At 41.2% G+C, this 72,089-nt stretch overlaps 1 protein-coding gene and 2 long non-coding RNA genes across 3 annotated transcripts; 1 reads left to right on the forward strand and 2 right to left on the reverse strand.

The window, feature by feature from the left end:
- Positions 1–15,220: 15,220 nt before the first annotated feature.
- On the reverse strand, positions 15,221–16,756 carry LOC308402115. Its single transcript, XR_013972701.1, has 2 exons — positions 16,379–16,756; positions 15,221–15,753 (listed from the first exon to the last, which is right to left on the reverse strand). It is a non-coding gene; the product is annotated as an uncharacterized lncRNA (long non-coding RNA).
- A 31-nt stretch (positions 16,757–16,787) lies between these two features.
- Positions 16,788–20,549, forward strand: LOC308402116. Its single transcript, XR_013972702.1, has 8 exons — positions 16,788–17,237; positions 17,714–17,753; positions 17,899–17,945; positions 18,258–18,302; positions 19,146–19,175; positions 19,637–19,705; positions 19,912–19,986; positions 20,382–20,549. It is a non-coding gene; the product is annotated as an uncharacterized lncRNA (long non-coding RNA).
- A 128-nt stretch (positions 20,550–20,677) lies between these two features.
- On the reverse strand, positions 20,678–25,357 carry LOC308402636 (bactericidal permeability-increasing protein-like). The gene is made up of 15 exons (XM_080891625.1): positions 25,263–25,357; positions 25,056–25,170; positions 24,830–24,961; positions 24,601–24,756; positions 24,446–24,509; positions 23,706–23,766; positions 23,536–23,627; positions 23,257–23,433; positions 23,115–23,174; positions 22,875–23,042; positions 22,724–22,791; positions 22,597–22,639; positions 22,459–22,522; positions 21,334–21,410; positions 20,678–21,171 (listed from the first exon to the last, which is right to left on the reverse strand). Exons 1-15 carry the CDS (start codon positions 25,351–25,353, stop codon positions 21,133–21,135), a joined length of 1,407 nt encoding a protein of 468 aa, XP_080747751.1. The 5' UTR covers positions 25,354–25,357; the 3' UTR covers positions 20,678–21,132.
- Between the last annotated feature and the right edge of the window lie 46,732 nt (positions 25,358–72,089).

A 72,089-nucleotide genomic window follows, 5' to 3' on the forward strand; every position in this document is an offset into this window, starting at 1 on the left:
CCCACAGGAAAACTCCCCTGAATCCATCCTTCGGGCAGTCGGAGACCTGTTAGCAAAAACTATGCGACCTACCAGTGAGAATACTGCATCTCGACGTCTGCGGATATTCTCTGGCCACTCTCCCACTCCAGCAGGTGAAGAGAGCCTTGATAGCTGGGTTGAGCAGGCTCGCCTGATGATTGAAGAGTGTGACTGCTCTGAGAGAGAGAAGCGAAGGAGAGTAGTTGAGAGCCTAAAGGGACCGGCGTTGGAGATCATCCAAGCTGTATGGCGAGATAACCCTGATGCTAGCCCGGAGAGCTATGTAGAGGCTCTAGAAAGTGCATTTGGATCCCTGGAGTCAGGTGAAGACTTGTACCTCGCCTTCAGGAGCCTGGGTCAACAGCGAGGAGAAAAGCTGTCAGACTTCCTGAGAAGATTGGAACGCTCTCTGACCAAAGTAGTGCAGAGAGGGGGTCTCCCTAGCCATCGAGTCGACCGTGCACGTATTGACCAGCTTATACGGGGTGCAACTCAGTCAGAGATAATGTTACTGCAGCTAAGACTCAGAGAAAGAAAGGAAGAGCCACCCGCTTTCCTGAAGCTGCTCAGTGAGATTCGAGAAGAAGAAGACCATGCAAGAGTGAGGCATGAGTCAAACACCACAGTTAGACAAGTGAAAGTTGGCGAAGAGACAAAAGCCAAATCGACAGAGGTTCAAGAGCTCAAAGCCGAGATCAAAGAGTTACGCTCTGAGCTTAAAGAGTTAACAAGCAAGCGCTCAGATGCTGAGCTAATGTTGAAACAAACCAAGAAAGTTGCTGAGGCTGGGGCGGAGAATGAAGTCCAACAGTTAAAGCAGCAAGTTCAACAGTTACAACACCAGCTGACTGTTATGGCAGTGTCACAGGGTTCAACCCAAACTGACTCAACAAAGAGAGATGGGAGAGCCAGACGAAGCAAGGTAAACAGACCATATGCTGCAAAAGATTCAGAAAGTTACTTCTGTTACCGGTGTGGGGAGAATGGCCATATTGCCACCCGCTGCATGGCTCCTGAAAACACTGCCAAAGTAATCCAGAGGCTACTCGGAGCCCTTCGTAGGAGCAAAGAGGGAAAAGGAGCTACAGGTGGCGCTTCTGAGCCCACACAGGTCGGTTCCATTAGGAAAAGTTCCGTGCACACATCCTCACAGTGTGGACTCCCAGAAGGATTGGTTGGCCCATCCATGATGACCGATGTGACCATAAAAGGACAACCATGTAGAGCTCTCCTTGGCAGCGGCTCTCGAGTCACCATTATATTCGAGAGCTGGTATTCCCGTTTCATCCCCAATGTGCCCATTCTTCCTTTAAAAGATCTCGCCATATGGGGACTGAGTGATTCCAACTACTCATACAAGGGGTATGTGGCAGTTGAGGTGGGTTTCCCCCCCCAACTCGAAGGAAGCTGTAGAGACAGTCACTGTCTTGGCCTTGGTGTGTCCAGATCCAAAGAGCCCAGACCCGGTTCCTGTCATCATTGGCACTAACTCCCAGAAACTGCATTCTCTGCTGAGAGATTGTGAAGAGGTAGGAGGGAAAGATGAGGTTCACTCACTGAGGATAAATAAATACCCTCTCCTCAGAACAACCCTCATCACATATTACCCAACAAACAGGCGTGGTGGGTCATGTGAAGTGGCAAGGCCCCGGGCCAATCACTATCCCTCTTTGTGCAGTACAGTATGCAGTTTGCAAGGTGGAACAACAGCAGCCATTAGACAAAAGTATTCTAATGGTGGAGGTGGGCGAATCTACAAACCTCCCAGCTGGAGTGTTGGTTCCACCTGTGGTACTACCATGTTCTGAGATGGACACTAACAGTTTCACACTTCTGCTAAGAAATGAGTCCCAAAGAGAGACTATTGTCCCCACCGGTACAGTGCTAGCTCAGGTGTACTTGGTGGACACTGTCACTGAGTTAACAAAGACCTCCGCCCAAGAAAGGTCTATTGACCCTGAACTGTTTGACTTTGGAGATTCTCCTATCCCTGAAGAGTGGAAAGCCAGGTTAGCAGCAAAGTTATCAAAAAGAGCAGATGTTTTTTCCCTGGAGGAGTGGGACGTTGGCTTAGCCAAAGTTGTCACTCACCACATAAGGCTGAGAGACCCTCGACCATTCAGGGAGAGATCCCGCAGAATCGCACCCGCTGATATTGAAGATGTCCGACGCCATCTACAAGAACTGCTGGCAGCCGGCATAATCAAAGAGTCACGCAGTCCGTATGCTTCCCCAATTGTCATAGTCAGGAAGAAGAATGGCAAGGTGCGGATGTGTATTGATTACCGTCAAAGGAGCTTGCAAAGAAAAGCGTCTGGACTTAAGCAACTTAAAGAAGTCCAGACGCTTTTCTTTGCAAGCTCCTTTGACTACGATGACCTGGATGACTAAGAACCTTCACAGATGTATTGATTACCGTCTACTGAACTCCAGAACCATCCCAGACCAGTACACTATGCCACGCATAGATGATGCACTGGATTGTCTGACAGGAAGCAAGTGGTTTTCTGTACTGGACCTGAGAAGTGGATATTACCAAGTGGAGATGTCTGAGGCTGATAAAGAGAAAACAGCTTTTATCTGTCCTCTTGGGTTTTTCCAGTTTGAGAGGATGCCTCAAGGCATCACTGGCGCACCCGCAACCTTTCAAAGGTTAATGGAGAGAGCTGTTGGAGACATGAACCTGATTCAAGTCCTTGTGTATCTGGATGACCTTATTGTGTTTGCCAGGACACTGGAGGAGCACGAGGAACGGTTACTTAAAGTCCTGGACCGGCTGGAGGAATGTGGTCTCAAAGTCTCCATTGACAAGTGCCAATTTTGCCAACCCCAGGTGAAGTTCTTGGGACACATTGTCTCTGCCTCTGGAGTTGCCACTGATCCTGAGAAAGTGAGTGCGGTGACCCACTGGAAGAAGCCCACTGATCTGAAATCCCTAAGATCTTTTCTCGGATTTTGTGGATACTACCGGCGGTTCATCAAGAACTACTCCGCCATAGTCCGCCCTTTGACAGAACTGACCAAGGGATGTCCTCCTGCACAGGGTAGCAAAAAGGGTGTCACTAAAGGAAAGCAAAATAGCTACTTTCGAGTTGCCGAGCCTTTTGGTGATCAGTGGACCCCAGCTTGTGATGACGCCTTTCAGAGCATTGTTTACAAGCTCACACATGCTCCAGTCTTGGCATTTGCTGATCCAGCCAAACCATACATCCTACATGTTGATGCAAGTTTGGACGGGCTAGGAGCAGTCCTGAACCAAGAGTACCCAGAAGGACTCCGCCCGGTAGCGTTTGCCAGCCGCAAGTTGAGTCATGCAGAGCGGAACTACCCAGTTCACCAACTCAGGGCTCTAGACTAACTTTTTTACATGGGCGCACCGGTACGCCTAACTTTAAAAATTTAGGCGTACCAGCACAAAAGTTAGGCGCACTCAAATTTTTCAACCGCATCGCTTAACACCGCAGTTTTACATGTGCACTTTCTTATTAACTAACAAGTTTGTGCTTAAAGTGCTTTGTCAATATTGTAGAAAATGTTAAACTTAATCATCATCTTGGCCTCCTCTGACGACCTGTTTGCTGCTGTCTGCTGCTGAAAGGCCGTGGGGAGAGGGGACACTTGGGCAGTGCATTTATTGCAGCATATAATGTGTTTTCTGGATACACTGTGCTTTTTCAGCATTCAAATATTGATGGCACCGTGTCAGAGCACTGGCTATGAATTTCAGACAGATCAGGCCTTAACTTAACAAAAAAGTTATCAATAGTTCTTTTCATCTTTTCTTATTACCCACAGCTACATCCACTTCTCTCAGGCCTAGGCTGCTCACTAGGGCTGGGTATCATCACTGATTTCTATAATCCATTCAATTCCGGTTCTCAAAGTCCTGATTTGATTCAATTTAGCCTCAGACAGTCAGAAATATTATAATTCTGATCATTTATCAGTACTGATACACATGAGACTTCATCAGAATTGTGAAAATCACAGCAGATGCCTTTGTGTGAAAGTAACTGAGAATAAAACACAGGAAAACATGAAGGAGATTTTCCTGGTCTGGCTTTTTATAGCAGATAACCTTAAAAATATTCTGCAATATTCTGCAATTTTGCATAATTTTAAGAAATTTAAATTTCTTCAGTATTGAACAGCAGAAATTAGGCTTTCTTGTCCGAGGTCATTTAAGTGAAAAAAGAAAAAGCGCTGTAAACAACGGTAGACTGGTGGGTAATAAGCGAATGAATAATGCAGAAAACAGATTTGAGACGGGAAACTGTTCCTGAAGTACAGAGAGAGAGAGAGAGAGAGCTGTGCAGGAAGTGTGATTTTTATCGTGGTGGAAGCAAAACAGCAAAAGTCAGAGGGAATTCATGACGACATTGATCAAATGTGAAGCGCAGTTTGCTGCTTCTTTTGCTGCTGGCTCGGCGAATTTTGGTTGGAGAGAGACAAAACCTGCAGCTCAGAATCAGCACAAAAAGACGTAAACACAGCGCGGACCCGAAGAATCGCTAAGCTCCAACAGCGTGTCCGTGTTCGGGCCGTCGGGTGAGAAAGCCGAGAAAGCCGAAGCTGATTCTGATGTGTCAGGTCCGCTCCGTGTTTAGGTCTTTGTGTGGAATCCGTTAATGAATTGATATCGCTTTATTCAAGCTACTCACCTCTCTCTTCCACCTGCACTTTCAACTGGACCACGGCCAATCAGAGAGGTCCCACCCCTGACTATCTCTGATTGGTTTAGTCCACGATAGGGGCATAATGTGTGTCTGTTGTTGACCACACGGAGAGTTGCAGAGATTTTTTTTTCGTTACCAGAACAGTTGGTCGCACCTGTGCGACCAAATATTTATTTTTAGTCGCACCACTGAAAAATTTGGTTGCTCTAGAGCCCTGCAACTGGAGTTTTTGGCTCTGAAATGGGCAGTAGTGGAGAAGTTCCATGACTACCTTTATGGGGCTAAGTTCACAGTGAGAATTGATAATAACCCACTCACCTACGTCCTGACCACTGCCAGGTTGAACGCGACAGGTCATCGGTGGCTAGCAGCACTCTCCACCTATGATTTCAGCATTCAATATAAGCCCGGCCGTGAAAATGTGGATGCTGACTCACTGTCCAGGAGTCCGCAAGAGACAACAGATGGATGGGTGGATATCCCACCTTCTGGGGTAAAAGCTTTGTGTCGTCGGATCACTACAGATGGTTTTCAAGAACACACCACCAGATTTGTCGACCAGCTGGGTGCTTCGCCAGACGCCATTCCAGCTTTATATGCAAATTTCACTCAGATAGAAGTGGGCCCGCTGGAACAGCTAAGCCTGAAAGAACTGTCAGAAGCCCAAGACTCTGATCCAGTTATAGGTGTGGTGAAACCTCAGGTTGAGAGAAACCAAAGGGTTTCAGCTTCCACGCATGCAAACCCAGATGTTGTGTTGCTGATGCGAGAAAGATCCAAGTTAAAGGTTAAGCGTGGCCTTCTGTACAGAGTCACCACAAGACCCTCTGGTCAAGAAGTGAGTCAGATCGTCTTGCCTGCTAAGTATCGGCCAATGGTACTAAAATCAGTGCATGATGATGCTGGTCACCTGGGCACCGAACGAACTACAGAGCTCATTAAAGACCGGTTTTACTGGCCCAGAGTGGCATCTGAAGTTGCAACATACATACAGAACTGTGGAAGGTGTGTAGCTAGGAAGTCCATCCCACAGAAAGCTGCCCCTTTACAGCACATTACCAGTAATGGCCCTCTAGACCTGGTCTGCATAGACTTTCTTTCTATTGAGCTAGACTCTAAAGGCATAGCTAATGTGCTGGTTGTCACTGAACATTACACCAGGTATGCTCAAGCATTTCCCACAAAAGATCAGAAAGCACTGACTGTTGCCAAAGTCCTTTTTGAAAAGTTCTTAATGCGTTATGGATTGCCTGCTCGCATTCACTCAGACCAGGGTAGAGATTTTGAGAGCAAGCTCATTAAGGAGCTATTGACCCTGCTGGGCATTCGTAAGTCCCGAACGTCACCCTACCACCCTGTGATGGCATGCCACACATGGTAAGCTCCACACCTCACCACCCGTTGATTCACTTTTGTTTAATTTACAGTCACTACTTTAAAATATTCTATTTATTGTTCAATATTGTTTCTTTATTAAATGTATTTATTTTTCCATCACACCTTCCAATGTTTATATGGCGTGCACACATATTAACCTTGCATGGTCAAAGTTCTGTTTTATGTTATATTAATACATCTTTCTTTGTTTGAGTTACCTGGGGGTTGGTGTCTCCTCCTGTCTGGCAAAAGGTGTGGCAAAGGGCTGGGAGACCTGAAGTACCACTGACAGCCTAATTGGATTGCACCACATGCTTCATTGCCTGGGGGGTGTTTCATGTTTGTTTAATTGTTTTTTATTAGTTGGTTATATGGCAGCCATCTTGTTTCCCCCGTGTGTATCATTTGGTTTAGCTAAACCAGTATTTAAGTTCCCCTGTGTGTCATTTCAGGAGGTCAGTTTATCATATGTTTGTTTGAGGTTTTGTTAATTATTATCTTGAGTTTAGTCTATTGAGTTGACCTCTTTTATTGGTCTGCCTGTTTAAGTTTTGGCTTTGTTAAATATGTTTTCATATTTTTGGGTCAATAAAACCCCTTTTTTGAATTAAAACCACCTGTGTCCTTTATGCTTTACTGCTTGGTCCCTGACAATTGGTGGCAGCAGTGGGATCATCCAGTATTGGACACAGGTCTTTTTTTTCTTTTTTTTTCTTTTTTCTGTTTTTCCCCATGAGGAAGAAGAATGCATTGTGGTGGCAAGAATGAAAAGAAAAAGGGATCTGCTCAGCAAACCTGCGTAGAGGAGGAAAATGGAACCTCAGGAGTCACCAAAGTTGTGGAGAGAGTGGAAAAGGAGCCTACTTTGTCTGATCTAGTCAATATGCTACATGCTCACATGGAACAACAGGACATCTGGGATGCAAAACAGAGTGAGTTAAATGCACGACAAGAACAGCGATTTAAAGCCTTTCAACATCAGTTTAGACTTCTGCAGTCAGAAATCCAAGTCAGAACATCATCATCAGATTCTGCAGAAGCTCGCTCTGAATCATTAGAGTTTGATATTCATCCTTCTTCCTCTGTTCAGCAGGCCCAGGGTGAACCAGTTATGACTAATTCCAATCCAGCCATTTCACCAGCATTTCAGTTTCCCCTACAAATAGAGGGCAGATTGGAAAGATTAACTGAAGCTGATGATATTGAACATTTCCTGATCACATTTGAACGTATGGCTACAGCTTATCGATGGCAGAAATCAGATTGGGTTTTTCATTTGATACCCTTGCTTACTGGTAAAGCTAGAGGTGCCTATGTTCACATGGACATTGATGATTCATTAGACTATGATAAAGTGAAATCAGCTATTCTGTCAAAATATGACATTAACCCTGAAACATATAGGCAAAGATTCAGATCCCTGGACGTTCAACCAGATGAAAGCCCTCGTGAGCTATATGCGAGACTGAAGGAGCTTTATGGGAAATGGATCCAGCCAAAGGGTAAAACTATTCATGACATTGGTGAAACTATAATCTTGGAGCAGTTTCTCAGAATGTTATCTCCTGAGCTTCAGGTTTGGATCAGAGAACACAACCATGGTTCAGCAATGGAAGCGGCTCGGTTAGCTGATGTTTTTGTTGCTGCCAGAAAGAAGGGGCAAGCATGGAGCCATAATGCATGGAAGGCATCGAGGGACACCCGGAAGATACCTCAGCAAAACCATCTGGATTCAGCAAATACAAGCACCAGTAAGAGCTCTCAGTCTACCACTAGACCACCAAAGGCCTCTGGTAAGAAGCTCATTTGTTATCTTTGTGGATTAGAGGGCCATACAAAACCTATGTGCCCAAGAAATTCTGCTAAAATGGTGCAAATGTGTTTTGCTCCTCGTTCTAATGCTGATCCTGAGCAGGAGAGTGACAAATCCATCAAAATGAGCCAGATTGAAGTGAATGGGGTTCTACTCAATGCCCTTCTTGACTCTGGCAGTTCTCGGTCTCTTATTCACTCAGATTTTGCCCCACCTAATATTGTTCGCACCAGTGATACAATTTCAATCTGTTGTGTCCATGGAGATGAGAAAAGATATCCGACAGCTGACATCTACATTAAAGTTCAGGACCAGATGTATCTGCTGAATGTGGGTGTTGTGAACAGTTTGCCTTACTCTGCCGTGTTAGGGCGTGACCTTCCTGTGCTTTTTGATTTGTTGGAGTCTGAGCAGACTGAGGAGTGCAATGTAGCTGTTACCAGAGCTCAGGCTAAGCAAGTCAGTACCCACTCTGAGACCCTGAGTGCCCTGCCTTTTTTTAATGAGGAGTTTGAGACAACTGTGGCGAAGCCACGGAAGACCCGCAGACAAAGAAGGCAGGAGAAATTCAAATTTTCACCTGTGGATACACTAACAGACGCTGAGCCAACACCGTCACCCCTAGGGTTTAATATTCCAACTGAAATTGCTGAACTCCAAAAATCTGATCAATCTTTAATATCTCTTTTCCGGAAGGCCAAAGAAAAGGAACCTGGAGTGGAGCAGGTTAACAGTGAGTACATCTTGCAAAATGACATTCTCTATCGTCAGCAGGGGTCGGTGCTGCAGCTGGTGGTTCCCCAGAAGGTTAGAAACGCCATTCTCACCTTAGGGCATTCTATTCCGTGGGCTGGCCACCTTGGTAAACACAAGACCACAGCTCGCATCAAACAACATTTCTACTGGCCTGGTCTTAGCAAAGATGTGGCTCAGTTTTGTAAAAGTTGCCCACAGTGTCAGATAACATCTGCTAAAATCCCCCATAGAGCTCCACTCCAACCTCTCCCTGTCATCGGCACTCCTTTTGAGCGTCTTGGAATGGATATTGTAGGGCCTGTTGAGAGGAGCAAAGCAGGAAATCGTTACATGCTTGTTGTAACAGATTATGCCACAAAATATCCTGAGGTGTTCCCTTTAAAATCTATAAAGGCCAAGCCCATTGCATTTTGTTTAGTGCAGTTCTTTGCAAGAGTTGGGTTTCCACAAGAAATACTAACTGATCAAGGCACTAACTTCATGTCTACTCTGTTAAAGCAAGTTTATCAGTTGTTGGGCATCCGGAGTCTGAGAACTTCACCATACCACCCTCAAACTGATGGGCTGACAGAACGGTTTAACCAGACATTGAAACAGATGCTCAGGAAGTTTGTCAACGACAGTGGTAACGATTGGGATCAATGGCTGCCATATCTACTCTTTGCTTATAGAGAAGTCCCCCAAGCCTCCACAGGTTTTTCACCTTTTGAGCTGTTGTATGGTTATGAGGTTCGTGGCCCTCTAACTCTGTTAAAGGAGATTTGGGAGGGAGACAAGGTGGAGGGGGGATCCAAGAACATTTTGTCTTATGTCATTCAGATGAGAGAACGGTTGGAGAAAATGGGTGAACTTGCTCAATCACATATGGTGGAGGCCCAGCAGCAGCAGAAGTCTTGGTATGATAAATCTGCTCGTCAGCGTGCGTTTGAGCCAGGACAAAAGGTGCTCGTGCTCCTCCCCAGTGACAACAACAAATTGTTGGCAAAGTGGCAGGGGCCATTTGAAGTCATGAGGAAGCTGGGACCCACCACATATGAGGTGTCCACCCCAGGGCAGTTGCGCTCCAGCAAGGTCTTGCATATAAACCTTCTGAAGGAGTGGGTGGAGCGTATTGAACACAAGGCGGATGCAATGCTCATACGGCGAGTGCCTGAAGAAGATGAAGCAGATGAGCAATATCTACCACCTGCTGGCTCTCTAGATTATGATCTCAGCCATCTCCCAGAGGACAAGCAGCAGCAGGTGAGAGAAATGTGTAAATCAGCAGTCTTTCAAGAGAATCCAGGGAGAACTGACATTGTCGAACATGATATTGTGGTACGAGAAGGTGCCTCTGTGAGACGATTAAGTTACAGGATCCCAGAACGTCTGCTGCCTTCATTGAAGAAGGAAATCGATTTGATGCTATCTCTAGGGATCATTGAAAGATCTAAGAGTGAATGGTGCAACCCTGTGGTCTTGGTACCCAAAAAGGATGAGAGTATGAGGTTCTGCATTGATTTCAGGTACCTGAACTCCATATCCATGTTTGACTCCTACCCGACACCAAGAATTGATGATCTACTTGAACGTCTGGGAAAAGCAAGGTACCTGACCACAATAGATCTGTGTAAGGGTTACTGGCAGGTCCCACTCACTCAACGGTCCAGAGAGTTCACAGCATTCAGAACACCATGGGGGCTTTTCCAATTTACAGTCTTGCCATTTGGACTACATGGAGCTCCAGCAACTTTCCAACGGCTGATGGATCAGGTATTACATGACTGCTCTGACTTTGCTGCTGCTTACTTGGATGATATTGTTATCCACAGCAACACCTGGGAGGAGCATGTGGAACACCTGCGAACTGTTCTGGACCACCTGCACTCAGCTGGGTTGACGGTGAATCCGTCAAAGTGTGTTTTCGCCGCTGCTGAGACAGAATACCTGGGCCATGTCATCGGCAAGGGGGTTATCAGGCCACAAGTCAGCAAAATCGAGGCCATGGAATCATCCCCCCTGCCCCAAACAAGGAAGCAGCTGAGATCCTTTTTGGGCATGGCAGGTTTCTACCGTCGTTTCATCCCTCAGTTCTCCAACAGGGCAGCTCTGCTCACAGACCTGACGGGATCACGTTCCCCCAATTACATCCAGTGGACAGAGGAGGCAGTGGCAGCGTTTCATGACATACAACAGTCACTAAGTAAGCAACCGGTTTTGTACAGTCCCAACTTTGATGAACCATTCATATTACAGACTGATGCTTCAGATCGGGGCCTGGGAGCTGTCCTCCTTCAGGAAACCATGGAAGGCCGCCATCCAGTGGCTTACATCAGCCGGAAACTGTTTCCACGGGAAGTTCGGTATTCCACAGTAGAGAAGGAGACCTTAGCGATCAAGTGGGCCCTGGACTCCTTCCGCTACTATCTACTGGGAAGAGACTTCACCTTGGAAACTGATCACAAAGCACTACAGTGGCTTGAGCAGATGAAGGACACAAATGGGCGAATTACCCGCTGGTACCTGGCCTTACAGCCATTCCGATTCACTGTCCACCACGTACCAGGCAAGGAGAACCTTACTGCTGACTATCTCTCTCGCTGTTCCAGCGAGAGCTCTGAAGAGGGGAGGTGTGTGATGGCATGCCACACATGTTACCTGGGGGTTGGTGTCTCCTCCTGTCTGGCAAAAGGTGTGGCAAAGGGCTGGGAGACCTGAAGTACCACTGACAGCCTAATTGGATTGCACCACATGCTTCATTGCCTGGGGGGTGTTTCATGTTTGTTTAAATGTTTTGTATTAGTTGGTTATATGGCAGCCATCTTGTTTTCCCCCGTGTGTCATTTGGTTTAGCTAAACCAGTATTTAAGTCCCCCTGTGTGTCATTTCAGCAGGTCAGTTTACCATATGTTTGTTTGAGGTTTTGTTAATTATTATCTTGAGTTTAGTCTGTTGAGTTGACCTCTTTTATTGGTCTGCCTGTTTAAGTTTTGGCTTTGTTAAATATATTTTCATATTTTTGGGTCAATAAAACCCGTTTTTTGAATTAAAACCACCGGTGTCCTTTATGCTTTACTGCTTGGTCCCTGACAGAGCTATATGAGTAAAACACAAACACAAATGTGCACAATTACTGCACAAACTGAAGCACACGTTGTACCTGGTAACAGCCCCATTATATGGCTATTCCATTAAAGAGGCACCAACAGCACATCGTCGAGAGGTCCAGTTCATTGAGTTGTATTAGCCCCCCTAACTTCAAGCCTTGCCAGTGTCCAAATGTACGTCTGTAAACGATGCATGACAGACCCGACCACATATTTGCACTTGTCGCTACACCTCTTTATTGCGGCTGTCGATTTACATACTCGGCTGCAGCTTTTCAGCTACAGCCTACACACAACAACAACAGGACATAGTTAATGTTTTAAGCCGGCGAGACCACGTCCCACCACAATGACATAGTAAAACAAAGTAATAGACTGTACTCATGCTTTTCAGTGCTGTTTAGTTAGATATTTTGACATTTGTTAAGGTTTGTGGTGGTTTACTTGCTGAGTAACTAAGTTTTTTGGCACTTCATTGTGGGCTTAAGGCCTGGATGTTGCTTCTTGACTGGAACTTAAATTGCTTTGAGTCGAAAGAAACTGAATTGGCTGCTTTTGATTTTTATTCAGGAAAGTAAAAGATCTGCTGAGGACCTGTGTGGAAGAACTGATGGCAATATGAAAGTGATTTTCCCCAAAGAGGACGTTCATGTTCAGCCTACAGCATTCAGCACTGTACCCATCAGTGTTGGAGACTATGTGCTGGTGAAGGTAGGATATAATTGATATAGACGGATGCAACTTTAAAGAATATCTGTTGTCTTCTAAAAAAACACAATTTATATGAGCAAGATGTTTGGCAGATTGAATGAGTGTTAGGCCACTACCTGAAATAGTCAAAGCCAAGTTTTAAGGGATCCTTTAGTGAATATATCATGTGTTTATGATGTATCATCATGTCAGCAGTTTAATGTTTCTGCTGTAAGCACTGGTTGATCCAACTTTAAATGCTGGGTACACTGTCACCAGTCAGGAAAGTGACTGGAAAAGTGTTTCAGGAATATTGATTATCTTGAATGTATAAATACGGTTCTTGTATTCAGTCTTTTATTCTCTGGCGTCTTCTTTTGTCTTGTTTTAGATCTTGTCTGCCAACTCCCAGAGCCTGAGAGGTCGAGCTCTCAGTCTCAGCTCCCTGAGAGCCAGAGAAGTGCACTGTAGGACTCCACCTGAGGACCAACGTGATGAACATGTAGCTCACACTCAACCGTGACTTAAACATGTCACTGATTGATGGACTCGGATGATACCACATCGAACAGACTGCTACATTTCCTTCATCACTTGTTTGACGTTTTTGACAAATGGAGGATGCTTTCAGGTGGACTGTTGCAACAAGCTGTGAAAGTTTCACTTGTAAACAAACTATGGAAGTTTATTAAAAGCTGTTTGAACGATGCCTGACGGTGTTCTGTGTGATACATAAAGTGGCATTTTTTAAGATCATTGAATCATAAGGAGACACATTGTCTTTTATGTGACTTTGTCATTTATTAAGCACTCTAAATTGCCAATGTCTGAACATGCTGTAAGGTAACTTACAAAAAGCAAACGGGGAAGCAAGCGTTAGCTAATATTAGCCGGACGACACCCTAAGGTAAATTCTACAGTCCAATTCTAATCCCAACTAAGGTAAATTCCAACCTGACTTATATGTCAAAATGTAGTCTTGAGAGAAAAAGGTTAATTGCAGGGCTGAAGTAGTAGCTTAGCTTTCTTTTGCCAAAATACTTATTGTTACAAATGAATCATGTCATATTTGTGCAGCTAGCTTGGTTACAGCTAGCTTGGTTACAGCTAGCCTGGTTACAGCTAGCCTGGCAACTGTATGCTGCTTGCTAAGATTAATGTCATGTAGCTTCACCCATAAAACCATGTGGAAGTAGCTTATATTTATATTCTTTTAATCTCTACCCACCACAGAGGGATGCATGCAGTTGCAAAAAGACTAGCAGTCCTAAAGTGGTCTATAGACTGGAGCTCAGAAGACATTTTGCTGATGAGTGTGCTGATGATCCCATACGGTAAAAAAATACATTTTTCCTGGCCAAAATATATTTCAAATATATGGTAAATATATTTTGTATTTGTGATGCTCCAAAAAAATATATTTTTGAAATTGAAAATATATTTCTTTCAAACCAAAATACATTTCAAAACATATTTTAGGGTGAAGAAAATACATTTCCAACCTTACAGTAGAATGTATATCAAAGTATCCTTTATTTAAAATATATTTAGTGCAATAATGATGATAATGATAACAATACTAAAAGTAACATGTTTTATGCACATCTGCAAAAAACAGTTGGATTCAAACAAAACAGAGTCAAAGGTCTATCACGAATTAGGTTGTTTATTCATTTGCTTACAGTATTTCACATTACACAATATCTCACTATAATGTAGCGTTCATTGACTTTGAAATTATCTGTCAGTGATACAGTAAACAAGATACAACAACTGCTATGTACACTTTAGTTTTTGACAATATATACAATTTAGTACTTAAAGGAACACACTCCACTGTTTTGGAAATAGGCTCATTCTCCATCTCCCTCAGAGTTAAAAATGCAGCGTCTTCTTTCTAGATCCGTACGTTAATAGGGCTCTGGAGCGTGATCTTACGGGATGGGGCGTAGCCAGGATTTTTGGTCAAGGCGCCATATTAGCAGGCCAAACAAATGCTTGCTGTGTGGTCGGTTGTAATGTTAGATTGCACTACCGACAAAGGAATAAGCTTGAAAACAGGCTCTCTTTTCATTGTTTCCTCACCTGGAAACATCATGAGGGAGCTTATGTGTTGGATGTTACCAAAAGAAGGCGTCTAGCCTGGATAGCAGCTGCGAGACGAGCTGATATTCAGTTCTCTACCAGCCACAGATATCTGTTGGTGTGCTCCAGTATTTTCATTCAGGTAAGTTCTAAATAAGTTCATATTATTATTTATAGCCTGTTAATTTTATTTTCAATAGCACAAACTTAGAACAAACATGCAGAACTACCTTCTATTTATAGAGTTGCTAATTATTTGGCATTATTGCAACAAACCAGCCTATGAAATGAATGAAACAAATCCTGACTGGGTTCCAACACTACACATGGGGCACTACGAAATCCCTGCTTCAAACTACATGCTACATACCACCATGCCAATCAGATTACTTCTTCCATGTGAGGGTAAAAAGGTGACCTTCCTGGATAAGATGGCAAAGGTTTGCTGCGTTTTGGTGAACATGTGCCCCAGTGTGGTAGTAAAACCAGGGAAAAATGCTCTTGTTAAATACTTTTAAGTCTTGTGCTGTTTATGTAGTGATAAGTTTTCAAAAGAGACAGTAAATTACAGAATGCTAGTAGTGGGTGATATTATACAAATGCTGTCATGATTTTATGTGAGCATTTTGTCATTTGTAAACTATACATAACATTTTTTCTACATTGTAACTGATGTGATGTTCGACAAAGTGCTTTTAATTAAAAATAGGCAAACATTTCTTTGTTTCTTTATTCAACTTTTGAACAGTGGTATTTAGTAAGTACATATTCAGTAAATGCAAAGTATTTACATGGCCCCCTAAATTAAAACATTATGGGTTATTCAGAACAGAACTATGCTTGGAAAAATATTGTCCCATCAGTTGATCCAACTCCTCCACAGTAGCAGGTGGAACTTTTCTTTTTTGAGGATGGCTTCTTTTACCTGTCACAACGAATGGTCTGTTTATGTTTTGATCAAGAACCTTTTTTTTGGGCAGCTGAAGAGGAGAAGTCTATCTTATGGCCAACCTCTGGCTGTATCTTGGTCATATTACCCAGCAAAACCCAGTATGCAGGTTCATCTGTAACAGTCCTTGTGCCACAGATCCTCACTGTTGCTTCTACATTAAACAGAAGAGCAGTGACATGGCTGCAAGTCTCCACGACTCTAGCCATACAGCTGCAGTGGGCGGCTTCAACCTTCCCTGTGATGCTCACAATGACCTGTGGCTGCAATGCTGCAATTCAGTCTTTAAGAGTGCAGGACCTAAAACACACACAGACAAAGTTCATTTAAAGACAAGAACTTTAATAAGCCAAGTCCGACACGAATGTGTTTTATTTACTTTCAAATCCATTTATCATAAATGTAACAAATAAAGTGTTTTTATGTATCCATCTATAGAACGCTGCATGTTATATTCTAAATCTGCATGTTTCTTTTTAGAAACCTATCAGCAAAAAATGAACCTAAAGTATGTAATGCAAGGATGTAATTACTTTCAAGAGGGAGAAAACAAAGTTCGACTTTAAGTGACAACTATGGACACCTAATATGACAAGCAGATTCTGCAGGTCATTAATCAATGTATAAAACTAAAACAGAATGTATTTTTAGTGACACAGGACACAAACAAGGAAGCAAGATGTGTAATTAGGATTATTTATAATAAATATGAATTAATTAGGGCAATTTCTTTAACCATAAAGAATAACTAAATCCTTCAGGACAATGTCACATCAATGCACTGAACTCACTATGTTATCCCTCTAACAGAGCCTCTACATGTTCTCACTGTAATTTCCCCCTCACGAATGAATTTTTGCTAGCACTAATTTGAATGCTGGGGGGAATCAAACGCATTTTACTCGCAGTACTCAAGCTGACTTACCTTTGCTTGAATGACGCCGTACTCACAACGTGGAGGCTTAAAAATAGCCAAATCTTGTACCCAGTCCTTGGTGAATTGGATGTGCGCCTCCAGAGATTTATAATTGCGAAATTGGTGCGCCGTGTATGCTCTGACTCCACAGACAAGGTATGAGAGTAGATCATGCTAAGTCAATAGCGGTTTGGTCTTCAGGGTTTCTACTCCACGGCTATATTTCATACGGGTCCACATTTCAACAATCAAGTACCGTCTCTTTGCATCTGGACAGAATCTGTCTCTATACCGTCATTTTCTTTTGAGCTACGTTTCAGAATGGTTCGTAGCAATCTTGTTTTGATTCGTGACCTGCCAAGATGGTGCTGCGCTCCCACAATGCATTGCGACATTATGTCAACTCCAAAGCCCTTTGCGTGCAGGAGTGTATGCGCATGCGCATTGCCACGGTGGTTTAAAAAATAAAGATATAATGAAAAGTAATTAATAAAAATTAAATATTTAAACATTCCCACAAATGTGCAATGAACGTGCAAAAACTCTCTTTAGTAGTTGTTGCTGTTTCTTTCTTTCTTTCTTCTTTTTTTTTTTTTTTGAAAAATAACGACGTCTCTGAGGCGCGAAATCTGACAGCGAGAGGAACGGCCGGATACAGGAGACGGGAAGAAACAAGCCGATTATGTTCGCGTTAATTAAGTGGTTGGAAGATGTAAAATTCTCAATTCTGCCAACTGAACATATACGAGATTTTAATGAGGATGAATAATTAGCCGGCATGGAGGAAACGGACCTTTATTTCGTGGAGTGGCGACAAGAAGCCAAGGCGGGTGGCCAGTCTAAGAAGCCTCCATCATCAAGCTAGCAGGTGCCTTTTCCCATATAATATTACTTTATTCTCGTGTATTTGGAACGGAAGCGTAGAGCTGCCACCCAGGCAAAAGAGAAATATAAGTATATCACGTTATAACGTGAAAAGTTTATCGTTCTAACAATATACTATCATGTTTGAACAACATGTTTGAACAACATTGTACGAAAAATGTACATAATTATCACGTCCGTACAATATTGTGCGAACGTGACAATTATGTATATTATAATAACGTGATATTATATTATACAAACATGAAAAGCATAATGTTAGAACAATAAACATTTCACGTCATAACGTGATACAGCTCTATTTTTCTTTTGCCTGGGTGGCAGCTCCACGCTTCCATAATTTGGTAATCAAAATATGTAACTTAATTAATTATATTGTGACGTACTTTTGCCTTTTCTTATTATTCTGCCTTCTCAATAACTATCAAAGCCTATTCACATTTAATTTGGCTTTCACAGAAATCCTACCTCTCCTTCTGGCTACAGAGTACTTACCAAGGTTAGAAACAAAGAACAGTTATGCTTTATTAATGTTCGCTAATTACAATGTTCCACATTTCCTTGCTTTTTAAGTCATTTTTAGGCTTTTTAGAGTTTTTGTTTTTTATTTTTTTAGCAGTAATGTTTCTGCCTATTTATTTCAGCCCATGAAATCGAATGCAGATCTTCCTAATGTGAGATTTACATAAATGTAAGTAATTTTGTTTGTCATTGTCATTAATGTTGTTGCTGTTGTTGTTTTTGTGCAGTTTGCAATCATATAAACCTAGCAAGCATCAGTCAGCACAGTGACTAACCTAAACAGATTCTTGCTTTATTCACATATATTATATGTAATTATATATACCTGCACATTGTACCTAGGGTTGCAGCCACTTGGCCCCACCCCATTGTTGTGACAGCCCTGATTGTACTTATACACTGCATCTGAGCAGGGAACAGTCTGCCACATTAATGTATTTTTAAGTGACTTGTTTGTAATACATGAATTTGTTTTTTACAGATGTCAAAGTCTCAACCTCATGCTGCCCTCCCCCATCCTCCTAAAGTAAGTATTTGTTGTTGTAGTTTTTTATGCGGTGTCTGTGTCACATGCTAATCATAATTATTGAAATAACTGTTTTCTAACAGATTTTCCAAAACACTAGTTATGTTTGTTGTCATTCAGACCAATACTACTGCTTAGACATTGTTTAGTGGTCATGCATGTTTGACAAGCTCGTTATGATACCAAAACAGTAGGCCTATCACAATAATCGATATATCGACTTAACACACAATACATGTACATGACCTCAATAATTGTTGATGATGTAATTTATCCGCCATTATATTTACAAAAATAAAATATAATGATAACAAAACAATAACATTAAATAACACTGTTTTCTATTTGTTAGAAAATTTACTATTTATTCAAGTTTTTAAGGTATCTAATATTTTGATTCCTAATTTCAATGATCTAAATACTTTAAGAATTAGATGTTGGTTTGTCAATTGAAAGTGTGTAGATCTTGCATTATTATGGTGTTATATTATGATTATACATTCAAAGACATAAAATGGTCTTAAAATGACAATGACATAACTTGTCGCAATTGTTTATGGGGCAATATACCGACCAACAAAAAGTCGCTATCGTAACAGGCCTTCAAAACAGACGGTTTTATGATTGATAAATTCAAAAAATAAATACATTTAATTTCTCTGAGATTCTCTAATATTCAGTTACAGTTCACAACACAGTTACCCGTACATGCAGTATTATACTGTAAATATAAATCTCTGCATTTAGCATCCCACTAGAAGCGTCACAGTTACTGCCTCTTTTTTTTTTTTTTTTTTACAAATACCTGTACTATCACTAACACATTTACTGTTTTACTTTTAGCCTGTGGATACAAATGCAGATTTCCTTAATGTAAGTTGTGCATTTTAATTACATCATGTTATTTTTATTATTATTTATTTATTTATTTTATTTTACATTCAAATATTTCAAGCTTCTTGGTTAAAGAAGCTTGATTGCTAGTAGGTAAAGAATAGTTCACCTATAATTCATATTCCCAATTAATTTCTCACCTCTGATTGAATGCCTTTGTTTGTTTTCCTTTTGACTATAACAAAACATTTTTGCTGGATATATATGGTGAATTTATATGCATAGATACAGTCGTAGTGCTTGACACATGCAAACAGCAGTAGATGTACTAAAAAGGAAATAATTACAATCATGATGTTGATTGCTGATGTCAGTATATATATTTTAGAGGAATGTTTTGTTTTTCACCCAAAATGAACTATATTGCTTCAGAAGAGATTTATTACCCTACCGGACTCTTATATATTGTTCTGTTTTTTGTTTGTTTTTGTTATTTTCAGGTTCAATGGTGCGTGTTCTTCTAATGGCCGCCTTCCCACTGGAGGTTTTGATCCACAGCAATTTAAAAGGTAATCAGCTTTGAAAGTCAGTTCAAATGGTTAGCTAATAGTACTTTAAAAAGCCTACAACTCTGTCACCAGTTTCTTTACCAAAAATTACCCATAAAAGTATCGCTCAATAGCATATATTGTAGTTCAAATGTTTAGTTGTACAAATATCAAATTTTTGGAAATCTAAAACTAGTCAAACACTCAAATGTTCATGCTTTTTATAGGAGGACAGAGCAAAACGGACATCGGCGCAGAGTGAAGAACTGCCCTTGATAAGGACACTATGACAGCCATATATAGTAAGTGAAGACTTTCTGTGTATCTAAAATTGCATACAGCACAAGTAACTTACTTTGCAACCATTAAAATAGGTTGTAAAGTAAGTTACCAATACAAATAGGTGATGATGCATTGTAGTGGTTGGTCTCAGACAAAGAAGGTCAACAGATTTATGAATGCTGGAAGGTAAGGAGAGACGACCAAAAGGGGTGTTAGCATTACTGTAATGTGAACTGGATAGACTTCCCATCTAGGAAAAAAAAGAGGTAAAATTATGCGTAAAATATATCTGTATTAATATCTGTATCTATATAAACAGAAATATCTGTTTGCTAAATGAAGCCAGCTAACATAAATCACATTTTTATTTTAACTCTGATAAAAGTAATAGAACTGTGACTTTTGTTTGTTACAGTGGCGGTAAGGAAGGGGTTTCCCAGCGTGTCCAGAAGGGCTTTGAGGATTGCCGTGAAAGCTGGGGGAACTGAGACTGCTGGAAAAGGAAAAGAAATTACATTTTAAGTATGCTGACTTATGTTCATACAATCACACACACATATACACATACACACACATATGTGTGTGTGTGTGTATATATATATATATATATATATATATATATATATATATATATATATATATATATATATATATGTATATATATATACACACACACACACACACACACATATATGTATATGTGTGTGTGTTTCTTTTAGAATGTTTGAGTATGTAATGAGAATAAACTTATAAAATGAATATTCCTTGCTTGATTGATATGCTATATGTATGTTTTAAACATCAAATAAAGATTTCTTTCAGATGTTACATGTGAATGTGTTTTCTTAGAAATATATGAAGGGTTAAATTTATATTTTTTTGAATGATTTTAAATAAATTTAAATTGTATTTTGAAATATATTTTATTAATATATTTCAAAATATACAAAAAATGGCCAAAAAATATATGTGCTAAAAAACATTTCAAAATACATAAACATATTTCAAAATGTATTTTAAAATACATTTTGAAATACATTTCAAAATATACAAAAAATGGCCAAAAAATATATGTGCTAAAATACATTTTAAATATATAAATATATTTTAAAATGGAAGGATGCTAGAATGCAGAAAAGAATCCTGGGAGTTTTCAGGAGTGCAGTTCAGCTGAACTGAACATCTGTCCCAATCAGGATGTAGTCCTAGAAGGAACAGTTCACAGCTTTGAGTTAGAAAATCTGCTCATTCCTTAGAAATGTCAAGATTTCTTAATTAGATCTCATGTCATATACAAGAAGCAATACGCTCACATGCATGAAATCGATTTAAAAAAACCAAAACAACATATTATCAGTATCTCTGACCTTCAGCACATCAAGCTGGGTGTTCATAAGCTTCATCTTTCCAATTGTGGGCAGTGGGTATCCCTTAGCAAGTTGGACTGCAAAATGAAATTCATAATTTTAGACCACAATTTCACAAATGTGGCAGAATGTCATAATGATATTATAGATGTATTACATAGCATGCACTGGAATCATTCCACCTAATGTAACTTCATACACAAATTCAATTAAGGAAAATACTGACATCAATAAAATTATTGATGAAAACAGTGGAATGTGTTAAAGTAAGGTCTCTGATGAACGTCATTCATTTAAACTGTTAGAAAATAGACTCCCACAGTGCAAATTAAAAACAGCAGACTCATTAGAAGTGGTAAAGAGATGCACAAGGAGATGACCCTGAAGGTGATTCAAAGGTATATATTTTTGGAACATTTTATGATTTCCCCAATAAGAAAATGGGGTAGAATCTTAAAATAAATGGTAAAATATTCAGAAGACCAGTACAAGCTCTATCCCCATGCACTAAACAGAAGTGAAGAAGTTAAAGAATTGAAAAGTGGAGGGAGGGTGGGACACGTCAATGAGAACGAACAGCTGTTAGAACTGGGGGAACGTATATAGATGAGAACCAGGAGGAGCATATTTGGAGGCGTGGTCCCACTCCTGAAATTCCCGATATTTTATCTCCAATAAAAGCAGGAGTGAAGGTAGGTGAGTACAGTTCCTGTACTGTGGTGGAAGTATTCTGGATTCTTGTAAATTACTTGAATAACTTTATCTTTTATGTTTTAAATTCTTAACAACACCTGAGAGGTAAATAATGAACTTCTTCCGATTTCATAAACTTATTGACTTTATAAAATATGAGCTGATAGCCTAAATAAAATCAACAGAAAGAAAGAAAAGGAATGAGAATAGTCTCCATATAAGTAAGAGCTGGGGGTCTGTTTTACACAATACAATATTAATAATTATCCAGACATATGTAGCTAAAAATGATAATCCTGCTGGTCCCTCGTGTTGTTTGTCTAATATTCCCTGGAACTTTGGAGCTGCTGTGAAAATGCAAATGGAAATCCTCTTTGGAGATTTTGGTGAAAAAAAAACACTCTTTAAATTTCAAAGTGAGGATGAACTCACCATTAACTGTGGGTATCACCACCAATTTGAAGACCCCTTGTAAGATGCTATTGAGGGCGCTGACCTGTAGGTTAGATGTAGGGTTAGTTTGAGTTGCTGATGATTCAGACTGTTATTGTATAGAAATGCACTTCTTACCTGAAAGTCTCCCACATTACTTTTGTCCAGGGTCAGATCCATTCTGTGCAAATTAGACTAAATTAGAACGTGATGTTCATCTTAACAAAGACCTCTCGGCCCTATTTTTCTTTGCCAGTTAACTCACTTGTTGAGGGTGACAGCTGCAGCCAATTTCATTTCACTGACAAACATACGGGCACTCACGCTGGCCTCCTGTCAAGGCAATGGTGGTTCATTTCAGATGGTTTTCTAAAACCACAAAGACAATTTAAAATCATATCAGCTGGGTAACTTACCAAGTTCAGGACAAAAAGAGGCGACAGAGTAGAGTTGGGCTGGATGGCAAAGGCCGTCACTGTGGTGGTGGCCTGGACTGTTGCGTTGTTGGGCTCAAAGGTCAGTGTGGGGGTTTTCTCCATCTTCACCAGCAGCTTCATCATCAGACCTGGGAACTGCTTAGCAATCTAGAAAAAAAGAATTTCATGTGAAAAACTGCCAAGAATGCGTCACATAAAATGACTGGGATGTGTTGTCACCTCTGGGATAATGACTCCAAACGTTATGGTGTTGAGTCGGATTGGAGAGCTTTTTGGTATCTGGCACGACAAAGTGAGAAAAGTTAGAGATCAGTTTGATGTCCTGAAAAGAAGGTATGAGACTCAGGAGGCAGCAGTTTACCATGTCGTCAGTGATGGACAGGCTGAGGACTCCAGCATTGTTGTAGACGAAGACTGCAGAGTTGACAGTAAAGGCAGACATGCCGATGTACAACATGTTGTTGTTCTGGGGTGGCAGGTTAAAGGCCGCTGGTGAGAACGGAGGCTCCTGATGCTTCCCGATGTTGTAAAATTCCCCCTGAGAAAGAAGACCCAGAAAACAATGCTCCAGATTTTTTAAAACTAATAAAAATGTTATCTTTAGATTCCTGTAAAAATGTAGTGTTGCATAATTCTCTACCTTCAAGCTCAGATCTATCGAGGACTTTAAAACAGTCGGGGACGATACCATGGAATATTCAATCTCTGCATACTTGTCCACCTTGGCTAAGACTGCATAGAGACAGAAGCTCACTCATGTGTTCATCACCAGTGAAACAGCTGATTGAGTAACTAAACAGGATACTTTACCATTGAGAGTTTTCAGCTGAGGGTTTAAATCAGATACTACAGTGGTGGCCCGAGGGCAGATCTGCAAAGCGGAAGGAAGAAATCTGGTGTTAGACTTTGATTTGTATTGGAGAAAGTCATCATTAAAGGCTCACAAAGACATTTCAAAATTAAACATTGGTGAACAAAAGAGCAGATGTTAAATAATCACTTAATCGCTTCTCTTAATGGATATCCATGAGCAACATGGATATCCATTAAGAGAAGCTCACAGTTCTCCATGTAGCAGCTTAAAATAACCTAATGAAAAAACATACACAAGTTTTTCTGAGAACAAACAAAATCCTTCTAACTGGGAAAGCAAAGAGATGATGATGTGTTTGTTTAATGATAAACTTAATGCTGCTGCAGTTGAACGTTTCATTCCACATACAGCTTGTTTCATGATTTCAATTAGGCTACATTGTTAGTGTAGCTTGGTTTGTGTTTGTTGCCTCCCTTCCTCCCTGCTTCTGACTTTCAGTGCATATCTAAGGCTCCTAAGGTTTCCATATTTTGGAGGTAAATCAAAGTATCTTGAAACACTGCGGGCTAAGCCCGAACCAATAAATCTTTACTTCTTTATTTTCATCATTACCCGGTTACTTCAGAGTAACAAATGAAGGAAGATAATGTGAGACACTGTGAACTAGCAGACACCTTACCTAGCAGGTAAAGTGTGTAAGCTGGATTTCTGCTGCATGTAGCAGATTTGACCTCACCTGTTTCTGAATCGCATTGCGCAGAGCCTTATCAATAAACCTTGTGAAGAGATTGTACAGCCAGCTATCAAAAAACAAAACCAGCAGGAATTAGAAGAATTCTGCAGATGAAGTAAAATAGTAAAACCCTTCTCCCTCACAGCTGGGTTTCTCACCTCGCTCCACCATGAAACTTGACCTTTGCACTTCCAACAGCAGCTGAGCAGCTGTCACTGCTGACCGCTGGTCGGCCTGTCTCATCAGTCTTGATGGAGATGGTTGTAGCGATACTGAGACCATTCACATTCAATTCAAAAGACCCGCTGTGCTTTCTGGTAAAAGAGAAAAAATATCTTTTTAAGCAGATAAATTACTTCTCTAAAGAAGAGATGTTACCTCACTCACATTATTCGCAGGTACTTGACCCTCCAGTTTCCATTCAGACTGATGAAGGCATCACCTATAGACATTCTGACTCCAGTCCCTGGCACCAGGTCCACTGAAGACTTTGGTATTCCCACCTTCAATACACGTATACTGGAAGAATTCGTGTTTTGTTTGTTTAAGCGGAAACAGGACAAAATACTTTGTAACAGAATTTAGAGACATGTTGAACAAACTGGAGCCTTACTTTGACAAATTGTACTGGACTTTTCCAATCGGAGACACCCTCTGTTCCCCTGAAAAGTCTGGAACTTGGATAGAATTGAGTTTCTGCTGCATGTCAGCCATGCCCAGTTGCCTGCCTAACAAAATGTAAAGAAAAATAATTTACTGAGCAAACACTGGAGAAATCAGTCCTTTTTGAGCAAGAGGACAGCTTTTACACAAACCTTACCATATTCAATGCCTTTTTCTGTCAACCTGACCTTTACTCCAGGATTGATGCTTAAGAGAGCCCCCAGAACCAGCCAACAGCACAGGAACATCTTCAGAGCTGAGCCATGAAGAATAAGAAGACCAAGGAATATTTATACAAGCACAAAAGCAGAAGAAGCTAAGCTTCTGCTTACGAAATCTATGGGGAAAAATTGGAGAGCAATAAAATCCAGCTTCTTCTTTTAGTGACAGTTTACAAGAACATGTACCAATTCAACAGTCCTGACATACAGAGCTTAGTGGAGCAGCAATGCAAAGCAGTTTATTTCACCACTTCCTAGGGTTGCTTAGAGTGAAAGCCTATGAAAGAGCTAACGGCCATTGCTCCACATGAGACAAGATTGAATGACAAATTACATAATGATGAAGTTTAGTTATACAATGACAACACAGTTATCACACACTTAGTTCATGTGTCTCACCATATAATTTTGTTAACAAATAAACCACAACAGAAAACTACTAACAATTTGTAATCAGAGCTATACAAAAAACCTCTAACATTAAGTCTTAGAAAAAGTTAAAGACATCTAGCTATGAAATCGAGAGCACCTTAAATTTAGAGTCACACTGAACATCAAAAGTTATCCTGGTGCTATAGACAGCTGAAGATGTTTGTAGGTGCATTTGGCAGCAGGTACAGGTGTGACTGTGAACCTGAATGAAACGGTTGCCCATCTTCTAGGAAAGGTGCCCAAACACCATTGCTCTCTCCAAATCCATCCTATTTTTTTCTACTTTTGCTTTTTGCTAGTGTCATTGTTACTGCAAGACACAGTGCAAGAGTGTGACAGAGATACCAGGAGATATGCTGTTAAACAAGGAGAGCAGGACTAGTGACGGCTGCTTTGTGCAATGAGGAACAGAACAAACGCTGTCAGTCGTGCAGTGGGACTTGTGCTTGCAGCCCAGCACCATGTATCCATTGGAATTCCCCAGAGAATACCAGAACTGGCTGGTTTGCTCTGACATCCTGTTTTCATCACACATCGGAGGCTCACACAATTTCTGTTAACAGGGAAAGACTGTCTGGCAAAACAATGACGAGAAATTTGCAAAGAGCGCGTCACTGGTGGGAGCCGTTACTCCTGTACTAGCCCCCCTTGTGTTGTGTTCTGGTCAAATTTGACTTAGTTAATAGTTTTATGTCTGAAAAGTGTTGTTAATTTGATCAGACAGACTTAAGATTCTGTGACTTTCTCCACAAAGAGGATGTCAACCCACAACCTAAATTTGATTAATTTGCATAACATTTTATGTCTTTTATTGAGCATTTTTACACTCTTGGTGTTCCTGGTCAAAAGTAATCCCATTAATAGAAATGATTCGTTGTTCTCTAAGCCTTGCTCACAGCACTAGCTGGCAGCACCATGGCAGGTCGATATAGAGTGAGGCTCGTGATTACACATTTGATCACCACAATTCAATTCAATTCAATTTTATTTATATAGCGCCAAATCACAACAAAAGTCGCCTCAAGGCGCTTCATAGATACAGAGAAAAACCCAACAATCATATGACCCCCTATGAGCAAGCACTTTGGCGACAGTGGGAAGGAAAAACTCCCTTTTAACAGGAAGAAACCTCCGGCAGAACCAGGCTCAGGGAGGGGCGGGGCCATCTGCTGCGACCGGTTGGGGTGAGAGAAGGAAGACAGGATAAAGACATGCTGTGGAAGAGAGACAGAGGTTAATAACAGATATGATTCAATGCAGAGAGGTCTATTAATAGTGAGTGAGAAAGGTGACTGGAAAGAAAAAACTCAATGCATCAAGGGAATCCCCCGGCAGCCTACGTCTATAGAGATTGAAAATGTGACGTCACTCAGGGGTAAAACCGCAAAGAATTCTGGGAACTCGTGGCAAGAGGTACTAGCGCACGCAGGCTTTCAATTGAAATCAGTTATACAGCGATAAAAAGAAACACAAAAAATGGCAAGAAGCTGTTGTATTCTTAACTGCAATAGCCGGTCGCATGACAGCCACGGAAAGCCGACGGGTAAAGAGATCGGTTGTTATCGGATTACGTCATTGAAGAGAAATTGTTCGAGCCATGTTTCCGAAGTAACAAAGGCGACTGGATTGCAGCCATTTAAAGACAAAATATAACGTCCCAGAACACTCCAGCTCACAGGTTAGTCTGCTCCAAGCATTTCCACAAAGGTCAGTCTGCTGTTGTAGTTAATGCGTCATTTTTCTTAACATAATTGTTGATATAGGTAAGCAAGTCTGGCGCTGAACAGAAATTGTCGCGCTATGCTCCTTTGTTTATTGTGCATAAATAGTAAATTGTCCTGACACAATATTGCGTTTCGCTTCTGTTATTACCATGGTACATTGACAAAAACATATACTTTTATTCACAGGATAAAACAGTTGTTTTGTATCACCTATTGCCCAGTACGATTACAGCATACAATATTATTGTCACTGCTACATTTCTGTAACACGAACCAGAAATAATTTCCACTACTAATTAATTACCATTGCGCTCAAAGGTCCTATTAATAAACGGTTAACGAATGTGTATTTATGAAGACGATTTGTGAGACTGGTAAACTTATGATATGTATGATGGTCTTTCGTTCTACACGGTGCATTTCAAGGTCCTGTACCCATCCGTTGGTAAACTGTACCTGGGCTTGTTGCAGTGACCTGAAGTTACTAAACTTCACGAGTGTATGCACTCACTCCAAGAACCGTATAATTATAAATCTGAGCGTGGTGAAAGTTGGGCAGCACGCTAACGTATTTTGTCCCTCTGTGTGCTCGTAAGGGTCTGACCTTTTCACTCCTTTGATTTTTTTCCTCGTATCTTTTCTTTGACTTTTCATCAAGTCTGTCTTTGTACGGACCGGCATTGTTCTCCTTCGTTTTGTACATTCCTTTTTGGGGGGGCAAAGAAAAAGCAAGAATTTATTGGAACCGAAGAATGAACGTTTTGCGGTGCTGCAAATGCTTGCATTTGATGCGGTACTTGGATTGTTTTGCCACGAGTTCCCGGCATGCAATGCGCGAAAGTCACGTGGTCTGTCAATCTCTATTGCAGCATAACTAAGGGAGGATTCAGGGTCACCTGGTCCAGCCCTAACTATATGCTTTAGCAAAAAGGAAAGTTTTAAGCCTAATCTTAAAAGTAGAGATATGAAATGAGTTATAGTTGGTTTCACAACATCAATTTCAGAATGCTGCCTCATCCACAGTGCTTAGCTGATTGATCTTGTAGGGTTCATTTTCGTTCCTTCACCTGATTCAAATTGTGAATACTTTCCTTCCCTGAATTTTTCCATGGTTGCAGTGGCGTGTCCAGCAGGGTGGCCTGGGTGGCCTACCACTCCTGCTTGCACACAGCCGTCACATAACACAGATAAACGAAGATCATGTGGTCCAACCAGTCTTCTACCTCTTTTTACAACCCTGGAAGAGAGGAGGCTGACCAGGAAGAGGTGAGTAATCACAATGCTGTAAGCATCAGTGGTGGATATTTCAAGAAAAAAAAAAATACTGTCATGTATTCACTGTATTCACTTCAGCTTTAAATGTTTGTCCTCTGATCTCTAATGACTGGAGCATTTTTAACCTGTTTGTTCCTTTTCGTTACTGCAGCAGGAACGCCAAAGATTCCTGAGCGGGTACTACAGAGTCCAGACTAGAGCTGGGCGATATATCGAGTTTTTAAAAAATATCGATATATTTTTATACGAGATATAAGATGTGACCATATCCTTTATATCGATATAGTCTATGTTACGTTATAATTATACTTGCGGAGCCGCAAGTTTGCCTTTCTTTCGTCCACTTTCGTCTTTACGCAACGTTACTCGGCCTCGCCTCTCCTTCACTGAACACAACTCCCCCTCCTCCCCCATCGCTTCACCTGCAGGAAGCGACAAGATGGACACGGCAAATCTCCGTTAACGAGTTACTGCGCATCGCCCCGTGCGTGGGGCTGGACGGCGTCAACGTGTTAGCTAGCTAACCACGCTAACGAGCTAACCACGCTAACGCCATGCAGCCCAGAGGTGCTGCACGGACTAAAATCCTTTCATTTTCTCAAAAGTTGACAGCGCGCCTTATGTATGAATTCTGGTTGTGCTTGATGGCCGCGAACCGATTTTATGTGGAACACGGCGCTCAGCAATCTGTCAAAAAATGTTTTAGTACGACTTTGGTAAGCTACGGAGCTGCACCGCTTGATGGATTGTCGGAGCATTACGGCTGAGCCTCGCGGAGTGATACGTACTGTGCTTCAACGTAATATTACCTTACTGTGTATAAGGACCATAAATGGCACCTGTTAAGAGACGTGGTTGCGAAGCGGATTACAAACTCCAGGCTGACAATTAGAAAAAAGCTGATAGGAAAAGAAGGATGGAAAATGCCTGGAATTTAGTTACACTTGCAAATAGTGCTTCCTCCAAACTGCAAGCATCAATAAAATGTTACAGTATTGTTTTCTATATCTGTGCATATATCCTTATTGGTAGTTTTCTCGAAATAGAAGATCTTCATTTAAAAAAAAAATCTCTGATAACATTGCTGAAGCTAGCGCCCACCCCTACTGCACGTACTGCAAATCTAAAACTGATATATACTTACATCATGAAGCAGTTGATGTCTGGTTTCCGACAAATACAGTAAAGAGGTGCTGTGATGGCTGCACTTACAGCCACACAGTGGTAATATCACCATGTTAGTGTAGAGGCTTATAAGTAACATTGCATTCACATTTCTTTCTTTAAATATAGGAATTTATTTACAGGACAATAAATAACTGGTTTTGGTTTAGTTAATTCATATATCCACATAACGCTGCATTCTAAAATAAGTGCGCACATTTTAGTTTACACTGTTATGTATGATTAATTGGTTCATGCCATAACTCAGGACCATGGGGGGGGGGGGGGGGGGGGGGGAATTGGAGTTCATTATGTTTGGTGTAGTTAGGTTTTGTGTGTTTTACCCCTTCTCCTGTTTTTGTGGGCTGATCAGCCACTATTTAAATTTCCCCTTTGTCTCATTAAGTCAGGTCAGTTTGTTTGAGTTACCAGTTGTGTTGTCAACTTTGAGTAGAGTTTTGTTAGTTTGACCTCTTTTATGGGCCCAAGATTTTGATTCTTTTTGCATGAGTTAACCAATTATGTTTTTTGGGTTAAATAAAAAATCATTTTTTGGACTTTAACCTGTGCCTAAGTTTCCTTCACTGCTCGGTCCATCACAGGTGCGTTCTCCCCCTCCATACCAGTGTTCTCAGGCACTGCTACATGGTCAGTGTCAGACACTTCACTGTCCTACAACATACCACATAGGACCACATTAGAAATGACATGTATGTAGACATGCTAATTATACATGGCTAAATGGATGCAGTAACAAAATGTTACTTAACTACTCTAGTTATTAGTTTCCAGTTGTGTGCAGTTGCTCCAGTCTTACTGACAGTATACTGTTTCATTCAAACACCAGTGCCAACATTTTATTTTTTAAATCTTAGTATGATTCTGCACCAAGACTTGTGGCCTTTTGCTCGGTAACTTATTGTCTGACTATTAACTACAGTTCATAAACATCATTCATTTTCTCCTACTTATTTTATTTAGGGTGTATTCCAGCTGTCATAGGGCAAAAGTACACCCTGGACATGTCACCTGTCTGGAAAAGCGTCTGGAAGAAATGGAAGATGAAATGCTCACAAATACAGAGAAGATTAAGTTCTTGATGGAGGAAAATGAGCGAAAGAGCGCTGAATTAAAAAAGTTGTCATACCAGTTTCAAGAGGCTCTTGCTCTTGACGAAGGCGGTCGCACTTTTCTCCTCTCCTCCTCCTCCTCTCCCTTAGCTTCCCTGCTTAGCCTCTTATGTCCTTGTCTAGTCTCCTGTTTTTTGTATTACTTTTCCCTGGAACACTCTCTCACAGTCTGTTCTCTAAAACCTAAAAGAGGAATTATGGATTTAATCAACTGGTCCCTAAATGCAATTGACACCCCTTTCTCAACGAGAAGTTTGGGCTTGGGTGAGCCTGAGTGCTGAAGATATCTACCTATTCGGAACCATGGTAACAGGGTTCTGGCTGATCGGAGCTGGCTTGGCCCTGACTTATCGAAGAATTAAGGAAGCAAAACTGGCTGTTCAAACCCCCACAAGGCTGCCTGCTGGGATTGAAACGATGGGAAGAGGCGTGAGTTTCTCAAAATGGGCTCATTGAGTGCAGCACGGATAAGATCTTGGAAAGGCTACGGCTGCTGTGAATACTCAGAACAACATCTCTGACTGCAGACTGGATTACATCTCGGAAGGGCTAGCTCGGAATAACATCTCTGGGCGCAAATTGGATGACATCTCGGGGAGGCTCACTGTTGTGAGTTCTCAGAAATCGGCTCCTTGAGCACAAGAAATGACAACATCACAGAACGCAAGTATGGCGAAGCTCGCGGCTCTCCAACGGGAGATTGAGAGACCAGTGTTGGACTGTAGAACTGCTTTGAAATTCATATGAGCTGTTCGCACTAAAGTAAAAACCGCCATCACTTATGCGGATACCCCTTTGGCGCCAGCTGCAGTCTCAAGGCTGGAGCTGAACAAAACACCCTGATAACGACTGTGTTTAGTCTGTTCCTTTCCATTCCATGCAAGGCCACCTGGGTTGGCTGGAAGACTGTTTACTTAGCCTAGCAGGGCGAAGGACACTGTCTCAGCTGAACTCTGGACACGCACACACATACATATACACTGATATGCACACACTCATCCCCTCTCCCTTTCCAAACGCCTTCGATGCTTATTCCCTTCCGATGCTGACGGTGGATCAAGGAGACCAGCCCACGCAGGCCCGGATGTACTGTCTAATTCGGCTGTCTCTAACCCTTTACCCACCCCTGTTGCTTGTCATGTGTTTCTTTGGTGTATTAAGAGTTTTTTCATGTGCAGAGGTGTTTTTTTCTGTTCTCAAACTGATCTCCCTGTTGGAGCTCAGTCTGGGAGGAGTTATTTTTTTCTCCTTATCTTTCCTCATGTGGTGCATTTTCCATTGTTATACCTCTCTGACCCGTCTTCCCCATGTGATGTTTTGTGTAATGTATGTATGGTCGGAGGGTAAGATGGCGCCGCCATTGCGTGCAATAGGTCGGCAGCCTTATGAAATTTCCCCTTGTGGGACTTATAAAGGTATATCAAATCAAATCAAATGGAAGCTATTATTGAGGAGAAGCAACAGGATCTCCAAGGCATGGACAAAAAGAACCAGGAGCTCCAAGGAAAGCTTGATCAAGCTCTGTGCCAAAATAAAAAACTCCAAGAGAAGAAACAAGAGGACATGAAGAAGAGAGGGATGCGCTGCAATCTCCGTGACCTGGAGTTAATGTACAGTACTGACAAAAAAAGGCTTGATGACACACTGCAAGCAAATGAAAAGCTTCAAGAAAAAAGGCAACAGGAGACAAAACAAAAAGAAATGGATTGCAAGCTTCAGAGCATCAAGCAACAAAATGAAAGCTTGCAAGGAAAGCTTGATGAAGCTCTGCAACAAAATAAAGAAATCCTCCAAGAGAAAAAGAAGCTGGACAGAAAGCAGGGAGACATGGAGTGCCAACTCCAGCACATGGAGGGAAATGACAGGATGCTGCAGGTAAAGTTTGATGAGACACTGCACAAATATCAAGAGCTGCTTCAAGAGAGAGAACAGCTGGTCAGTAAGCAGAGAGAAGGAAAACTTCTTCTCCAGGAGTTTGAGAAGAAAAACCAAAATCTGCAAGAACTTTACAAAATAAAGTTCAAAGCATCTGAGCTGGAAGGAGAAAATGAAAAACTGCAAAAACATGAGGCAACATCAAAAGTAAAACAAGCCGAAATAGAAGAAGTGGAGAAAAAATGCAATAAGCTGGAGAAGCAAAACACAGTGACAATCGAGGAGTTGAAAATCCTCATCCTCGAGAAAAAGGTGCTCGTGGAAAAGCAGCTGGAAAAAAAGTTGTTCCTCTGTTCCAGCTTAATTTTCCCCTCTCCACCCCCTCCCTTTAACTACTAACACCTCTCCCATCTCACTCCCCAAGCAGTCCCGACAGTTGACTGCCCCCTCTAGAGCCTGGTTCTGGTCCTGCTCAGAGGGGATTGTTGGGGTTTTCTCTCCTCTCTCCCTTTACATCCCCCACCCCCACCTTTTTTTTTCTTAATAATATAACAATAAAAACAATTGGCTGCATTTTAAATTCGTCAGATCAATGGCTTTATTCAAGAATACAAGTAATGGGTAATAGCTGCATGTGTGTGTGCATAATATGCATACTTTACCTGTTGGATCCAAATCCCACAAGGAATTAAATAAAACAAGACGACCAAAAAAAAAAAATTATAGATATATATAGATATATATAGATATATATATCTATATCTATCTCCCTTCCAAGGTCAGGAATCAGGATGAGGAAGAAATTAGGTCAGATCTGTGCAGGTTTTTGCACTACTGACATAAAGTTTCTGCTAATTGAAAAATGTATGTTGACATTTCTGAAATACATTTGCAAACAAATTATGCTTTTTTATAAAAGAAAAATCAGAGAGTAGAGCTGGTAAAACAACTTAGCTCCGCAGGTTACAGGAGATCAGATGCCAAATACTTTTCATGACAGTCTTCTTTATTGCATAAATCTCCCCTTTGATCATGTTACATTCTTTGTCTAGGCGTGTATTGAACGCAAGAAGAAATTGGCCCACTCCCGCTCCACCAAAGCAAGAACACAAACAGTCGTATCTTTTAAAGTGCTAAGCAGTCATTTATTTGCTTCAGCAGTGAGCAGTGCCAAAAACAACAAACAAAACTCCCTAATGGTCCCTATGCTTTCCTATACAAATGAAAACCAAACAAAATACAATTCACTTACCTAACTTTCTAAATGAAAAACAGGAGAAAACGTAGTCAACAAAAATGGCTTCTCACGCCTACTAGGCTGCTGCAGTGAAGAATATATACAAGGTGACCAAAATACACGATTACTACTTGACAAAACTATTTACAGTTATTTACAAAATGGAGGTACTAACCACACACACACACAGTTATACTTGCAAATCAATTCGGCAAAGACACTCTACACAGCAACGAATCAACACAGGTTCTTTGTTGGATGATGGCTGTCATCCGTAGTTAAGTACTGGAGGTGATCAACCAATATCCAATCCCAGGACAGGAAGAAACTCCACCCAGCTACTCAGCAGGCATGCCCAGGTGTCCACCTCCTAAGGGAGAAAAGACCCATAGCCATCCTCTGGTGGGAGGAGTCACGCATAAAGCAAACACTGAAAACTTTAGATCATAACAATCATTGATCAGTAAATCACTGCATATAAATTCAGCTAACTGTTATCATTTTATGAGTAAAGATTCTCAGATGATTGAATTGCGGTTTTAGTAAATAAAACACACATTTTGATTTAGTTTTGCAAGTTGCTGATTTCACACAGATCCACTGCCCAAACGTGCCTTTGAGTTTTTCATCATTTAACAAGAATAGGCTCAGGCAATCATTGTGTAATTAGGCTTAGCATATGTGACAGTACATGGCACAAAATATACAAGAGGTTTCCATGTATCCAAACCCAAAAAATAATGTGGTTTGTGCTTGTTACGTTCTCGGTCTAGTAGCGATTGGAAAACAACAAGCAATGTGACACCCCCATTCACCCACCACCCAAGAAAGAGCAAAAACAGACTACTTTTCAAAGTGCTATGCAGCCATTTATTTACATCGGCAGTGAGCAATGCCAAAATAACAAACAATAAATCCCTAAACATTCCTAACCTTCCCTAAAATAAAATAAAAAATCCAACCAAAAGACAATTTACTTACCTGACCTTGTAAGTGAAAAACAAGAGAAAACTGAGTCAACAGAAATGACTTCTCAACCCTACCAGGCTGCTGCAGTGGACAATATATACACAGTGAAGAAAGTACGAAAAGGCTACTTTACAACAAAAATGCTGTAGCGCCAGACAAACACATCAGGTTATACATACTACTACCAATTTATTAAGTTTTCATACAAAGACACTAAGTAACACTTGGAAGGACAGGCTGTTTGTTGGGTGTGGAGGCTAGGAGAGAGGGGACCAGGGGGTTGTCATCAGTACTGGGGTGATCAACCAATTATTCAATCCCAGAACAGAAATGAATTCCACCCAATGACTCAGCAGGCACTGGACTCAAGTAAGACACACCTAGGTATCCACACCTGAGAGAGAGAAGAGAAACAAAAAACCCACAGCCATCCTCTGGTGGGAGGACTCCCACATCAATCACAAGCAATCACAACATTGAATCACCACATGTTGGACAGCTAAATGGCCGAGAAATTGCAAAGTTCCTTTTGAAATAAAGCTATTCAAAGTCATTTAACTGTGACTACAATAATAGCAATGTTAGCCAGCAAACAAAACGTTAGCACTAATTAACATAAGCTCCTAGGTGATGGTACTGTTTCAAGTTCTCTCATTGTTTGACATGTAGGGTGGATATTTTGGTGACACTGAGATTAGCGAGACACTAAACAGCAGTGTAATATCAACGCTAGATTAGATGTTTTCTAATCCGATAAACTGAAATGATTCCAGTTTAGAGAAGATGTTTGTCGCCTGTTTGTTTGAGTGACAGGAAAAGGAAACAGTGGTTGGAAATGACTGTTGTGTTACATGAGGGTAAAGAAGGGCTTTAAGCACCTGGGTAAAAACTGGACCCATGATGAAACACTACAACAAGTACAACATATTCTTCAGTTTTAATATGTGACCATACTGTGCAGACTCTATGGTAAATAACAGAGATTGAAACTTTACTGATAATTTGTCCAATTTAAAAAATGCCCTCTTCCACAAATGTCCTGTGACACACTCATTGGCTAAAAGAATGATGATGTCACACACATTTAGAATCATACCACCAATCTGATCCTTAAAACCCATAAATAGGGGTGAAAAGCAACCACTTTTAGTCCGTTATTGGCAGCATTTAAGTTCGCAGCATTCGAATCTTCGCCAGAGAAGCATTTCAAAACTTTTGGTCAAAGGAGCTTTTGGTCAAAAACTTTTGGACCCTTTGCAAAGTCAGTGCATCCAGACCTCAACATGTCTCAAAGAGAAGATCCAAACGGACAAGAAGTTGACCCCTACGCTCTTCCCTGGGATCAACCACTAGACCCTTACCTCTCCTCTCTTCCTTGGTGTGAACAGGTAGAAGTAGAGGACAAGCGCTTAGAATTAGAGAATGAAAATCTCGTCAGCAGAGAGAAGATTGTGTTATTGACACAAGAAAATGAGAAAAAGAGCGCCGAATTTAAAAAGCTGTCCTACCAGCTTCAAGATAAGGAAGCTGTTATTGATGAGAAACAATGGGAACTCCTAGATAAGGACAAAAAGATCCAAGAGCTCCAAGCAAAGCTTGATGAAGCTCTGCAAAAAAATACAGAAATCCTCCAACAGAAGAAACAAGAGGACAGAAAGCAGAAAGACATGAAGTTTCAACTCCAAAACACGGAGATACAACACAGAGTGCTAAAAGCAAGGCTTGATTACCAACTGAAAGCAAATGAAGATCTTCGTCAAGAGAAGAGGCAACATGAGATCAAGCAAAAAGAAATGGCTTGCAAGCAGAAAGACATGGAGTGCCAACTCCAACAAATACAGGAAAAAGACAGGATGCTGCAGGCAAGGCTTGATAAGACACTGCACAACTATGAGGAGTTGCTGCAAGAGAAAAGGCAACATGAGATCCAACAACAAGAAATGGATTTCAAGCTTCAGACCACCAAGAAAAAACACCAAGACTTGCAAGGAAAGCTTGACAAAGCGCTGCAAAAAAATGAAGAAATCATCCAAGACAAAAAACAGCTGGAAAGGAAGCAGAAAGACACACAGTACCAACTCCAACAGATGCAGGGAGAAGAAAGGATGCTGCGGGCAATGCTTAAGTGGCAAATCCATCAGCCACACATTTCTTTACACATTTCTTTTCCTTCCTACCTACATAGTTACTGCTAAGTTTAAGATATAGAATAGTAATGATAAGTTATTCGAAATGTACTAATAGTACGTTCAGAATATCTCACCATCTTTTTTTTTAACTTTAAAAAAAGTTTTTAGTGTTTAAGATACAGTAGTGATAAGTTTAGATTTAGATGTTCTGTCAATTCTGTTATAATCCTTCATTTACAATAAATTTTTGACTTTTCATGTTATGACATAAAACAAACAAAATAAAAACCAACTAATCTAATGGACCAGTTTTAGATTTTTATTGATTTGATGAGATGTTTCCAAAGGGTCGCACCTATCTATCTTTTAATGTTTTGTTTTATGTTTTCATTTATTTTATGTTTTTTAAGGTTAATAAAAATTTGCTAAAAGATTCAGTAAAGCCTTAACATTGTTTGCATTAAAGTAATTCATTGTTTGGATTTTGAGAATATGGTTTCACTTCTTTATCAATCTGCAAACTGCCACTAATGAAAGAAAGCTCATGCTCAAACCATTATCTGCCCTGGTTTATTGATGAGTTTTGTTGTATTGCTAGTTCATTTTTCTCTCGCTCTCACAATGGTGTCATTCATTGACAAATGTACAAAGTAGAAAATGCCGCCGCCCGGTACACATTGCACCTGACCCCTATGGCGCCTCCTGCAGGAGGATAGGCCCATGTCCCTTTTTCAGGCTGTGCCCGGCCGGGTCCCAAGGACTAAGGCCCGGGCACTAGACACTTGCCCTCACCCACCCTCCCTGGGCCTGGCTCCAGGGCAGAGCCCCGGTAACACTATCCTGGGCAGGGTGAACTGTTCCCTTGATATTGTATTCATAGGGGTCTTCTGAACCTTTGTGTGGTTCCTCACCTAGGACAAATTGGCCATGGGAGACCCTGCCAGGGTACCAAAGCACCCCGGACAACACAGCCCCTGGGATCCCTGGCAGTGGCGTGTCCAGCGGGGTGGCCTGGGGGGGGGGCACAGGCCACCCCCCCCAACCAGACTGGCCACCCCAGGTGCCACCCCGAAGCTAAAAAAAATAAAATTTAATGAAATATCAAATGTACGATTATGGTCTCACAGTGAAGCTCAGATATTCGAGGGTAAGTGAATGCATCATGTTAGCAAAGGTAGGAGAGCCAAGCATGAAGCACTGCGGAAAACATTTTTTGGGCGAAAGATTAACAAGTTAACATAGCTGGACTAGCCACCGGACATGTCACGGTGGGCTGATGACTTATTTCTTTATTTTTTTTGTAACAGCATGAACAATGAGAGGTCGTGGATTGGCCAGATACTGGCCGATGTGTAAAAATAACTCAGTTGTTTGGTGGTGGCTATGGCGGAGCTTCCACAGAGGCAACAGGTGGATGAGGGAAGGGGACAGGGCTGGACTGGGACAAAAAATCGACCCGGGCATTTTGACGGCCCACCAAAAATGTGACGTCATTCAGGGGTAAAACCGCAAAGGATTCTGGGAACTTGTGGCAAGAGGAACTAGCGCATGCAGGCTTTCAATTGAACTCAGTTACACAGCGATAAAAAGAAACACAAAAAATGGCAAGAAGCTGTTGTATTATTATTGCAATAGCCGGTGTTGTGCCAAAAAGTGATTGTCTGCCAAAAAGTGATTTCCGGTATTTTCCAAAAACTGATTGCTCGTATTTAAATTGCTATAAGTAACTTGTTGGGCTATAATATGTGAAACATATGTCAAATGCATCCCTCATGGATGACATAAAGTCATCTCTCCATCTCTCTCTCCTGCTCTTTTATTTCTCTCTCTTGCTCTTCTGTCTCCTCTGTCACAGACTTCTCCACTTTTGATGATAAATCAGCCTGGTGCAACATGTAAGGATTGGCACAATTTGTTAAGATTTTGAGGAGTTTGAGAAACTAACCTTAAGCATAAAATAAAATTTACTATCAGTAACTTCATAGCAACCGCCTAGCAGTATATAAACTCTGTCATGCTAGCTAGTACGCAGTACCAGTTATTCTAAGTGACTGTAAAAAGTCAGCACAACGAAAACAAACTACAACTAAACTTGGTTTATATCTGATACAGATAGACAGCAGGTCATAACTTCTTACCTGAAGTTCAGTTCCTCTGCCACTATGACCGGCGGCATCATCCAGGCATTAGTGATGGGATTTCCGGCTCTTTTTAGAGATCCGGCTCTTTCGGTTCGGCTCACTAAAAAGAGCCGGCTCTTTCGGCTCCGAATCGGCTCTTCAGGTTGTTTTGTTGCTTTAATTAATTTATTATTAACAATACTATAAAATTGTTGCACAAAAGGAATTACTAACGTAAAAAAAGTGGTTTTATTTATATATGTTTATATATAAATATAAAACACATTTCTAGCATGAACTGAACTTCCAAAGCAGAGCTACTAGATCACTTAAATTACACAATTGAAAGCATGTGTGTATTGTTTGTGTATTTAAACACAGGCACTCATATATATTCAAATAATTTAAAAAAAAGTTCATTTACCTGTTATTACCACACACCAAATCCAGTCGTTGGTACTTGCTGGCTTGTGTAGCCACAAGACAACAAAAACTCCACACTGCGCCCAGCATCCTGGAGCACTTCTGTTGTCTTTTGTACGTGTTTTGAGTTTTTATGTGCTTCTGAGTTTTTATGTGCTTCGGAGTTTGTACGTGTTTTGGAGTTTTTACGTGTTTTGGAGTTTTTACGTGTTTTGGAGTTTGTACGTGCTTCAGGGTTTGTATGTGCTTCAGAGTTTATACGTGTTTTGGAGTTTTTACGTGCTTTGTCTGTAGGGGCCACCGTAAATATACTTTCATTTATTCACTCCACAAAAAATGTAATAAATAAATCATATAATACAAAAATCAACTATTCACATTTCAACTTTTAACTATTTAAATTTTCCGCTTTTTCCTTTTACAAATTTAAAGTAAAACAACACAAAACACTGCAAACCACAACACAATTAAATATAAATTATAATATGAAAACAAAAAGAAGATGCATATTCTCTGTCATATGGGCCCGCATGAATAAACTTTCTGAATCCTTTATCATCTGCAACTGAAAATAGTTGTGGATGATTACTATACCTTTCTAATGTGACGTTGTTGTCTCTGGCTCTCTTTCTCTGTCTCTGTTCCTGTGCTACTGCGAGTGTAACTACCGCCCCTCCCCCCTCTGCCCAGCATAAAGCACAAGACTCCCGTGCAGAGTGAAGCGGAAAAAAAGTGCTAGAGAGAGGTTGAGAGAAAGAAAAGAGAAAACAAAAAAAAAAAAAAAAAACACGTGACGGCTCGCGATAAGGAGCCGGCTCGCGTCGTTCACTTCAAAGAGCCGGATCTAAGAGCCATTTCGTTCGCGAACGACCCATCACTACCAGGCATCCATGAAAACGGAATTTATGACATTTAACGGAGTTAGAAGTTAGCAGGGAGTTAGCTCGCTAGCTTCTATCTAAATACAATATAGCATGTCCTGACTGCGGGGTTTTGGAAACAAATTAAAACATACTGCTCTGTTATCACTTCCAGCATAAATGAAGACAGAAAACTAAACAGCAGTGACGTTTGTAGGGTTACTGAAGTTGGGCTAGCTGGTATATAATGATATGCTGCGTGACCGCTAGCGATACAGCTATGTTAGCATAATATAAACAAGCTAACTTTTTTCCACTCGATAAAAGTTAACGTGAGTGTTCTCAGTGGTCAGGAACAAATGTAATCGCATGGCAGGATGCTGTAAAAGGACCAAACTTCAGCCAGGAGAACAACTGAGATAATCCATCCACAATACGAGGTTAGTCATTCATATTAGTGATGGGTCGTTCGCGAACGAAATGGCTCTTAGAGCCGGCTCTTTGACGTGAACGACGCGAGCCGGCTCCTTATCGCGAGCCGTCACGTGGGTTTTTTTTTTCTTTTTCTCACCCTCTCTCTCGCACTTTTTTTCCACTTCACTTCGCACCTGAGCCTTGTACTTTATGCTGGGCAGAGGGGGAAGGGGCGGTAGTTACACTCAGTAGCACAGGAACAGAGCCAGAGGGAGAGAGAGAGAGAAAGAGAGCCAGGGACAACAACGTGACATTAGAAAGGTATAGTAATCATCCACAACTATTTTCGGTTGCAGATGATAAAGGATTCAGAAAGTTTATTCATGCAGGCCCATATGACAGAGAATGTGCATGTTTTTTTTGTTTTCATATTATAATTTATATTTAATTGTGTTGTGGTTTGCAGCGTTTTGTGTTGTTTCACTTTAAATTTGTAAAAGGAAAAAGCTGAAAATTTAAATAGTTAAAAGTTGAAATGTGAATAGTTGATTTTTGTATTATATGATTTATTTATTACATTTTATGTGGCGTGAAAAAATAAAAGTATATTTACAGTGGCCCCTACAGACAAAGCACGTAAAAACTCCAAAACACGTATAAACTCTGAAGCATGTACAAACTCCAAAACACGTAAAAACACGTACAAACTCCAAAACACGTAAAAACTCCGAAGCACGTAAAAACTCAGAAGCACATAAAAACTCAAAACACGTACAAAAGACAACAGAAGTGCTCCAGGATGCTGGGCGCAGTGTTGAGCTTTTGTTATCTTGTGGCTACACAAGCCAGCAAGTACCAACGACTGGATTTGGTGTGTGATAGTAACAGGTAGATGAACTTTTTTTTTAAATTATTTGAATATATATGAGTGCCTGTGTATAAATACACAAACAATACACACATGCTTTCAATTGTGTAATTTATGTGATCTAGTAGCTCTGTTTTGGAAGTTCAGTTCATGCTAGAAATGTGTTTTGGAGTTTGTACGTGTTTTGTCTCTAGGGGCCACCGCATATATTTATATATAAACATATATAAATAAAACCACTTTTTTTACGTTAGTAATTCTTTTGTGCATAATTTTATATTATTGTGAATAATAATTGGGGCGACCGTGGCTCAGGGGGTTGGGAACCGCATCTGTAACCGGAAGGTTGCCGGTTCGATCCCTGGGCTCTCTGTCCTGGTCGTTGTGTCCTTGGGCAAGACACTTTACCCTACTTGCCTACTGGTGTTGGCCAGAGGGGCCGATGGCGCGATATGGCAGCCTCGCTTCTGTCAGTCTGACCCAGGGCAGCTGTGGCTACAACTGTAGCTTGCCTCCACCAGTGTATGAATGTGAGAGTGAATGAATAGTGGTATTGTAAAGCGCTTTGGGTGCCTAGAAAAGCGCTATATAAAGCCAATCCATTATTATTATTATTATTATTATTAATAAATTAATTAAAGCAACAAAACAACCTGAAGAGCCGGATCGGAGCCGAAAGAGCCGGATCTCTAAAAAGAGCCGGAAATCCCATCACTACTATGTGAATAAGGCAGGGGTTAGCACAAATGCTACTCCTTGCTTGGCTGACCATGAGCAGAGGCCAGCTGTGAGTCAGGATGGCTCTTCTATTGAGAGGTTGATCAGCATGCTAGAGAAGGTGCTGCTTCAAGGCTCAGGCTATGCTCGAGCTAATGCCAGGCGACAGAGTGCCCGACTGCCGAGAATACCAGGCTTAGATGACACACCATGTTCCATCTGCAGAGATAGCTCCCACTCCACACTCACACACTGTCGGGAAAACAGATTCTGCTTCCTGTGTCACCTACCTGGTCATTCGAGACGTAACTGCCCAGAGGGCAAGTGTACTCCTTCCAGTGGTAATCAGGGAAACTGAACGATCTGCGTGGAGGGGAGGACAGCGCAGATCCAGCAAGTAAGCCTCCCATCTTGGACGTGACTGATATTAATGATTATAACACTTTGTATTCCACTTACAGTGGCAATGTCCCGCCAAATAAAACACTGATTGCACAGGGCTTGCATAGGCTCTCAAACACTGATAGCTTATTCTACTCTGCAGTGACTACTAGTAGTGGACAAGTTCTTAAAGCATTAGTGGACAGTGGATCTATGGCATGCACCATAAGTGAGACAGTTGATGACAAACTTTCACAATCGATACCTGATATTGAGAGACGTTCAGCTGAAGACGTTGTCATTGTTGGTTGTGGGGGTCACCTCGTTACGCCTTCTGCTATGTATGATCTTACAGTGTCAATATATGGCTTTAAGGTGGTGATTCCTATTCTGGTGGTTCCAGGCCAGGCTGATTCAATTCAATTCAATTCAATTCAATTTTATTTATATAGCGCCAAATCACAACAAAAGTCGCCTCAAGGCGCTTCATAGATACAGAGAAAAACCCAACAATCATATGACCCCCTATGAGCAAGCACTTTGGCGACAGTGGGAAGGAAAAACTCCCTTTTAACAGGAAGAAACCTCCGGCAGAACCAGGCTCAGGGAGGGGCGGGGCCATCTGCTGCGACCGGTTGGGGTGAGAGAAGGAAGACAGGATAAAGACATGCTGTGGAAGAGAGACAGAGGTTAATAACAGATATGACTCAATGCAGAGAGGTCTATTAACACATAGTGAGTGAGAAAGGTGACTGGAAAGGAAAAACTCAATGCATCATGGGAATCCCCCGGCAGCCTACATCTATTGCAGCATAACTAAGGGAGGATTCAGGGTCTGTCTGAGAACAGAATCACCAATTACCAGAGTTTGGCCCCCAGCGGGTGTGTCGCCGAGTGGGGAAAAACGGTTAGACACATGAACGGGTTGGTGGTGTACCTGGGGCTTCTGTTTAGGACTATGCTTCCTCCTCACCGTCACCCAGCCGCCCTCTTTCCCCAGCTGCTTGGGGTCTGCCGGGGAACAGCTAGCGGGGCCTATGCTATCTTCGGCTGCACCAGCTACAGGGGCCTGGCTAGCTACGGGTGAATGAATGGTGCAAAGCCGAGTCTCCAATTCAGTAATCCTGGCCTCCAAATATAACAATCTGTAACAAATATGCTACATTTGTTACAGATATCATTACTGCTAAACAGGGGCGGAGCGTGGGGGTGGCTTACTGGGCTTAAGCCTGGGTTGCTTTGTCAGAAGCCCGGGGTCTTTTGGAGTGTAATTTTTTCATAGTTAGATGCCTGGCTGACAACTGTATAAAACAAAAGTACACACAATATTCGAAGCACATAGTGCACACTGTGGGAATTTACGACTGTGCGTGAATCCCCCCTGATATTGGTATGATCCGAGCTCAGGCACTAGGCAACTGAGCGAGGGGGTGGGGCAGCTGCTGCCTGTGAGTGCGCTGTTGGAGAAACGGAGCCAGCCATACTAAGGAGAGCTGAAGTTTGACCAGGTACCAAAGAAAATCATTCGTACCGTACAAATAATGTAAATATGACAGTGAATCACGAAAGATTGATGTCAGACTGATCACTTGACCAATATTACGTTACTTGCTCTTCAAGTGAATCAACAAATGGCGAACTGAAAAGCCGAACAAATGCTATTTTTTTAGAGAGTCTTAGCTTACCTGTGTTTATTTCATATTTTCAGCTCTTACCCTCCCCAACTAAATCGATTTCAGTTATGTACTGAAACATAAGAATGGACATTAGAGGCTTCTTTCAAAGAAAAAACTCAGGTAAATGTTATTTTATATATTATGCTTTGTATGTTGTTCAGTATATTTCTATGCAAAACAAGAGGGATTTCAGTACACAGCAGGATATTCACATTTGTAACCAGATATTTACATACATTTCAGGGAGAAAACATAAAACATTTTCACTGTACAACATCAATTTAGAGTAAACTTTTGTTTTAGATAAATATTGAAATATATTTTGAATTAGTTAAATGTCAGAATAAAGAGAGACAGAGCTGTCTATTTATTATCACTTTCATCAAATTTAGGAGTACATATACACTAAGTTTATTGTTAATTAATAAGAAAACTCCAGACAATTCCATTCTGAGCTGAAGAAGCTTCTGATAGGTTAGTAGAGTCCATGTGAGTAAATTGGTGGCACAGCTGTGGATGCATATAAGGCAAAACACAGAGCCTGTTTCTGTGACATGGGAACATCAAGAGATGTCAACCAAAACACCAGGAAAAGAACTGTGGAGCTCCATAAGTGTGGCTCAATTTTGAATACAATTTGGTGCCATTTGCAATTAAGAAATACAGATAGTTTCTCTCTTTACTCTTAAAGTTAACAAATATGTTTTTTATATTTATCAACTTAAAAAATAAACATTTAGTCTGATTTGATGTTACAATTAAAAAAGTGTTTGTGTTTTGATCTAAAGAGTTTGTAAATATCTGGTTTCAACTGTATATTTGATGATTGTCAGCACAAAGAGGAACAGAAAGGGAGATGGAGAATGAGGACAGAACAGAGATGAACAAGAGCAGGTGAGACACACATGTTAGTCAAATGGTTGTTTACCAAAAGTATCACCGTATCACAGGTCCTCATGTATCTCGTACCTAGTGTTTCTTTTTAGGTTTGTTATTTTTCAAATTCTATATTTATTAAGTTATGCAGGCTTGTTTGCACAACAAGGCTAAATAATTATATAAACTTTTCTAAATCTAAATAGTGTACTTTGGTAGAATTAAAAAAAATAAGTGTAGTGCAGGTCTATGATGATTTTTAGTGCTACTATCATCTAGTTCTGATTCTGGGTCTGTCTTGGTGAAGTCCTCAGTAGTCCTGATTTGGAACTGTTGTAGTCCTGTTTTAATTCCGGATCAGTTTCGGGTCGGGTCTTAATGAAAAAACTAGTTTAAGGTGTCCTGCACATGTGATATATATTTTTCCCTATATGAAGTCATTCTTTTTTGAACAAAACTCCAAACAGAGCCAATTAATCTTTCAGTCATTTCTAACCCCCCCCAAAAGAAAAAATCCCACATGCATACTGCACTTTAGGGCTAAGCCCCGGGTGTTTCAAATGTCTGGCTCCGCCTCTGCTGCTAAAGGAGGCCGAGGAGTAACTAAACATCTGACACAATGAGCAACAAAGTGCAGGACGGACAGGTGAAGTAGCCATGGTGCTAACGAGTCGGCTACGAGCTAAGCTAAGCTAGCGAAACAGTACAGAGACAGTGAGTGAATACTTTGGCTATAAATTAGGTAGTGAGTACTCAGAAAGTGTGCTTCGGAAGAAGCACGTGAAGATTATACTATGAAAGAAGAATGTATTTAAAAGTTGTTAATTAAATTGCTAAGCAAATAAGCTACTCAGAAACACCACTGTGTTTCAGCAGGAACAGGAAGTGATACTCTACCGCAGAGCGAGCGAACACCAAGTGACAGCACCACCAAGAGTGGATGCTGACACAGCAGTCAGAGTAGGGGACATGATTCTGGCCAGCAATGCGATAAAGTAGCTTATTTCACAGTTAAAAATGACTGTTGGTACCCAGGACGATGCTTTTCCTCATTTGGCAACTTTGCTGTCCTATTCTAATGACTGTGATGGCAGAGCAATGCCTCCAAGTTTTGGCATTGCAAAGCTTAAGAGACGCGTCACCTTGCAGCCCTTGTCTGAACATTTTGTGTGGGCTAAGCTCCCTGCTCCTGATGCCTCAGCGGTGGGAAGTGCTGTCATTATTGAACCCACTCAGTCTCGATCCAAACCTGCACAGATCCTAGTGGGGCGAGTTGTCACTTCCTCGTTTGGGGATGGTTGGGTCCCTGTTAAAGTGGTGAATCCCTCCGACAAGCCCCTCACTCTCACACTGCAAAAACTCAAAATCTTACCAAGTATATTTGTCTTATTTCAAGTCAAAATATCTAATCACACTTAAAATAAGCCATAATCAGCTAAAGAGTAACGTTTCAGTGAGATATAGGAACTTGTTTTTAGACAGTGCATCTTGGATATCTTGTTAAGTGAAAAACTCTTGAAAACATATTGTTTTGAGTCATATCTCACACGAAACAAGCTTTTTTGGCATTTCATAAACGTTTTAAGCTGCTGTGTTATTTGTAAAAGATGTATCATCTTGTTTCAAGAAATAGACCTAACTTGAATCAGGACATCAAATCTACTTTATTGAGAACTGCAGGTTAATATCATGCCCAACATTGCATTATTATGAGTCTTAGTATCTTAAGCACAGTGTATTTATTTTTCTTACATACCAGTCAAACCATATCAATGTGACATTGACAAAGAGGCAAAACACTGAAATTGTTTCCCTCTCAGTTGTGTTGCACCGAACAGATTGCGCCAAAAGTAAAATAAAAAGTAAATAGAACAATTTTTTTGCCAGTCTTTAAAAACCTTATTTCAGCCCACATATTCACAAAAGACTCAAGAATAATGTTTGATGATGTCAGTTAGATCATACTTCACTGGAATGTACTTGCTGTTATTAAAGTTTACATAGTGGTATGCTGTATAATCAACAAGATTTCCAGCATCCACAAAAATATTTGCCTGAGCTAGACAGGGAACTTCTACCTCATAAGCTAAATATTGATCATTCCACCCAACTGTAGAGAGAGGCTGGCATTCAAAACAATACACAGATGCATTTACAATATAGATGTTTTTAACAAGTGCAAACTCTGGAGCATCATTTATGACATCAGAAATAACCAAAGATTTTTCACATGAATGTATATTTCCATGTAGCATAATCCACTGTACAGAAACTACATGTTCAACTTGCTCAATGAAGTCTTTAATCTTGCCTTCTACATAATGAACATTTTTCACCTCTTTGGCTGGACCCATGTCGACTTCACTTGAAAAAAATGGGATGTTTCTCATGCACGTTCTGACTACATTCATAAAGTTGGTTGTGCTTCACAAGAGATTTACAAATATTCTTAAAACTACTTTTCAGAGCCCACTGCTTGAAGAAACAATGTTTTGACTCAAAACGCATACACATATGCCTCACTGTAGGACCAAGAGCCTTAATCTGAGAAGGAAGATGCAGTAAATAATGCTGTTTAGGTATAATATTTTCATCTGGAAACAGTTGTTTGAAATGTTTTAAATGCTGCTCTATTAAAAGCTTCAATCTGGAGAGAGTTGAGACAGCAATAATAGGTGAAAACAGAATTTTTATGATCTCTAACATGTTACGTAGCATTTGTGTGTAATGATTTTCTCCAATTTTGTCCACAAGAAATGGAAGAATCTTCAACAAAACCAGCATCTGCCCAGCTGACTGTTTCAATTTATTGTCATTTGATGACAGCGTACTGACAGATAGGGGCAAGGCTTATCCCTCACATCAACAGGAGAATAAGGGAAACACAAAATTGCACTATTGAATGAATCTAAGTTCATTTGCCCTGAAAGCACAAGATTCTTTAAAACACATTTGATTTCATATGGGGCAACGCCTTCAAGAATAACATGCATGATGTCTTGTGGGGTTTGATTGATTATATCAACGTGAGGAGATTCTGTTAACTTGCTTCTCCTGTTTATACCATACGTTATTTTTAGTTTGTCTTTCAGAAAGTCCGTACTTGCCTTCTCAATGTCATTACATTGCCTGTTATGACTGGCCATGGTCCTTTTAACAAAAAAATCTTCATTAAATTTTTCCTGCATGTCTTCAAAGTGGCATTCGCAGTGCCTGCATTTACTGTAGGCAAAACCCACTCCTTCCTGAAATCCAGCCACTTCATGCTGAGCTAGAGTGTCTCCACACACAGATATGAGTGCCCCATGAATTGTCCTCTCACCACTTGCAGTGACAACTTGGACACCATCACACAGCTCAATTAAGTCACGGTTAATCCTCTCAAATATCTCATCTATACCACAACGGGAAAGATCTTTTGATTTTACCATGGCAAGCAGACGAATAGCAGGAAGTCTTGATCTGTACTTAGGGCTGATGTTACCTAAGGTGTAATAAATCAATAACAGCTTGTTCTTGTTTGCCCGAGATCCAAGAGGATTGCATAGTTCAATTTCACCTGTATATAAAATCAACTGTAATGCTGTAGGGACTTTAATAAACAGTGGGTGCCACTTAAAAATGTCTCCATCAATGAAATCATGAAGAAAGCCATCCTTGCATGGCTTTGGCCTCTCATCAATCATTGCAAGCATTCTTGGATGTGATAGCAGCTGCTAGAGATGGCACGATACCACTTTTTTATGTCCGATACCGATATCATAAATTTGGATATCTGCCGATACCGATATGAACCCGATATAGTGTTTTTTAATCAACAAAACTGTTTTTTTAAACAACTTGCTGCATTTTGTATAAGTTCATACTCAAGTTTAAAACAAAAACTACACTAAAGCTATTCTGTTATACCTGTATGCAAAAAAAAAATTTCATAGTCCAGCAATACTGATCAATCTAATAAACTTAAACCTACACCATCCTCCCTATTCTGGTATTTTAAAGAGTACTTAGCATAAATATTAAGCAACCTAACTAATAGGGTTCCAACTCCCAGCAACAACACAAATAAATAAATAAAAAATAGGGAACCACCCCTCACGCTCCACCTCATGATGCTTAATCGACGTAATCAACCTTAAATATTAGTGCGGGGATGCTTGAAATATTAAATAGATTCAACATCTTTCTTCTACAGAATTGCAGACTGCACAGATGGTACCTTCCCAAAGGAAAAAGTACTATAGCTTACTACGGTATATTAGACTTAACAGTTACTATATACAGTAATGGACTTCTATACATTTTACATCAGATTAAAAATTTGGGTGTAAGATTCAGATAATTATTTAATAACAGCCAGACATTTTAAATGAGAATAAGAAAGAAAATTATGTCTTTGTGCCCCCTTTTCCCTGTTAATGCCCTATCGGCCCCCCTGGCTAAACTTTGCTAGATCCGCCCCTGCACAGTTACAGCCGTCAGCTGCGTAGAAAAAGATCCAGGTCTAGAAAGTAATATTAAATAAATTCTAACAACAGCTTATCAAGCTTAAACGTGCTGCTGTTGTTCAGCCGCTGGTTTCCTCTTTCTGGTGCAAAGTGGGCCAAAAACAAAGAAGAGAGACGGAGTCACGACAGAAAAGCCGATCAGCTGATCATTAAGCAGTTTCATGATTGAAGTAGCAGCAAGAAGAGGCAGTCGCTTGTTAAGCTTAACGCAGGAATGCTTTACAAACATTCAGAGATGGACTTACACACTTGCTTTACTTCTCTCGGGATAACTTTGTCGGAGATGAAATGCCAGGATTCTAGCGAAGCTCCAAATGCTATCCAGACCACCACAGGTCCCGCATGCCACAGCTGCTCTATCACGTGATGCATACTGCTCCGACGTGCTAACGTTCTGAGGCGAGTTCCGGCGTGTTGCAAGTTTTGTGAGGTGCTTTCGTGATATTTAATGGATCGGATTACATTTTTTATTTTTCTCCCGATATCCGATCCAGTAATTTAGGTCAGTATCGGACCGATACCGATACGTAATATCGGATCGGTCCATCTCTACTCCAAACTTTTCACCAACGGTATGTAATGAAAACAATGGTCTTTAATGGCAAGAACTCTGGAGTCTCCACGCTTCGAATAACAGACTGTGTGTTTTGTGACAATAATCTCTGGTTCAACTGGTTTTAACAGTTCTTTGATGGTCTTGTCCTGCAAATGGGTGGAAGCAATTTGAGTGAAAGGGTCAACAAACTGGTCAAATACCCCCACTGCATCACTCTTTAGTTGATCCAGGTCCCCAGAATGTCTCTCAATCATGTCACTCATTTGTTGTTTTAGGTGCTCCAATAATACGGCCTGATATTGCTGGATTCCACTCACGATGTGGTTAACAGCTCTCTGTGGAAGAGGAAAAAACAAAGGAAAATCCTTAATTACAAAATTCATATGAGAACACAGTCAACATGCAAACTCAGAGACACAATTTTTGAAAAAGGAAACCTTCAGTTACATAAAGTTAGTGAGATACAATGAGCAAAATAAGTTACCCCCACCACCCAATTTTTTTTGTAAAGAATAATATTGCCTTATGCAACGTTAAAACCTGGTTTTCACTTAATTATAATGCATTTTGAGGAATCAGATCATAGGTGGAAATGCAAATTGAAAATTTGTGTTGTGTGTATTATGTTGTCTCTATTCTTAGCTCATGCTAAGGAAATATAGTGATAGGCAGATTTTGGATGCAACATACATGTCTATTTAGGGGAGTGAGATCTGAGTGGTCACCCATGAAGTACATGGAGACACATTCGAATGTCAGGTGTTTCACTCACATACCTAAAGCTGTCCATTTATGATCAGATCATTCAAGATGCCAGGTCTGAACAGTGCCCAAGTTATAGCTTGAGCACTGTTAAGCATAAGTTAAGCATATTGCTTTTAGGTTCTCTAACAATGAAATACAATTCAATGGAAAATTAATGGCATAAATTACCTGTGTCAGTCGATGGGTTCCCTTGGCTTGAAGAAGAAATGCAGTTGCATGTTTATAAATGTCAAGATTCAGGTGACCCTCTCCATCTTCTTGAAATCCACTCTGAAACAGAATAACAAAAAACATATCTATTAAAACAGAAATAAATAATTGCATTGATAGGTAGCAATCACCAAACAATATTGCATTCATTAGTTAGCTAGATTCATGCCCATAAGGTACAAGGTAGACGTATTTTACTGACTGATGTCTTTAATTTGAGCTTTTAAAATGACAACTAAAATGACAAACAAAGCAGTACTTGATAATAGATTAATAAGACTAGCAAAGCACATGGAGAGTTCAGTACAGTATAGTTTAAATTCCTTGATCATGCCTGATCACCCCCAAAATTGAATTACTTGTTTATTGGCCCATTTGTGACATTTCCTGAAAATTTAAAATCTGTCCATAACTTTGAGTTATTTTGCTAACAGTCAGACAAATGCCACCAAAAACATAACCTCCTGAGTTACTAAGAAAAAAAAGGTAAAGAAAAGAAAAACAAAAGATAGTTTTAGAAAAAAAAGTAACAGTTAATGTTGTCAGTAGTCTTACTGTTACTTCAGAAATGCAAATAGTTATTTATAACTGATTACTCATTTAAAAAAATATACAAAATAACTTACTGATTGGTTTGTATGAAAGTAATTAGTTATGTCAGTTATTTACTGTCGGACAAGTTACTGACAATTTGAAATATGTTATATTTAGTAGTTTCACCTTTAAAAAAAATGACCAATACTGACAATAAAAGTAGGGGAGACCGGGGATAGTTGTAACATGGGTCAGTTGTAACACTTCCAATTTCTCCAATCAGGGCTAAGTTTCAAATGATGTGACTCATCCTGTGCATGCCCAACTCAGTTCTGCTATCACATGTGAAAAATCAGCACATTTTGTCAAACACAGACAATTTAACACAAAAAAAAAGTAATTTGTATGGCAAAAAGTAAGTTTTTCTACTTTATTTCAATGTTTAATAGCATTATCTGCTTTGCAGTTAAACTCAAACTTAAATTATGTTATTTGTATGTCTATGGGGATATATTCTGTGTAGGTCTTTAGTGCTAGTGTTTTAGCCGTTGGCTGTAATGTTAGCTAGTTCATGGCTATAGGAGTCTGGGTCAGTTGTAACAGCAACAGTCTGGGTTAGTTGTAACAATAATGCAGATGTTACAACTTACCACACTATTACTTGCCACTTCCGGCGCCCCCCGTGTGCGGCAGCCTGTTACAGCAGCTCTGCTCAATCTGAGTTTCTTTCCTTCTTATCTTTTCTTCTCGTAATTTTTTATAACTAACGTATCAGTAATTAGACTCTGCAACCATGTTCTACCGTTTTGTGCTAGTTCTGGTCGTTTTTCTTAGTTTATTTCTACTTTTTTCACGCGTGTCTGGGGACCCAGAGCAGGGATCCTTTGTTTACAGTAAGGATCAGCTGTTAGCGCTGCGTCCCGCAGCGGTACTGCCGGCGGACAGACCCGACATTCCCAGCGAGCTGAGGAGGAAAAGACGGGGGTGTCGTGCTGGGAAGGAGCGCCGTCGCCCGAGAAGGAGACGTTATCGACCATCTCTTCCTTCTGTAATCATTGGAAACGTAAGATCTTTGCCCAATAAGATGGATGAGCTCACGTCGCTAACCTGGTCACAGAGGGAGTACCGGCAATGTAGCATCATGATGCTAACGGAGTCGTGGCTAACACCGCTAACTCCGGACACAAGCGTGACACTACCGGGATTTCAGATGCTGCGAGCGGACAGGACGAGAGAGAGCGGTAAGAGGAAAGGAGGGGGACTGGCAGTTTTTGTGAACGACAGATGGTGTAACCCTGGGCACATCACTGTGAAAGAACAACTCTGCAGCAGAGACATTGAGCTGTTAGCCGTTAGCATGCGTCCGTACTATCTGCCCCGGGAATTCTCGCATGTTATCGCAATAACAGCGTATGTCCCCCCCTCGGCCAACGCGGATGCAGCCTGTGACACTCTCCACTCAGTGGTCAGCAGACTGCAAACACAATCTCCGAGAGCCCTTCTCATAATATCAGGGGACTTCAATCATGCCTCTTTGGACTCCACACTGCCCACCTTCACCCAGTATGTGACCTGCTCAACCAGAGACAATAAAACACTGGACTTACTGTATGCCAATGCTGAAGAGGCATACAGTTCATCACCTCTCCCTCCACTGGGCAAATCTGACCACAACCTGGTGCACCTTGTCCCTGTGTATGAGCCCTTAGTGCGCAGGGAGCCACCCGCACAGTGCAGAGATGGTCAGAGGAGAGCGAGGAGGCTCTTAAGGACTGTTTTGAGTCGACTGTGTGGGAGGTGATCTGTGACGACCATGGAGAGGACATCGACAGCCTTACTACATGCATTACTGACTATATTAATTTCTGTGTGGATAACACCGTACCTACCAGGACTGTACGGTGTTTCTCCAACAACAAACCTTGGATTACCCCAGAAATTAAAGCTGTCCTCAAGCAGAAGAGGAGGGCCTTCAAATCCAAAGACAAAGAGGAGTTGAAAAGGGTGCAGAGAGAGTTGAGGGGACTGATAAGGAATGGGAAGGACAGCTACAGGCAGAAGATGGAGAACCAGCTTCAGCAAAACAACGTTGGTGAAGTCTGGAGAGGCCTCAGAACCATCTCGGGCCACAAACATCAGAACTCTCTGCCTGGGAGGGATGTGAGGTGGGCAAATGAACTGAATCATTTCTTCAACAGATTTGATTCAACCATGAGACAGTCTACAACATCGGCTGCAGACTCACCCACCCCCACTGCTGCTGTTCCACCTCAGACACTTCACACCTCCTCTATTCACCCTGCTCACTCCTCCCCACCCCCAACAACAGCATCCAATACACACTCAACACAAGGCTCCAGCCTGTCTCTCTCAACCACCCAGGTTAGGAGGGAACTGAGGAGGATTAATGGCAAGAAGGCAGCGGGCCCAGATGGCATCAGCTCGAGGGTCGTCAGGTCCTGCGCGGACCAACTGTGTGGGGTGATGGAGCACCTCTTCAACCTGAGCCTGAGGTTGGGAAGAGTCCCACAGCTCTGGAAAACCTCCTGTGTTGTACCAGTGCCAAAGACTTCACGCCCCAAGGACCTCAACAGCTACAGGCCGGTGGCTCTGACATCCCACCTGATGAAGACCCTGGAGCGGTTGGTCCTGGCTCAGCTTCGGCGCCTAACAAGCTCATCACTGGACCCACTTCAGTTTGCCTACCAGCCTGGCATTGGCGCGGATGATGCCGTCATTCACCTCCTACATCGTTCCCTCGCTCACCTGGAGACCGCTGGAAGCACTGTGAGAATCATGTTCTTTGATTTCTCCAGTGCCTTCAACACTATTCTTCCCTCGGTTCTGAAGGACAAGCTGGAGAACTCTGGAGTGGACCATCACCTCACTACCTGGATTTTGGACTACCTCACCGACCGACCACAGTATGTGAGGACTCAGGGCTGTGTGTCGGACAGGGTCGTCTGCAGTACGGGGGCCCCACAGGGAACGGTTCTGGCTCCGTTCCTCTTCACCATCTACACTGCACACTTCTCCCACAATTCCACCCAGTGCTTCCTGCAGAAGTTCTCTGATGACTCTGCAATAGTCGGCCTCATCACTGATGGGGACGACAAGGAGTACAGAGGACTGACTCAAGACTTTGTGGACTGGTGCCAGCTGAACTACCTCCAGATCAACGCCAGTAAAACCAAGGAGCTGGTGGTAGACTTCCGCAGGCACAAGCATTCTCCACTGCAACCACTGAACATCCAGGGTATGGACATTGAGGCTGTGGACAGCTACAGGTACCTTGGTGTTCATCTGAACAACAGACTGGACTGGACTCATAACTCAGACGCCCTCTACAGGAAAGGGCAGAGCAGGCTGTACCTGCTGCGGAGACTCAGGTCGTTTGGGGTGGAGGGCCCACTCCTGAAGACCTTCTATGACTCTGTGGTGGCTTCTGCTATCTTTTATGGTGTGGTCTGCTGGGGCGGCAGCATCTCTGCTGGGGACAGGAAGAGACTGAACAGGGTGATCCGAAGGGCCAGCTCTGTTCTAGGATGCCCTCTGGACCCAGTGGAGGTGGTGAGTGACAGGAGAATGGCGGCTAAGCTGTCATCCCTGTTGGACAACGTCTCCCACCCCATGCAGCAGACTGTGACAGCACTGAGCAGCTCCTTCAGTGGGAGACTGCGGCACCCACGGTGTGGGACGGAGAGATTTCGCAGGTCTTTCCTCCCCACTGCTGTCAGACTCCACAACAAAGACTTTAACTGAACAAGCACACACATCCACACATGTGCAATAACACTAAGTGCAATAATCTTTTCTGGCATCGTTGTATTTTTACTCAGTTGTATATAGCATTCGTATTCTATTTTTATCTTATTGTATATTTTTATTCTATTTTATTCTACTGTATATAGTATATTATTTTATTCTATTCTGTACAGCTGTGTACTGTATTTATTCTTATTGTATTCTAATTTTTGCGTCATAACTTTTGCACTGTCCACTTCCTGCTGTGACAAAACAAATTTCCCACGTGTGGGACTAATAAAGGTTATCTTATCTTATCTTATCTTATCTTACTTTAACTTATATTAAACAAGTTGGGGCAAAGACATCAGCAGAGAGAGGTTCACTGGTCACCTTTGTATATGCGGTTAATGCCATTGGCAACACAATTCCTCCAATGTTTGTGTTCCCACGCATACGTTATGCAGACCTCTGTGTCAGAGATGGACCAGTAGGAAGTACTGGTAGTGGAAATAAATCAGGATGGGTGCAAGAAACAGATTTCCTCATCTTTCTGAAGCACTTTGCAAACCACACCAAGGTAAGCCATGATAAAAAGTAATGGAATTGCGATGCTGGTGAACAACTACATTTTTTCAGTTTCATTGTTATGTTCAAAGTTGGTGCAAGAGTTGTAGGTTATAATGCCCACTGAGCCAATGAGGCCAAACTCAAGGAAGACCAACCAAAATTAATGAAATATTCAGCTGCAGAAAATTCCATAATTTGTCTTTTTTGGGGGGTTGGTATATGTTCAAAAGCTAGATTTCTGCATTCTGTCACACACACAAATAGCTACATAAATGGATGTAAGTGCATTCATGTGTTGAATAAACAAAGATTACATGTTAATGTTTTGTTAGTACCCTTATTTCATTGTGTTACATTTCACCCCAGGATATGTTACAACTAACCCAGACTATGGGGTTAATTGTAACATTTCACTCTTTGTGTTTGAGGCCATACCATGCAATGGGTAATTGTGCTGCAGAGAAAATAGCTGCACTATTTAATAGCCGAGACATGTAAATACTTTGCATTACATTTTGAATCCACTACCTTAAAAGAGCTTTACAGACAGAAATGTCAAAAATGTTACAACTATCCCCGGTCTCCCCTAATATTGACTTTAATGCTCTTATTAATGTGAAGATGAGTATTTTTTTTGTGTTTAAATTTTTTTTTGACAGTAACTCTGAACAAATCATGTAATTTTGGTTTGCCTTGCCTAATAGTCATTCTCTTAGGCTACGTCCACACGTACCCGGGTATTTTTGAAAACGCAGATTTTTCTATGCGTTTGCACCTTTCGTCCACACGTAAACGGCGTTTTTGGTCACTGAAAACTGAGCTTTTTAAAAACTCCAGCCAGGGTGGATATTTTCTAAAACTCCGTTTTTGCATTTACGTGTGGACAGAAAAATGGAGAAAACGCAGTGTCAAAGGTGTGCTCATTTTTTGACGTCACACTGTGCGCCACGTTATTATTTCGGTGAAATGAATTTCTACAATACTGTTACTGTTAATTCTGCTCTCTGCACTGTTTAAATGCTTACATATACACACACAGTTACTGTCCCTCCACACATACCACTTGCTTCTTGTCACTACCCGATCCGTACCGGAAACCCGGTCGGTACCCCGCATGCGCGAAAGGTGTCTACTTCCGGTCGAAGCGTTTTACGATAGTTACAGGTCAGAGTATCTGTTAAGATGTTAAGAATAATAAGTATCTCTTAAAATGTTTCCAATAATGAAACATTTCAAAATAATGTAGACAAAAACGAAAAATAAAAAGATAGTTACGGATCAGGACTCACCGATCCTCACTGCGCATGTGCAAAGTTGGACCGTACAAATCGGGTCTACCCGATCCGTACTGCGCATGTGCAGGGGTTTTCTTCTTCTTCTGTTCGTTTAATGGCAGTTTACTCCCCAGTGTACGAGGATACTGCCACCTGCTGACAGAGCGAATGAACCCTATTGTAAACTGAATTAGCGTAACGTGTGTTAAATTTGATTTAGTGATAGTCGAGTGTGTTTATGCTTGTCTGTGTGGAGAGGATTGATTAGAATAGTGATGATGATGTCCGCTATCACTGTCAATTGTCAGTAAACACTTCATCTGGCTGCTTAATCTACACGTGACATATTACAAAGTGTGTTATTAACTCTGTAATTAGGCGCCATTCTTCTTATTTTACGGCGCTGTTGTTCAATCGGGGAACGCTCTCTGTTGAGGAGAAAAGCGTGAATTTGTTTGTATACGGATTATCCATTGTTTAAATGTCCCGGTAGTCGAAAAGGAGGCAGAGCTGTTGAGAAATGCTAGGAACTAACTGGGCGCTAACCGTATCATTCAAATATATTGAATGTCGCAATGTTGGTAAAGAGAGGAAGTGACGTATGATTTGCGCATGCGGAGTACCGATCGGGTTTCCGGTACGGATCGGGTAGCGACACTTCTGCTTTTTTTTTTTTTTTTTTTTTTTCATACTTTAATTAAATTTATGCACATATTACAATCTCTCGTTGGGAGACAACATTAGTGCAACAACATCTTGAAAAGGTTGAATAAGAAACCAAACAAAATAGGAGAAAACTAAAAGCAAGAAAAAAAACCCCAAAAAAACCCCCACATATATATATATATATATATATATATTAGTGCTGTCAATAGATTAAAAAAAATTAACTAACTAATCTCACAATTTTCTGTTATTAATTGCGATTAATCTCAATTACTTTATTAATAGCCTGGCTCCAATTACATTTTTTTTATTCTTTATATTTTAAGTAATGATCGTTGTTCACCGAAGTCCAGTGGTCTCCGGTGAGAGCGACATTCCTTACTTGCACAAGCTTGCTGGACTGCTGAGCCCTCTGGTCCCCATACAAAGTGTGCAGTCTCGACACAATGGTTCCTCTCGAGGGCAGATTGTAACACTCATCTCCTGATGCAGCACGAATGACTTCTCTCAGTCCATCATCTTCTACTATGCTAACTGGTCGGCAGTTTTTAGCTATCCAAACAACCAAGGAATTGGTTACCTTTTCTCTCACATTTTTTGTTATTCGTCCACAAGCACCATACTCCTGAAGCGTAGACTGGCGAGGTCCCGTAGAGGTGGATTCAGTTGGGTGTTTTGCTCTCAGGTGATACGCCAGTGATGAACTGCTTCTGTGGTACTTGAATTCAGCGTTGCAAATTGTGCATCTTACTCTCGTTTTGTCCAACAAGCCATCAGGCAACTTCTTAAAGAGAAACTTTCCACCCAAAAGTCCGCCCTCGTCCATGCTTGCGTGTGTTAGCTAGTGTTAGCTAGATAGTAGCATGGTGTCTAGGGGTGGGTTTTTATAATCGATTCATCGATTAAAATCGATTCTGGCTTGGATAACGTAAAATCGATTCATTAAAATCCTGAATCGATTTTTTTAATATAAATTTATTTTGCCCGAAATGCCAGAATCTCTGGTGACATCTCACAAAATTTCAAGAACCACCAAACAGTTAAGACAGTAAATGAGAGCAGGTACACGGATTCTGCACATAGACTTAAACACACAGCGCGACCCGCGGATCAGAATCAGTGAGATGTCGCCTTTCTCACGGTCGGGGCTGAAAGCCGACAGCTCGCTGATTCTGATCTGTCGGCGGGTCCGCGCTTTGTGTTCACGCCCTTTATGAGCCGATTCTAAAGCTGTTAGTTTGATCTCTCTCCAAACAATATTGACCGAACCAGCAGCAGAAGAAGATCCAAACGCTTCACATAAACATCGTCATGAATTCACTCTGACTTTTACTGTTTTGCTTCCACCGCGATGCACAGCTCTCTCTCTCTCCCTCTCTCTCTCTCCCTCCCTCTCTCTCTCTCTCTCTCTCTCTCTGTACTTCAAGAACAGTTTCCCTTTCTTCATTATTCGCTTGCTTGTTACACAAGTCTACTGTTGTTTACAGCGCTGTCAGCCGCTGTTTTTTTCCCTTTTACATTCTTCCGAAAAGAAAACCTCATTTCTGCTGTTCAATACTGAATAAATTTAAACTTTTTAAAATTATTCAAAATGCAAAACGCTTAACCGTGTCTCTAATAAAACCGCTGTAACTTCAGAGGTGATGTTCATATGTTGATTAATGGTTTTCTTTCGTTTTTGATGTACTGCAGAATATTTTTATAAAATCCCAGGCCAGGAAAATCACCTTCATGTTTTTCTGTGTTTTATCTTCAGCTACTTTGACACAAAAGCATCTGCTGTGATGCTCACACCTTGGATAAAGTCTTGCGAGTGTCAGCTTCCTTTTTATAGATACAAAAATATGTAAATGTACTGATCTGAATTATAATATTTCTGACTGTCAAAATTTCCCAGATTTAAATCGAATCGAATCGAATTAAATCGAATTAAATCGAATCGTGGATCGAATCGATTCGGGACCTTGTGAATCGGAATTGAATCGATTCTAGAAATCAGTGACGATACCCAGCCCTAATGGTGTCACTTCTTCTTCTTCTTCTAATCATTTCTGTCAGGCCAAACGCCAGCATAGCACACTGTTGCCCCCTCCTCCAGAGGTGCTCATGAATTTAAAGGTCTTAGATTACAGGAAATTAATAAAAAAACAAAATCAGCGTTAAATTTTTTTAATGCATTAAACATTTCGCGTTGATCTTAACAATTAACGCGATAATTTTGACAGCACTAATATATATATATATATATATACACATATATATATATATATATATATATATATATATACACACACACATATATATATATATATATATACACACACATATATATATATATATATATACACACACATATATATATATATATATATATATATATATATATATATATATATATATATATATATATATATATATATATGTATGTGTGTGTGTATATATATATATATATATATATATATATATATATATATATATATATATATATATATGTATACACACACACACACACACACACACATATATATATATATATATATATATATATATATATATATATACACACATATATATATATATATATATTAGGGGTGCAACGATACACAAAATTCACGGTTCGGTTCGGTTTGATACTTTGGTGTCACGGTTCGATATTTTTTCGATACAAAAAAAATGTTCATGCCTTTTTAATTTGTCATTTATTAAAATTATAAATATATATTTTAACTCAAAAGTACAGTTTTTAAATTTAACCCTAACCCTTGTGCGTGTTTTTTATTTTGACAGCGAATGCGCACCTGCGGACCACTTATGTGCAGCCCTGGTTATTTAGCTCGTCATATTGCAGCCACAGAAATTCTTTTGTCCATGAAACCATAAAGCTGCACTTTCTTTTTGCCTTATAGTCTGATTTGTCATAACTTCTCCGTTTTGTGGTAAGCTTTTCTTTGGCTGTCACTTCTTCACCCTGACCTGTCTTGTTTGGCTCAGCAGAACTGAAATGCTTTTACACACTCACTCACATAAGCTCAGCGATTCTCTGCGCGATCAACGATATTCGTATCGATATTGAACCGTTCGATACAGTGCTTTCGGTTCGGTACGCATATGTATCGAACAATACAACATTTGTAATTTATTTTATCAATTTTCCTTCTGACGATGCTGTCTGTGTTGAGCGCTCAGTGAATCTGTGTTCGACTACTCCGCCTAGGCTGCACTGTCGAGCGCAGATCCACTGAGCGCTCCACACAGACAGCATAGTCAGGAGGAAGAGCACAGGGCACCTCCCCCACCCTCATTCAGATCTGGCGTTTGGAATTATTTTGGTTTTCATGTGACGTATGACCCTGAAGGTAAGCGAGTCATGGACTAAAGTAAAACAGTATGTTGGATGTGCCATGCAATGCTCAATTACATTGGTGTGAACTAGTGTGTTAGCGCAGTTAGCTCGTTAACGTGTTGGCCGTCTAGCCCCATGCACGGGGCGATCGGCGGTAGCTCGTTAACGGAGATTTGCCGTGTTGTGGCGTTAAGGTCATTTCAACGAGATTAACCTGAAAGCACTAGTGGGAACACAACGAATATGACTGCACATTTACACCGACATCATCCTAGTGCAAAGACAAATACAACAAGCATGCTACTAACTTTAGCCGAGTCATTTAGACAGCTGTTAGCACATGATTCTCCTTATGCTGCTGAGAATATAGCCCAGAAGAAGCGGATAGTATAGCTTTTATTCTGGAAAGAGCCATTTCTCTGTAATAAACTCTCTTTTCCAAAGATGAGTGATTCCTCAATCAGATACAGGGCTTGCAATATCGCTAGCCCGACGTCCCGGAGCTAGCGATTTTTTCAGTCGGGCTACCAAAATCTATCTCTTCCCTGCCCGTCAGGCTATTGTAGGAAAAATATATGTCAATGCTTTTGCATTCTTTCAGAAATGTAGCTGGGTAATTATGTCATTGGCATCGGTGAGCCACTGTCAATATGTGACATATTGAAGTCGCGTTTGAATTTGCGCTTGTTTTTTTGCTTTCACTTTGCAATCGTGCGAACTGTGTATAGAGAGCGACAGCACTGATCTGTGAGTGATGATAATTTGTGCACCAATTCCTCTGACATCGTCTTATTAATCGTTAGCTTACTATGCAAACATGACAAGTGAAATCTCCTGCAGCAAGCTTAAACATGTGAGAGGTTGATCGCGCAGAGAATCGCTGAGCTTATGTGAGTGCGTGTGTAAAAGCAGCAGGAGAAGTTATGACAAATCAGACTATAAGGCAAAAAGAAAGTGCAGCTTTATGGTTTCATGGACAAAAGAATTTCTGTGGCTGCAATATGACGAGCTAAATAACCAGGGCTGCACATAAGTGGTCCGCAGGTGCGCATTCGCTGTCAAAATAAAAAACACGCACAAGGGTTAGGGTTAAATTTAAAAACTGTACTTTTGAGTTAAAATATATATTTATAATTTTAATAAATGACAAATTAAAAAGGCATGAACATTTTTTTTGTATCGAAAAAATATCGAACCGTGACACCAAAGTATCGAACCGAACCGTGAATTTTGTGTATCGTTGCACCCCTAATATCTATATATATGTATATATATATATGTATATATATATATGTACATATATGTATATATATGTACATATATGTATATATATATATATGTACATATATGTGTATGTATATATATATGTACATATATGTGTATGTATATATATATGTACATATATGTGTATGTATATATATATATATATATATGTGTATATGTGTATATGTATGTGTATATGTGTGTATATATATATGTGTATATATGTATGTGTATATATATATATATAAAATTATAATACCATTATAATCAAACAATGTGCTTACACATTGCCCACATACCGCAAAGAACGACGGCCCTCTGGTGGCCCAGATCTGGTTTACCAGAGGTGGCCAACACATGGGCCAGCGCAAGACCAGTTGCAGACACACTGCTAGTCCTGTGCTGGCCCAGAACAGTTTCAGCTCTGGCCCCAGATGTCAGCCTAATGTGTACCTTAATCAAGCCATGTAATAACAACATGTGCCGGAACATAACAGTGCAAAAGTAACATGACAAAACTCAGTTCAGACAGTAAATGGACTGATTCTTACATAGCACTTTTCTAGCATGCCACATTCACACACTTTCTCTAAACTGACTGCTTTCTAACTACATTCACACTCTTGACATGCAGACTGGAGTAGCCAGGGATCGAACCACTAACCTTCCAACCAATAGATGACCTGCTCTACCTCCTGAACTACAGCCACCCAGTGGTAAACATGAGTAAACCCTCACTAGGTTTTGGATAAAGTGTACACTCACAAACCTGTCAAACCTGCATTTGAAACATTGGCTACCATAGCAGTATAATATTGCAACATGGCATCTGGGTCTTCTAACTCAAATAGGAAAATAAGAACATAAATAGTGCCATCATTGCCAGACCTGGCCAATATCTGGTTGACATACACCCTGCCATGACACCAGTCAGTCAGAAGTGCCGGCTTGATGCCGGATCTGGGCCAGACCTGTTTTCTATGAGCCTGGGCCACATAAACCAAACCACAATCAGGCCAGATATGGCATGCCATCACATAAACGGTGGCGTCATTGGCAGACCTGGCACACATCTGGTTGACATACACTCTGCTATGACAAAGGGTCAGTCAGAAGTGCCAGCTATGATATGGCATGCCATCACATAGACAGTGCCATCTATGCCAGGCCTAGCCCATATCTGGATGACATATGTCTTATCATGCCAGAAGTCAGCCAGCAGTGCCGGTTTGATACCAGATCTGGGCCAGACTTCCTTGCTATGTGGGATGCAGGAGGCCCGAATGATGCCGCGCTTGTGGAAGATGTCCTCAAGCTGAGGGAGAGATGTTCCGATGTTCTTAGCCGGTGTTTTGATGATCCGATGTAGCCGGCTGAACTCGCCGACTTTGCAGTTTCCAAACCACCCGGAGATGCAGCTGGTCGGAACGCTTTCAGGAACTTGATACTGCTAACAGTCTCTACCGTGGAACCGTGGATGCTGAGTGGTGTGTGAGTGGAGCGAGTCTTCCTGAAGTCAACGATCATCTCCTTGGTTTTGTCCACATTCAGTGACAGGTTGCTCTCGCTGCACCAGAACGCCAGCTGCTGAACCTCATCTCTGTACGCTGACTCGTCGTTGCTACTGATGAGTACAACCACAGTTGTGTCGTCAGCAAACTTGATGATGTGGTTAGAGCTAGGGCAGTGCAGTCGTGTGTCAGGAGGGTGAACAACAGAGGGCCCATCCACATGTTAGGTGGATGGGTTGTACAGGGAGATGGCCACAGACGGGAATGATTTCCTGTGTCATTCAGTGGTGTTCTTTTGCTAATCTCATTCTCTCACTGAACGTGCTCCTGTGGCTAGCCAGCATGTCATGGAGTAGGTGGGAGGTATTGTCCAACGTTGTCTTTATCCAGCTCCCTCCCCACAACATTACTGGCCTTGTGGATCAGTTTAATAAGTCTGTTAGCATCAACAACCCTCAACCTGCTCCCCCAGTATGCATCAGCACAGAGCACTGGCCACAACAGACTCATAGAAAATCCTGAGTATTGTCTGACAGAGCTCAGCCGCCTCAGAAAATAGAGATGACACTGGCCCTTCCTGTAAACTGCAGTGGTGTTTTTAACCCAGTCCAGTTTATTGTCTGTGTATACTCCAAGGTATTTATAGTCACCCACAATGTCCATGTTGACTGTCCTTGATTGAAACAGGGGCCAAGTCTTTCCTGGTCTTCCTAAAGTCCACAATCAGTTCTCTGGTCTTTGCCACGTTGAGCTGCAGATGATTCTGCTTGCACCACATGACAAAGGAGTCGACCACAGTCTGGTACTCTGTTTGATCACCCCGCTGATGCATCCAACCACTGAAGAGTCATCAGAGAACTTCTGGAGATGGCAGGTGTTACGAAATCAGTTTCTTTTTTATTCCTCGAGGCATCCAGAGACGGCACCGGACTCAGTAGTCATTTTCACAAAACCTTTATTCATCTTCATTTAAGCATGCATCTTCTAGAAGGGGAGATGTGCAAGGCCAGTGTCCCTCTGCAGATCTTCACTGCTTTGTCTGTGAAACACAGTTTTGTAGAAGCGACCCTATCATAAAACCCCCATGGTGTGCTGCAAACTCTGTGTCTGTGTGTGTATGCACAAGCATGTGAGTGGCTGTGTGTGCGTGTACCTGTGTGTTTATGTGAGTGCACGTGAGTGACTGTGCATGTAGGTGTGGGTGCGTCATAACAGTCAAAGCACTGTGCGTGTGTCTCTGTATATGTGACTTCCTGGGGGTCATAAAAGTAATCTCCTTACCCAAGCTACACCAAATTCCTTTAGACAACATACAAAACACAGTTAACATATTACATACACCGAGACCCCCACTCTGCATCCACTGGGCCGTTGGCCTCTTGTTGTCTTATATTTACATATAAGCATGTGGAGAGTCTCCTGCAAACCTACTTCTAAGTTATAACAATTATGAGTTTTTATTAAAGGTACAAGCATCAGCATCAGCAACCCCCCACTGTAGCTTCCTGTCTCCTTTTATGACCCCCAGTGTCCATAACTTCCTTTCTCTCTAAACAATTACACACACTCTCAGGCTACAGCTAAGCCAAACTGAAACACACAAACAAATCCTTCCCTATTCCTCTGATCTATTGCTGGACCCTCTCATCTATTATTTTCTTGTACTCACACAGGTCTCCGTGCAGCGGTTGAAGTCTGTGGTGTAGAGGGTGAAGAGGAAGGGAGAGAGGACAGTCGCTTGTGGTGCCCCTGTGTTGCTGATCACCTTGTCAGGCACACAATGTGGAAGACGCACATATTGTGGTCTTCCTGTCAGGTAATCCACAATCCAGGACACCAGAGAAGCATCCACCTGCATCGCTGTTAACTTATCACCCAGGAGGGTTGGCCTGATGGTGTTGAAAGCACAGGAAAATTCAAAAAACATGACCCTCACAGTGCTCGCCGGCTGGTCCAGGTGGGTGTAGATAGAGCAGATAGATGATGACGTCCTCAGCTCCAAGACAGGGCTGGTAAGGAAACTGAAGGGGATCCTGATGTGGTCTGACAATGGGTCTGAACTAGTCCAGGATGAACCTTTCCAGGGTCTTCATGATGTGGGAGGTCAGTGCCACAGGCCTGTAATCCTGGGGGCCACTGAGGCGTGGTGTCTTTGGTACAGGGACGCCCTACAGACTCAGACTCAGCATGAACAGTTTATGGAAGACTCCACAAAGCTGGGGGGCACAGGACTTGAGGACGAGGGGACTCACTCTGTCTGGTCCGGCAGACTTGCCTGAGTGAAGCCTCCTCATTTGCCTCTGAACCTGGTCGTGAGTGAAAGTGATGGATGGGCGAGGCAACAGGGCCATGTGCAGAGAGAGGCTGGCACAGTGGTGTGGCTCTGGATTCCAGGTTGACTACAAGTGAGGTTGTGGGGGGTGAGCAGACACTGTAGTGTCGAATCTATTGAAAAACAAATTAAATTTTTTTCTTTCTCTTTTTAAGTGCCCTTTCTCACTGTCCCTCTTCCCCTCTGTTTTTCTTTTCCTTCATCTTTCTTTCTCCCTTTCCTATCCCTCAGTCATGTCTGTCCCGCCTGTAACAACGGAAAATAAAATAAATAATAACAACAAAGGTCGATCAAATGGACCAATACGGCAAGGCCGTGATGATCCATTTGGCAAAGTAAATCCATTGGGTATCTTTGTTCATCTTCAGACAACAGTTCTGATGGCTAAAGAACCAAATAGGACAGGAAAAAAAATAAAAACAAATTCAACTCGTTAGCTCTATCCTCACCTCCCTCAGCTCCCCTGCTGTTGGTTGGCCTGAATCGAGTGATGGACTTCATGCCACTCCACACCGCTCTCATGCTGTTCTGCTGGAGTTTCCACTCCAGCTTCCTCCTGTAATTGTCCTTAGCCTCTCTGATCTTGTCCTTTATTAACACCTGGACCCTTCTCATCTATCTCCTTTTTATTGCCCCTCTGAAAGCCCTCTTCTTGTTGTTGAGGAGGGCCTCGATGTCCTTAGTCACCCACTTGTTATTTGGGTAACAATGAACAGTCTGAGCTGGAACAATGGAGTCAGTGCAGAAAGTTATGAAGTCTGTGATACACTCAGTAAGCCCATTGATGTCCTCAGCGTGAGGCTCAGAGAGTGTCTCCCAGTCAGTCACCTCGAAACAGCCCTGTAGTTCCGCTGTGGCCTCCTCTGACCACCTCGTCCTTGACATTAGCATGCAGTACATCTGAGATTCTCTCCCCCCTGATGGGACAGGCCACATACTATGTGAATGTTGGTAGTGTATTGTCCAAGGTGACATGGTTGAAGTCACCCGAGATCACAATGAAGGCACTCGGGTGCTGAGCCTGTAACCGGGCTATGGCAGAGTGGATAGTGTCACATGCAGCTGTGGGGTTAGCAGAAGGAGGAACGTAAGATTACATGGGTAAATAATACGGCCTGAGTCCAACAGCATACAGTTCAATATCCGGGCAACAAATCCTTTTTTTGATTGTCATGTGGGCAAGGTTACACCACCGGTTGTTAACAAGAACAGCAAGCCCACCTCCTTTCCGCTTACTGCTAGCGATGCTGTCCCTGTCCGCCCGAACAGTGTGGAAGCCTTCCACGGATGCATTCTCGTCGGGAATGTCCTGGTGCATCCATGATTCGGTGAAACACATCAGGCTATACTCCCGGTATTCCCTCTGACTCCGTACCAGTGCTGTCAGCTCGTCGATTTTATTTGATAATGACTGAACATTTCCTGTTACGATAGACACGGTCTGTACCTCCTCCTCATTTTCAGCCTCCGCTGTCTCACCATCTCCTTCCTTCTCCTCTTCTGACCTCCACCTGTTAAGGTTCACATATTGAGGAAGGAGAGTACAAACAACCATGGTCCAAGAGCTTGGTCAAACAATTGATTTTAATGAATACACGCGTGGGAAGACCAGTTCCGTTCGCAGACAGGGCTGATCTTCGACTTAATCAAAGCATACACAGATTTTTATAGCATTAGGGTTTGAATTAATGACGCCCCTTCATACGTCACAGACAGAATATATACATACGTCAAATCAAAACCACAATGACTTTTAACACGGTTTTTAAAAGAACATTGTCTTCTATCTCGTCTGGAACACGAGCCCCACATCCTGCCAGACGCTGTTCCTCTTTCTTGCAGAGACAATAAGAAACTGTTCCTCTTTCACAGTTGCGAGTAAACTTAACTAACCTCTCACCTATAAATGATTCCCTCTAACTGAGTGTGTGTGTGTGTGTGTGTGTATATGTCGTCCTCAAATGCTCTCTCATCTCACCCGTTGCACTTCTGACCTTTCACCAGAACAGAGGCTCATCCTTAGGTACAATAACCTAACTGAAACTATATGTACTATATTGAATAAATGGTCTAATCAAGAACCTCTACTAAAAGCTTAATAAAAGAATATAAAAGTATAACAGACAATTTGAATAACCTAGTAATTCAAATAGCTTCGTCTAACCTGCTCCTCAGAATAACTTAGACTCTGCTTTCACTTCTACAAACTCTCTGCAACTTCCTGTCAGCCTGCAACTTAGTCTTTCTGAAAGACACACACACTGTTTAAACATTTGAATGCAATATCAATGCTGCAGATTATATTATTAATGCAATAGTAATGATGATGATTATTTACCAATAGCAGTAAAATAATTTCCCTGATCCACACACCCCTGCATCCCCGATGTGTTTTCCTCCAGATTTCACCTGGTACATCTGTGGGTCTGACCGATGAGCCGGCCAGCAACAGGGCAATCAGCCGATCTCTGAAGTAAACAGCCCATGTAGTATGTAGGAGTTGTGCCGCAGTCCGTTCCTCGATAAAAGTAACAGTTCCGCAGCCACCAGCAGAACAAAAGCTCTCTCAAGCCACATGATTGAATGAAAGATAATAAAACAAATGAAAGTACAAGAAAAAAGAGTAAGTAAGGAAAAAAACTAAACTAAAGAGAAAAAGCAGGAGCAGCTGTAACAGGCTGCACGCTGGTTGGCTCACCAGCATGCAGCACTACTACACTACTTTGCACAACTTTGCTTAAATTTGGGCTTCGCTTTTCCTCATTTCTATTATGAATCTAGTGATCTAGTGAGTGAGATGATATAGGGAGGAAAAGAATACATATTATTTTTCATCCATCAGATGAGTGCAGCTGGCCAACCTTTAAGAGCCAAATACTGCTAAAGACAAACAGTAAAGGTAGATGGTATATCCTTGGTTTTTATAAAACTCATTCTTGCTGCCAGTGGCATCGCAAAAGTGATTTACAGATTTTGTTTTATTCCCCTGGCTTTCCACTGAGTTATCTATTCTGTCACTATCTAACATAAACTGAGGTAAGACTATTAGATGCAACAAACATTCTGTACTGACAAAAGATGGCGCTAAACATGTTTTTAAAAGATGTTAAAATACTCCTTTAGCACATTAGCAAGGAAATCTGTAATGATGATGGGGACAGCACCTCTGACCATATCCATAAAACAGGCTAGTTGAGCAGGTGCAGGCTCAGCACCCCACCACAATTGTTTAACAAGCTGCTTTTTCAACACTTTAATTTTTATTCATATTTTAACTGTCCCTGTGGATATTGACAGTTAATCATGTCATACACTGATCAAGCTTTTTAAATCAGCTGATTTTTGTTACAATACACTTTGTGAAAAATCAAAAACCTGCATTAAGCCTTTATGCAAAAGGCAGAAATAACTAACTGTCTGTCCTGAATCAGTTTTATTAGGTAATGTTCAAATAATGTGATCATCCCAGTGTTTTCAGTGTGGGAGAAAGTACTCAGGGCCTTCAAGGTTACACACTATGAAAGGCAGCAACAAGTTTAATGTTCAGAAACCTAAAGTCTGTATCAGCAGCAGAATGGACCTAAAAATAAATGTTGGTTTCAGTTCTATGAAGCTTTGAGTATTTTGGATCAGTAGCTGCTGTGTGTGTTGCATCATATTGCTGTAACTGTTTATATGCTTTATATATTCTGAGCTAAGTTGATCTATAGTGTTACATCATATTCTATAAGGATGTTATGTGTTTGTAGACTTTCTGCCCAGTTTGACCCATTTAGCAGAAGTCAGCCTGTTTAAGGCTCTAATATCTATTCTGTATGACTTAAAGCAGTTATGACATGGTCTGATTTTCTCACCCAATAAAGGAATATTTCATATATCAGTCGACTCTTCATTCTATCAGACACAGTTATCACAGCTCGTACATTTGCTTTTTACACATGTATGTAAGCATTGAGCCAAATTTAGTAATGCCAACATATTAAAAGAACAATATTTGTCTCTTATATATAACACATCTGTATATACACTGTCACAGAAACTTGTCTTTGAGTGAAGATTAAAGGTGATGGGAAATCTGTACTGAAGCTCAGTATTTGACACAGAGTTCATGTTCACTGCTGTAATAACTAATAATTATTAATATAATAATTACTTTGCTGTTGACCATATTATATTTACATTACCAGAGTGAGATGATTTTAGTCTCATGAACAACATCAGCTAATTGTTATTTACTAGCTAACCTTAAAATGACTGTTCAGCACAGAAATGAAGCCCAACAATCATGTTTTACAGTCCTGTGGTCTCAGCCTCAGATACTCAACTAATCAAACAAAGCACATGTAAAAACAAACAAATGAAGAAAAGAAATTTCTCCTTCATTTCTGTCAAACAGCTGCGCTGCTCAGGTTGCTTGGCAAACTGAGCAGTGCAATGGAGGCTAGACTGTCCCATTTCACAAGCCTCGCACTTCAGGCCTTCTTGGTCTTCCAAAGACCCGGCCCACATAGACCACAAAGGCCGGGTCCTCCGAATGATGCAGCCCCTGAATTGGAAAACAGCCCATATCTCTTGGCTGGCCTGGGAATGCCTTGGAGCAGGAGGAGGTGGCTAGGGAGAGGGAGATGTAGGCTTCTCTGCTTAGCCTGGTGCCCCTGTGACCTGGGTCCAGATTAGCAGAAGAAAGTGGAAAGATGGATAAAATATTTAACTTGATATTATATTACATATACATATACATATATACACACATATATATATATATATACATATATACACACATATATATATATATATACATATATATATATATACATATATATATATATATATACATATATATACATATATTATACATATATACACATATATATATATACACATATATATATATATATATACATATACACACACACACATATATATATATATATAAAAAAAAACAAAACACCCAGCACGCCCCTGCGGGCGGTTTATCCTTCAAGCTCGGGTCCTCTACCAGAGGCCTGGGAGCTTGAGGGTCCTGCGCAGTATCTTAGCTGTTCCCAGGACTGCGCTCTTCTGGACAGAGATCTCCGATGTTATTCCCGGGATCTGCTGGAGCCACTCGCCTAGCTTGGGAGTCACCGCACCTAGTGCTCCGATATTCATGTAGCCCCTTCCGCCGGGGTTACTTGCGTAGTAGCATTCCAACAACGCCCTGTTTTCGTCCCTTGC

This window comes from Rhamphochromis sp. 'chilingali' (assembly GCF_963969265.1).
Source record: "Rhamphochromis sp. 'chilingali' genome assembly, chromosome: 9".
NCBI classification, from domain to species: Eukaryota; Metazoa; Chordata; class Actinopteri; order Cichliformes; family Cichlidae; genus Rhamphochromis; species Rhamphochromis sp. 'chilingali'.

What these genes read in the sequence shown, in the direction of transcription:
- LOC308402636 (XM_080891625.1), bottom strand. Translation starts at nt 25,353, where the DNA reads ATGTTCCTGTGCTGTTGGCTGGTTCTGGGGGCTCTCTTAAGCATCAAT. An exon ending in AGAAAAAGGCATTGAATATG is followed by an intron (nt 25,171 to 25,262) that starts GTAAGGTTTGTG and finishes ACATTTTGTTAG; the next exon opens with GCAGGCAACTGGGCATGGCT. An exon ending in GCAATGCGATTCAGAAACAG is followed by an intron (nt 23,767 to 24,445) that starts GTGAGGTCAAAT and finishes TCCGCTTTGCAG; the next exon opens with ATCTGCCCTCGGGCCACCAC.